This window comes from Suricata suricatta, chromosome 2, assembly GCF_006229205.1.
Source record: "Suricata suricatta isolate VVHF042 chromosome 2, meerkat_22Aug2017_6uvM2_HiC, whole genome shotgun sequence".
NCBI classification, from domain to species: domain Eukaryota; kingdom Metazoa; phylum Chordata; class Mammalia; order Carnivora; family Herpestidae; genus Suricata; species Suricata suricatta.
In genome coordinates, this window is record NC_043701.1 from 170,472,868 (window position 1) to 170,544,956 (window position 72,089).

Consider the following 72,089-nt stretch of genomic DNA (forward strand, 5'->3'; position numbering starts at 1 on the left):
GAATCTCAGAATAGAACCTTACTTGGAAATGGCATCTTTGTAATATAATTAGTTAAGATGAGGTCGTAATGTGTTAAGGTGGCGTTCTTATAAAAGGAAGGAAATTTGGGCACAGACACGTGGGAGAGGAGAGGCCATGTGAAGACACAGGTACTCAGAGAGGTGCAAGAACAAGGCTCCGTGATGACAGTCAGAGAGGCGGTCATGCATCTAGAAGCTAAGGAATATCAAGGATTTCCAGAAACTAGGGAGAGAGGAATGGAACAGACCCTCTCTGGACCCTCAGAGGGAACATGGCCCTGTCAAGGCCTTGAACTTGGACTTCCGTCCTCCAGATCTATGAGGAAAAAAAATTTCTATTGTTGTTAAGCTGCCCAGTTTGTGGTACTGGGCTACAACAGCCTTAGGAAACTGAGTCACTAAAAATAAATTCTAGGCAAATATTTACTATTGTTTTAAAAAGCTAATAGCTAAGCAGCACTGAATTCTAACTGGGTGGTATGCACTTACTGTTTTAACTTTTACTTAAAAACTACAGTTGAGGGGCACCTGGGTGGCTCAGTTCGTTAAGCGGCTGGCTTCAGCTCATGTCATGATCTCAGGGTTCGTGGGTTCGAGCCCCTGTTGGGCTCTGTGCTGACAGCTCAGAGCCTGGAGACTGCTTCAGATTCTGTGCCTCCCTCTCTCTCTCTCTCTCTGACCGTCCCCTGCTCACACTGTGTCTCTCTCTCAAAAATAAATAAAAACATTAAAAATAATTTTTTAACTACATTTGTTTAGAGGTGTGCAAATCATAGACTCTGACTTCATTATTACCAGATCTTTAAGTATGATATTTGAAAGAATTATGACTATTCATTTCTTGTAAGTTAAATGCTCATGAACTTGGAGAAAAATCAATATTCTCTTTCTACTCCACGTTAGTCTTTTAAAAGTTTTATCAAAAATTTATTAAGCATTTTTGAGACATTTCTGCGGTTGACAAACTAATTTTTTTCTTATTTTCTGGCATATTGCTAACGCTAGTCCAACTTGTTCTGAAAATAAGGTCGTTTAATTAAGTAATCCTTCAGAAACAACATATGGTAACCAGATTAAAGATTAAAACACGGACGGAAAACTGGTCTTTGTCAAAGGACTGTTAGCTTGCCTCTTCTTATCCTGACACTTTATCACAAATGAATATAATCTCCTAACTTACAGCAGGCTGATGCCCCACAGGGAAGTTTGGTGAGGATTTATTCAACCTACCTTCTTTAAAAAAAACTCCTTTGAAGATTGTGATTCTGTTGGGGGAGGGGTGTTGTTATGGGGGGAGGGGACAGAAAACGAAGGAATCTTTTAAAGACAATATGAGGTCCCAGAGGAACAGGGTTTCCTTACAACTGTGGATTGTCCCAAAGGCATGGGCATATCTCTGTTGCTCTTGTTTTTGGTAGAAGTGGCAGCTATTTGTTTTTTGGAGGGAAACTCTGCAATAGTCCCTACTTAAGGAAGCATTCAGATTTTATTTACTTTAGGGTAAGGAGTGGGTGCAGACAATGGTAAACAGGGGCAGGGCCTAAGTAAATGCAGTCACCTGGTGAAAATTCCCTTTACTCACTTCAAAGCACTCAGGGATTTTCTATCTCCTGCTAGAGATACTGTGCCCCTCCTTCAACTCTTCAACAACAACAAAATCTTTCCCTTTTGTCTCCTGGGTGCCTTAAGATTTGTCAAATATAATAGATCATCCCTTATATATCTATTTATACATATCTCTGTGTATAACTGACAAATCGAGTTAATGTTTTGACAAATGCACAGGGAGCTGTGTGGTTTTGGAAGGAAGAACTCTGAATGGTAGGTCTAGTTTAAATCCATCCCAGACGCTGTGGACTCCTGGTGTACTCAGGAAGCTGATCAAGTTGGACATGAGCAATGACAGTGCGCTCCCCCCCCTCCCCGCCCCCCGCCCTCTCCCTGCACTCTGTGAGTCTGCCTGTGTGGTGGGTAAATGATGCCCCAAAGATGTCCACATCCTAATCCCTAATCCCGGAACCTGTGAATAGTGCACCCAGGAATGCAGGCAGCCTCCGGAAGCTGGAAAAGGCAAGGGGACAGTCTTTCCTAGAATCTCTGGAAGGAAAGCAGTCTTGTTTTTGGCTCACTGAGATGTTTTGGACTTCTGACCTCCAGAACTGTTAGACAATAAATGTGAGCTGTGTTAAGCCACTAGGTTTGGGGTCATTTGTCACAACACTGCATAGAAAATGAATACAGGTGGGGAGTTCTGGTTTTACAAAAAAAAAGAGGAGGAATGGGGCCTCTCCTGCCTCAGCCCGGCAAAGGTGTTGGTGCCTTAAATCAACCTACTTTAGAAAATGGCTCTCCTCTGGAAGGCTGGGCCATGTGCTCCACACATCAGCACCAGGCCTGGCAGATGGCGCTCATTGATTGACGGATGGTTTGTCACTGTTTCCCAAGCTCATCGGTTTCTTTCTTTTCTTTCTGTTTTGCCACCATCCCAGATTCAGCCTCTGAGTATGTACATGCGCCACCTCTAACCACACATTCCTCTTTGTCTCAATACCAGCCTTTGCTTTTGAAAAAAAATGGTGGCGTCAATAAGGTCTTCTTCATTTAAACCCAAGTCCTGGGGCGCCTGGGTAGCTCAGTCAGTTAAGCGGCTGACTTCAGCTCAGGTCATGATCTCAGGGGTCGTGGGTTCGAGCCCTGCATCAGGCTCTGTGCTGACAGCTAGCTGAGAGCCTGGAGCCTGCTTTGTATTCTGTGTCTCCCTCTCTCTCTGACCCTACCCTGTTTGTGCTGTCTCTATCAAAAATAATTAAAAAACAAAAAAAAATTTTTTTAAATAAACCCGAATCCTATGTTAGAGTAAAAATAAGAATAATTAAGAGACACAGGCGCCTGGGTGGCTCAGTCGGTTAAGTGTCTAACTTCGGCTCAGGTCACGATCTCTCAGTCTGTGGGTTTGAGTCCCACGTCGGGCTCTGTGCTGACAGCTCGAGCCTGGAGCCTGCTTTGGATTCTGTGTCTCCCTCTCTCTTGGCCCCTCCCCTGCTCATGCTCTCTCTCAAAATTAAATAAACGTTAAAAAAGAGAGAGAGAGAATAACTAAGAGAAGAGCAAGAGCGGCAGCCATTTTGTGGAAGGCCAGCGCTCCACGGCAACTAATCCCAGGACATCATGACGTCCTCTCTACAGATGTCCTGGTGGCTGGCAGGCTGAGGAACGGCCACCGGCTTAGTCAGGCAGAAAATTATGGGTAAATAAAGCATCCTCCATGTTCACTCTCATGGTTTGCTACCAAGCTTTTCCTCTGCATATGGATTACTCTGAAAGGATATCTGTACTGTGACAAATTCAAGACACACCGCGGAACGGGTGACCTGTCTTCCAGCAAGACGCACCTTCATCATCTTGAAGGCAACAGAGATCGGCGTTTGGTTTCTAAGTGCTCCTGGAGGCAGTGAGTGGACTCTGCTTTCAAGTGGAGCGCGCACGACAGTGTCAAGTAAGCCCACGTCAGGAGGAAACAGCAGCGCACACTCCCACTGAGAGACAGCTGGCCTGCTGACAAACTGGAGACAAGGACGTGCAGTTTGGAACTAAATATGGAAGGTTCCAAAACTCCCTGTAAAGACCTCCCGTCACTCTGATGGAGCACTGGGTACGGCCATCCCGAGAATCACCACAGGCTCTAGTTAAACTTGTTTCTTCTCCAGAGAAGCCCCTGGCTGAGCACAGCGCCCCTCGACCACAGTGCGTGGTGGCCTTGAAGAGAACATCCCCAGATGGACCGCTGTAACGGGTGGTGGCCGGCCTGCCTGGGGTCACCCCCCAGACAGCCAGGTGGGGTCTTTCCCCTGAACGTGAGCGCCTGGGAGGAAAAATGCATCCTGACTTTTTGTCAGGTAGGTTTTATCAGATGGGTCCACTGCTGCCGCAAAAACACTCCCAAAATCGGTCACAGTGGCCTGAGGGAGCTGGTCACAGCATCATGGAGCCATTATATTCTCAGGAAGAAATCAGGCCCGCAGAGCTGGGGCCTTATCCACAGGGACAGAAGTGGCTTCAGAACCCAGGTGTCTAGAAATGTCCGTGCCGGCCTCATGGTTCTTTCTGTCTATCTATCTATCCATCCATCCATCCTTCCATCCAAGTTTATTTATTTTGAGAAAGAAAGAGCATGTATGAGCAGGGGAGGGGCAGAGAGAGAGGGAGACACAGAATCTGAAGCAGGCTCCAGGCTCTGTGCTGTCCACACAGAGCCCAACACGGGGCTAGAACTCATGAACCATGAGATCATGACCTGAGCCAAAGTCGATGGCTTAACCGACTGAGCCACCCGGTGCCTCTTTCTTGTACTACCGATGCCTCTAAGGCTGCAGAGACAATCACACTGCCATTTTCCTGCCCTACACATCAGAAAAGCTGGGAAGAGGATGTTCATTTGTCTACTGTTCACCTTGTCTGAAGACCGATAAAATGTTTCCATGCCCATAACAGAATGCACTTGCTTCCCCTGAGGTTAAATCTGTTATTTACGTAGGGCTTAAGCCTGGGCACAGCAGGAGGTGTCCCTGCTGTCTGGCTTCCTCCTGGGGAGGGTGGTGGGGAGCGGAGACGTGTGCCCCATGAATCTGAAATCACCAGCGCCGTGTTCCTCAGAAATCCCCAAATACCAGCTAACGTTCTCCACATTCTGTGCCCAGCCCTGGCGTAGGGGGCCGTGCTCACTGGGGCATCTGATCTCCACAATGCCACCAGGAAGTGGGGGTTGTCATTATCCTCTGAGGTTGATGATGTGCCCAGAGTCACACAAACAGTGCTGCCAGCCAAGGATTCAAGCCCTGGTTCCATGTGACCCTACAGCCACCAATGCCACTTTGTAGTGGGCACCAAAACCCTTCCTATTAAAACGGTGTCAATTTGGAATCCAACACATGTCAGAGATAGAGTACAAAAAAGAAATCTTAGGAGGTAGTGTTAAATTACATACAAAAATAGATTCAAAACATGTCAAAGTCCATTAAAAAAGACAAATGACATTAATTAAGAATTTGTTATTTTTCCATCTGAGCCAATCCACAAAAGACCTCCCTGTCCCAAGCAACGTTCCATTTCTCTAGGTTGAAAGAAAAGAACCGCATGTTTTTACAGCAGTGTAAACCTGACTTTGCATGAATTCAGGATGATGGTAACTTCTTACCTAAGAGATTCCTTTTCTTTATTAAAATACAAGGATGGGCGCCTGGGTGGCTTTGTCGGTTGAGTGTCTGACTTTGGCTCAGGTCATGGTCTCACAGTTCGTGAATTCGGGCCTCACACTGACAGTGTGGAGCCTGCTTGGGATTCTCTTTCTCTCCCCCTCTCTCTTCCCCTCCACCACTTGTGCCGTGTCTCTCTCTCTCTCTCTCTCAAAATAATAAATATACTTAAAAATTTTTTTAAATAAAATACAAGGAAAAGTTTTGAAGAATAGCAAATAAGATAATCAATACATCCTTTCTGCCTGGAAATAAGAAGCCTTCAGAAACAGACTCGCAGTAAAGTTTGAGGTCACAACACAGCCACACCCAGCTCTTCTTCAAGTGACTAATGGTCCTTGCCTATGAAACAAACAGCGGGTTCCAGAAAAGCCAGATGTCTTCAATGTCTGTGCCCAGCATTTCTGTTTGCCATCCACACCGATTCTTTCTTTGATGTCCCTTCCTTTTGCGTGTGCAGGTGCAGGGTAACTTAATTTAAGGCACCATCAACGTGGTTTTCAAAACCAGCTCCAGTAACACCGAGAGTCTACAATCAGGGTGAGGCACTTGAAAGGGTTCTTCTGTTTCATTTGAAAATTGATCTCTGCCGTGCTCGTTCATAATCCTCATTACAATTACTGGGAATTTAGAAGGCTGGGATTGCTTTCTCATTTGGAGGAAAGGCTAAGAAGATTTTCACAACGCTCTGTTTCCAGGCTGGGCACCATAGCTGTGTCTGGATGTCAGGCTCTTGTTCAGGCTGGGTGTGTGAAGAAGAAAGGCAAGGAGATACTCCTAGGAGAAATGGAAGACAGAAATATGCCACTGGGCAGTTTAGGGGCTTGTGAATCTTTCTGCTGATGCACTTCTAATTCAGGGCAAGGCCGGGGGAGGGAAGTGGGCTGGTGAGAAAATGGAAAGCACATTTTAAGCCAGGGAGAGCTCTGAAATCTTATTATGCTGAGTAATTGCAGACGGCTTAGAAATCCCTGGACTTGGGAGATCTGGCATCAGATGAGGACAAGTGATGTGATCATGCCTGCGTGGAAGTTGGAGAGCCCCAGAGGAGCCACGGTACCGAATTTCTTTATTGCGTGTCCTTGACATTGTCCCTCCAGTGCCATGTAGCAAGGGGCGTATCTATGCAGGGCCTTGAAACAACTAGCTGCTTAGGTCAGGGTGGACTTCGTTCAGAAACTGGTGGCACAGGCAGAGGTTCAGCAGACCTTCAAGAGGCTGCTCCAAGAAACAGAGAAAACTACAACTACCTTCTCCGATCCCCTCTGTAGAACCCAGAAGGATCGGGATTCTTCTCCTTTGTGTTGAGATACAAATCCAAATAGTGGTTCAAAAAATTTTAGGGGCCTCTCGGTGGCTCAGTCAGTTAAGTGTCTGACTTCAGCTCAGGTCATGATCTCTTGGTTCATGAGTTCGAGCCGTGCATTGGGCTCTCTGCTGCAACTGCAGTGGCTCAGTCAGTTAAGTGTCTGACTTCAGCTCAGGTCATGATCTCTTGGTTCATGAGTTCGAGCCGTGCATTGGGCTCTCTGCTGCAACTGCAGAGCCCGTTTCAGATCATCTGCTCTCCTCTCTGCCCCTCCCCTGCTCACTTTCTCTCCCTCTCTAAAACAAATATTAAAAAAAAAGAAATTTAAAAAAATTTAAATGCTGAAGAGTCCATAAACCCTCCAGAGAGTCATGATGTGGATACAACTTAATAACAGAAGTCTGGGAACAGGGCATTGCTTGAAGAAAACTGAGTAGGCACGGCGCTGTTTGGTCTACTCCCCATCAGAATCAGAGATTTGAATCTGGGTGACTGGAAAGTAACACTTCACTTCTCTAACCTCACCTACCTCTCCATTCAGTTAAGAGTAAAACTCATAGAACAGAAATGTCAAGACCAATTACATGTACCGTTCGGAACTTAATTTTTCTTTCTTTCCGGAAGCTGCTGCATTATCATTAATCAAGACAAAGCTTGCAACACCATAGCTATGGAAAACCTTCACATAATCATTCGGTCCTTGTTTTTTTTTCCTACTTTGTTCCTTTTCAGCTAATGCAAATGAATTTTTTCCCCCTAAACATCTCCCACTTCGGGAAAGACTCTGACAACCCCTCATAAGCTCGCGCATTTTGTGACAGATCTATGATTATCTTTAAGGAGGCTTGTCAGGGAAGTACACTCAAGCTTCTTTTTTGTTGTCCTGATTTTGAAGAGTGCAGTGAACTCACTGATGTTCTAATGAGAGCCTTCTGCACCTCTGAAAAGAGGGGGATGGATGGGACTTATAGAAGGTAGTGGTTACCATTAACAAATAAAAGCAAAATAAATAAACATTCTGAACCAAGTCGTGCTAAAGAAAATAAGCCTGGACCAGGGAAACTGAGGCAATAGGAGTGGAAGTGGTCTAGTTGAGTAAAGGGATCCATGGGGGGAGGGGACACCTGTCCCAGGACACAGAGGCTGTGGGTTTTGTGGTGGTAGTTCTGCAAGGCAGATGGATATAGCAGGAAACCAGATTCCTTCTGATTACAGAGAAGAGCTCGACCACAGTGAGATGTGTCTGTATGTGGAATGGACAGAAAAAACCATGCACCCCTGATTTTCAGAAGTGCTCGAGTAGAGGCTGGGTAATCACCTGGCAAGAAGCATGTGAAAAGGGTTGCTCCTTTGGGTCGGACGCAAAACTAGATGACAAAAGGCTGAAGGTGCCTTCTAGCTCTAGCAGTCTGCTATTCCCTGGCTTTGGACCACCAATAACCCACTCTGGGTTTCGGTTTCCTTCCCAGGAAGAGGAGAGACATGTCAGGAGATAGACATCAAAGATGGTTCCCAGCCCGAGATGGGGTAAGGCCATCACTGGGTAAACGAGTGTATGTTTGGAGGAGTGCTGAGGCCTCCGAAGTCACTGCCCAACCTGGAAGAGGTCACCGGACTCCCCTGGGCCTTGCTCTGTGGTCTTTCCTATAATCTGTAGACAAGACTGAAGGCTGGGTCACCAGAAGCCCACCGAGTGCTTGAAGCACCACAGCAAAGAGTAGCAGGTCAAATGACTAATGTCAAAACATTTGTGAGACCGAGGTTTTCTGAAGTGTATTTCAGACGATATCAACGAGGAAGAGCACCGAGACAATGCCTTAGAGTTTCATGGGATGAAAGAGAATCCTTAAACCTTAATCATAATTCACAGGATGAGCTATTTTCCTCCGATGAGAGGAAAGTCTTGCATTTCAGAGCCTGCAAACATGGGCAGGAGCCCCTTGCCGTAGCACCGAGTCCAAAGAACATCCTTTGAAACTGAGGCATGTATTATCTTCCTCGAAAAAGATTCCAGCCACAAACCACCTGATGTCTCCAGCATGGTAAAAGGGCTTGTTGATAGGGGTTCAAGAAGCACAACTACTCTGCGTGAGGCTCTACCCAGAATGCCGCCTCTCAGTTCCCCTCCTGTTCAGTATGCACGGCCTTCTAAGCCAGTGGCCCTAACGTAGGGCTGGGGGATGGAAAGGTACACAGACTCACTGCCTGTGATCCAAGATGGTAAACATGACAGGATAGAAGCCTGGGTGTGTGAGATCTCCTTTCTCCCATTATATCGAAGTAATTCCATACCCCAGTGCCCCAGAGGTTCTCACTCCTGTCTCACATCCTTGAGATGTCGGTGTTGTTCCCATTTTATAGCAAAGGCATTGGGGATTTAATGGCTTGTCCATGTCTGCATAGCTAGTAAGTAAAAGAGCCAGACCTTGAACCGAGGTCTCCTGAGTTCTAGGCTGTGGCCTTTGCCCTTTGCTGTATGGTAGTAGGTTGAGTCGTGTCATTCCCCCCACCCCCCACCAAGTTCATGTCTACCCAGAACCTCAGAATGTGACCCTCTTTAGAGCTAGGGTCTTTGCAGATGTGTTTAATTAAGAGGAGGTCATACTGAACTAAGGTAGGTCCTATGTCTACTAACTGGTATCTTTATGAGAAGACCGTGTGAAGACAGCATGGGGGAAGAGGTCCTGTAAAGATGGAGACAGAAATTGGAGCAATGCAGCTACAAACCAAGGAAGGGCAAGGAATGCCAGCAACCAACAAAAGCTGGGAAGAGACGAGGAAGGATTCTTTTCTTAGAGCCTACAGGGTCCCTGTCGGTCTATCGACACCTTGGTTTCAGATTTCTAAGCACCAGGGCTGTGAGAGAATAACTTTATGTTGTTTGAAGCCATTCGGTCTGTGGCCAGTGCTACTGACACATCTGTGCAAACCTGCCAACTTGGATGTACAGGACGATGTGTCCCATGGGCATCCCACCACACTCGCCCCTTTTGCAGCCGAACTCTGACCTCTGCTGCTTATTATAAGCCAGCATTTACAAAGCAACGGAGGCTACTGACAACTCTACGCACACAGAGCTGCTTTGACGCAAAGGGCAGCACCCGAGTCCATCACTAGGCTGGTTAAGCAAGAGGTCACAGAACATCAGGTGACAGACAGCTTCTGAAATGGCCCTCAAAGACCCCCTCCCCCTGACATCCACACCCTTGTGTGATCCCTTCCCCTGATTATTGACCGGACGTGTAACAGCTCACTGTCTACCGAATCTGGCAGAAGTGATGGGCTGTCACTCCTGAGCCTCCAGTGTGTGTCTTGTTCTCTGTCTCTTGCTTTCTCCTCCCCTCACGGTGATGGACGGCGGGCGCCATGTTGTAACTGCCCTATAGGGAGGCCCGTGTGGCAAGGAACCGAGAGAGGGCTTGGCCGGCAGCCCAAAGAAATTGGAGGATCCTGCCAATATCACGTAAGTGAGCTAAAGAGCAGATCCACCCCAGTTAACCCTGAGAGGGCTGCAGCCCCAGCCAACCTCCTGATTATAGCCCGCGAGGGACCCTGAGCAGAGGATCCCATTCCGATTCCTGACCCACAGAAGTTAGGAGAATAAGTGTTATGTTAAGCCGCTAACTGTGGGATAGTTGTTTTTTTGTTTTTTGTTTTTTTTTTTAACACAGCCATAGAGGACTAACTGCTACAGACAATGTTTGTGACACCTGCACCCTCCTAGGTGGAAACTTAATCCTCAGTGTGATGACATGAGGAGGTGGGGCTTTGGGGGACCTGTCTAGGTCAGACGTGAAGCCCTTATGAATATGAATGAGATTAGTACCCTTATGAAAGAGACCCTTTAGAGCCTCCTCTCCCCTTCTACCATGTGAGGACACAGCAAGATGACAGCCATCTATGAAGCGGAATGTGGCTAGACACCGAGTTTGGCAGCTCCTTGATCTTGGACTTCCCAGCCATTCAGAACTGGGAAAAATAGGGGCACCTGGGTGGCTCAGTCAGTTAAGTGTCCGGCTTCAGCTCAGGTCATGATCTCATGGTTCGTGGGCTCGAGCCCAGCGTCAGGCTCTGTGCTGACAGCTCAGAGCCTAGAGCCTGTATTTGGATTCTGTGTCTCCCTCTCTCTCTGACCCTCCCCTGCTGGCACTGTCTCTGTCTCTCAAAAATAAATAAAAAACATTAAAAAAATTTTTAATAAAAAAAAAATAACTGGGAGAAATAAATTTCCGTTGTTTATAACCCATCCAGTCTGTGGTATTCTGATATAACAGCGCTCACTAACACATTAATACTGTTTGTTAAATCAATTTAAAACACGAGAAACAGGGGTGCCTGGGTGGCTCAGTTAGTTGAGCATCTGATTTTGGCTCATGTCATGGCCTCACAATTTGTAGGTTTAAGCCCTGCTTTTCTTTCTAGAAAGCAACTTTATTCAAGCCGGCACTGCTCACTTAGGTTCGTATTCGAAGAACTGAGCCCCGAACACCACATGGTCTAGTTTTTTATACATTTTATATTTCTTTGTCTCCCATATATGGTGACACACAAACATGCAGTCTGATTAAGTGGCCTTATGTTACAAGGTCATGAAAGATGTTGTCATATTCATTATAGCCAGGTTTCCTTGAGGGTTTTTTAGTTCTTTTTTTTTTTACTTTTTTTTTTTCTTTCCTTAGGGAGGGGACCCTACAACAGCCACACCTTGGCCACATCTTTTACCTTGCTTAGAATGCCTCTCACACTCCTATTTACCCTGCAAAGACTAACTTAAGTCCCACCTTCTCCAGAAAGCCTGTCCTAAGCCAGTGGTGCTCTAGAGTTGGCTCATGTAAGCTCACAGGGGTCAACTGGTAATTTTTCAGGAATTTTGCAAGCCAATTATTGAACATGGGCATTACTAAAAATTAAATTATGTAAACTTACAATGAAAGAAGTTGTATTAAAGACAAAGGTAGTAAATGCTCAGAAGTCAGCATTTCTGAATCAGAATACATGGACAATAATCTATGCGGGAGTTTAATGGCCCCAGCGGCCCCTTTGTGGTGGAACCACTCTATAATCGTGTGCTCTTGTGTGTCACCTCCCAACTCCACATCTCGTGAAGTCAACTTGGTGACTTGAAATTGACCCTGGTGGCATCATGGTATTTACACCACGGAAAGTGGCAAGTGTTACAAAGTAAACCTTTAATTTTATTCCCCAGCAGCCGGTTGTTAAACATTTACCAGAACCACTACTGATTCCAGACAAAGTAATCCCTCTGAATTCTAAACTCTCATAATACTTTCTAACTTTTCTGCTCATTTAGCGTTTGCTGCTTTAGTTACCAGGTACATTTCTTGTATGTGTGTGTACACACACATGCATTCATGCCTTCTCCCCCTAACTGGGTTATCGCTAGCTGTAGGGGCAGGAACAGTGTCCCCTTTATTGTTTCTGAGCTGCCCTTTCCTTAAATAACGGAACAAAACACACTCTCCTCCCCAGTGTGAAACCCAGCACCATCTCTAGACTTCCCAGCACTCCTCCTAGGGGCTCACATTCTCACCATCTCCCCTACTTCCATCCTGGCTCCTTGACCTCCTGTTGTTGCACCTCGGTTTCTACCCCCACCAACCCCTATGACTCCTCCTTCACCACCACCCCTCTTCCCAGCCCAGCACCATGGACATGGCAATATAACTTTACCAAGGGTCTGGTTTGGATGGAACTGGAAAACAGCACAGAAATCAGTAATAATTCAACATCAGGCATCACTTCCCTGATAGATACATTCCCATCATCAGGGACCCCTCCTTGCCCCTTTTCTCAGTAGTCCCTTCTCCACTAAGACCTTTGTCTCCATGTTTGAGGGTTCTCAATCTTCTGTTCCTTATCCAAAAAATGAAAACCACACTTGGTATAACTTTATGATGCCAAGAGATTTGTTATGGATCCCTCCTCAACAAAGGACCCATTTTGCACATAAAAATTTTATGATAAAAACTCTGGGGCACCTGGGTGGCTCAGTCAGTTAAGTGTCTGACTTTGGCTCAGGTCATGATCTCATGGTTCGTGGGTTCGAGCCCCGCATCGGGCTCTGTGCTGACAGCTAGCTTAGAGCCTGGAGCCTGCTTCAGATTCTGTGTCTCCCTCTCTCTGTGACCCTCCCATGCTTGCACTGTCTCTCTCTCTCTCTCTCTCTCTCTCTCTCTCTCTCTCTCTCTCTCTCTCTCTCAAAAATAAATAAAAACCATTAAAATTTTTTAAAATTTAAAAAAAAATTTAAAAACTCTCACTAAAGTAGAAATAGAAGGAATATACCTCAATATAATAAAAGCATATATGACAAGCCCCCAGCCAACCTCATACTCAAGGATCAAAATCTGGAACTTCTTCCTCAAAAATTGGGAACAAGGCAAGGATGCCCACTTTCACTATTTATTTTTCTTAATTTTTAAAAATGTTTTTATTTATTTTTGAGAGAGAGAAAGACAGCATGAGCAGGGGAGGGTGAGAGAGAGAGGGAGACACAGAATCTGAAGACCACTCCAGGCTCTGAGCTAGCTATCAGCACAGAGCTTGACACGGGGCTCGAATCCATGAACCATGAGATCATGTTCTGAGCCGAAGTCAGATGCTTATCCAACTGAGCCACCCAGGTTCTCCCCACTTGCACTATTTTAATTCAACATAGTAGTAGAAATCCTGGCCAGAGCCATTAGGCAAAAAACAAAAAGCCATCCAAATTAGAAAGGAAGAAGTAAAATTATCTCTATTTGCAGATGACATGATACTATGTATAGAAAACCCTAAAGACACCACCAAAAACTGTTAGAATCTAATAAATTAATTCAGTGAAGCTTCAGGATACAAAATCAATATACAAAAAAACCAGTGGCATTGCTATACCCTGATGATAATCAAAAAGCAAAATTAAAAAAACAATTTTATTTATAACGGCATAAAAAATCTAGAAATAAACCTAACCAAGGGGGCTAAAAGACTTGCACAATGAAAACTCTAAGCTGTCAATGAAAGAAGTTGAAGATGACACAAATAAATGAAAGACCGGCTGTGCTCGTGGACTGGGAGAATTCATATTGTTGGAGTGTCCGCACTACCCACAGGAATCTCCACATGCAACGTCACCCCTATCAACAACCGGGGAAAGTGCCAATCCCAATGGCGCTTTTCACAGAAAGAGAACAAATAATCCTAAAATGTGTATGAAACCACAAAAGACCCCAAATAGCCAAAGCGGTCTGGAGAAAGAAGAAGAATGGTGGAGGGGTCACGCTTCCTGATTTCAGACTATATTACAAAACTGCGGTAATGAAAACAGTATGATATTGGCATCAAACTAGACAGAGAAGTCAATGAAACAGAACAGAGAACCCAGAAATAAACAAACAATTGTATGGTCAATTAATTTACAACAAAGGAGCCGCGGAAATGGGGAATGAGTTGTCTCTTCAATAAACGGCCCCAGCAAAACTAGGCAGCCACAAGCGAAAGAATGAAACTAGACCACTGTCTTACACCACACACAAAAACAAATCAAAATAGATTTTTAAAAAGTTGAACATAAGACCTGAAACCATGAAATTCCTAGAAGAAAACACAGGCAGTAAGCTCCTTTACGTCAGTTTTGTGATGATTTTTTTGGATTTGACACCAAAACTGAAGGCAACCAAAGCAAAAATAAACAGGTGGAACCACATCCAACTAAAAAGCTTCTTCACAAAGGAAACTATCAACTAGTGAAAAGGCAACGTACTGAATCGGAGAAAATGTTTGCAAACCATAACTCTGATTAGAGGTTAAAATCCAAAATATATAAAGAACTCGTATAACTCAATGGCAAAAAAAAAAAAATCTTATTAAAAAATGGACAGAGAAATTGAATAGGCATTTTCCCAAAGAGGACATACAGATGGACAACAGAAACATGAAAAGGTGCCCAATATCATTAATCAGGGAAATGCAACTAACTCCACAGTGAGATATCACCTCATACCTATTAGAATGGCTGGTATCAAAAAGAAATAACCAGCATTGGTGAGGACGTGTCGGGAAGTTCCACTACAATATGATCCAACCATCCCACCTCCGAGTATTTACCCAAGAGAATTTATTTCTATTAAACGTTTGTTTATTTTGAGAGCAAGATTGAGAGCAAGCAGGGGAGGGACAGAGAGTGAGGGGAGAGAAAATCCCAGGTAGGCTCCAATCTGTCAGTGCAGAGCCCAATGTGGGGCTCGAACCCACAAATGGTGAGATCAAGACCTGAGCTGAAACCAAGAGTAGGATGCTTTACTGACTGACCCACCCAGATGATCCTAACCAAAAGCATTTATTTTTTTAAATTTCTTTTCATGTTTGTTTATTTTTGAGAAAGAGACAGAGACAGAGACACAAAGCACAAGCCGGGGAGCGGCAAAGAGAGAAGACGACAGAGAATCCAAAGCAGGCTCCAGGCTCTGAGCTGTCAGCACAGAGCCCCATGTAGGGCTCACACTCATGATCTGCGAGATCACGACCTGAGCCGCACTCAAACGCTTAACCGATTGAGCCACCCAGGAGCCCCCTAACCAAAATAATTTAAAACGGGATGTTGAACAGCTCACTGCACACCCACGTTCACTGGAGCATTATTCACAATATCCAGGAGGTAGAGGAAACCTAAATGTTCATTAACAGATAAACAAAATATGGTCTATACATGCAATGACATACTATTTAGCCTTTAAAAAGAGAAAATCCTGCCATGTGCTATAATAGGAATGAATCTTCAGGATATTTTGCTAGTGTAATACACCAGTACCCAAAAGAGAAATACTGCATGTTTCCATTTATACAAGGTATCTAAAGTAATCATGTTCATAAAAACAGAAAGTAGAATGTGGTTGCCAGAAGTAGGGAGAGAACAAAAAGAGGAGTTCTTGGTCAATGATATAGAGTTTCAGTTTGCAAAATGAGAAAGTTCTAGAGCTCTTGTTGTACAACCAGGTACATACTGTTAACAATATTGTAGTGTACGATTAAAAATTATGAGGGTAAATGTGTGTGTTTTACCACAAATTTTTTTAAAAGGGCAGAGACCAATGTCATTCTAAAAATACGTGATTCTATAACAGAACCCTAGAAACAATACAAGACAATCACGTGTGTGCCTGATATAAATTATTTGTGGACTCTGGTTTTGGAATATCTAGATTGCTCTTCACCACTAGCATCATGGATAAGAGGTAAGTCTAATGAGGTGGTCAAGTGTCTCATTGAGCCCACTTTTAGTCCTGGGACATTCCATACACTCGATATTCTTTTTACGATTGGAAAAAAGTCTTCTCTCCTGTTGTAAGTGCAAATGCACATGATAGACACAGCAAAGGGATGGCCGCACACGGGGAGTGCTGGAGGGAGCCTGTCACCTGTTACCACCACCCAAGGCTGGTCCAGGTCCTGGCCGAGCACCTGCCTCTGCTGAACCTCATCCTGTGTATCCAGAACCCAGATGACTGGTGCCTACAGAGGGTCTTCCTTTCTGCCGGAGAGTAGCCTGCTGGGAACCTCCGCCCTTCCTAAGTGAACTCACAGTAGATTCTTTAGAGAGCCGAAAAATCCTCTTTACCCTTCATTCTTTATTTTGTGAGTGAACATTATTGTGAACAGTGTTTTCTTGAAGCAGGGTTCCCTGTCCAATCACACTGGATGGTTTTTCTAACGTTCATGCCAAAGGAAGGCCACCCATCATCATAATGGCTTTGCTACTCCCCTACAAGAAAAATCTTTAAAAAAAAAAAAAAAAAAAAAGGAGAGCAGCAGACGTCTGAGAGAGGGTCATACTGCTAAAGACAGTTTCCACATGGGAGTTGTCCTGCTTCTCCCCGGTGACCCAGAAGCAGGGTCTCAGAGTCTGTTCGAACAGCCCATGCCAATGCGGTTTGAGGTCTGGTGCGTCCCTTGGAAGAATTTTAATGCTTTCGACAGACTATATATTAAAATGTCGGTGTCCTCCTTTTAGAGTTTCCAGCCTGTGTTTGCACTGAGCTCCGTCCAGATAGAAAGGGGAATAAAATACTCAAAGTGTTCTTTACTGCAGGGTTCAGCCAGTTATGGACCAGCCTTTATTATCAGTGGCACCAAAGTCCGCACCATCTGCCCAGCCTGGAGACTCCAAATGGCACCCCAGTGCTGCAAGCCTCGTATAGACTTGGGGTTTGGAAAAGATCAGTTTGGATCTTTCAAGTGCACCACAGTCCACCTCCCATGCCTGGATACATTTATCAAAATGATTCTACGTCCAAATTAACATCAGAGGATTTTGGCCACAGTGCCCCCATTTATGTCATAAAATCATGCATTTTCAGAGCTAGAAAGGATCCAAGAAGTCTTTTAAGTCAATGCCTTCATGCGACGGAGGAGGAAACCGGCAGGCATGGAGTCAAAGAGTGCCATCAAAGGACAGGTGTTGGTTGGTAACAGAGACTGGGCGCAAAGCCAGCCAGGCCCCCCGATTCCCCACAATTATATCTTCCCATTACAGCCTGTCAGAGTTTCCGGATAACCAAAGCATTGACAAGACCCTGCCATTGATTTGCTATGAGAAAATTCCAGCAGAACCTAGAGATTTGGAATTTTGTGTTCATATGATTTGATGTGTTCAACTGGAAAAAGATGATTTTTGACTTTTCTAGAAGCGATCTGCTTACTTAGTTCACTCATGTTGAGTGTTCTGTACCAGATTCATGCTCAGGAAATTCATGTTCCACCAACATCCAACCCATTTCTCCTGCATTTTCACCCCTGGAAGGGACGCTCTGGGCCCTTGAAGGCAGGCTACTAGGGGTAACAGGTTAGGTCTGGGATTTTTTTTGGTATTTGGTCCTGGGGATGTCACTTAAGGAAGCCACTGATTCAAAAGCCAGAGGACCTGGGTTTGATTGAGAGTCTGACCAGTCCCTGGCTGGCTCCCTCAGAAAGGCTCAGTGCTGGCCTGGCCTGCAGGAGGGTAAAGAGCTCTAGCACTAAACTCTAAGCTTCAGCGCATGCCAACTGCCAACTTCCTTGTCGGTCTCCACGCTTTGTTCTTCTGCGCCTAAGGGGTAGCCTCTCATGGCATCATCTACCGGGTTCCGTGGTTTGTTCTCTGCACACTCACTCACTGTTTCCCTTAACTCTATGAGAGATATCCCTACTGCTGGGTTCTGGATTCCTCAGGCCTCTGTCCTGCCCTCCTCTTGGGACCTGGGACAATGTGAACTAGACCTCTCCAGGGCTGAAGGCTCAGCTGGCTGGGCTTGAATGAAGCACCTGGTGGTCCTGACCCCACATGTCTGTACATTCAGCGATGCCCCAGAAGAATGGGGGGCCTGTAGACTAAACAGCTCTCTGGCTTCCCTCCGTCTCTACCGAGTCTGATCCAGCCCTCCTTCAGCTCTTGGGTGGGTCCTACTCCAGATCAAGCCTATGTTGTTTTACGAAAGCCAAGGGGGGGTGGGCAGGCTAACTACACATGACTTAAAGAAGTGTTGTACACATACAAATATGCAAGCACATGTATTATTTCTCTGGTTTTTGGCATGAAGGCATACTGAACAGGGCACCAAGAATTTGGCCATTAGAAAATAAGGCTGTTGGGTCTCATAAGGTAAGTTTGATTATTGTCTTTAAAACAATCTGGTTCTACACGGGAGCTGAAATGTTCTCATTAAATGAAGATGAAAATTTTGATATGAACATGGTGATGGGTCTCTCCTTGTCCCCAGGCTACCATGGATGTCCCTGATATGTGGAAACTCACTAGCCTTAGAAGAGAGATCCAAACAAGAGTGAATTTTGAGGACCTATTCGGAAAGCATGTGTGCCTTATAAAAATACTAAATTGGGTGACACAATGAATAGTCTCTGTTTCTATTTAAGTTTTGTTGATCAACAATCTGGGTCATGATTTTTTTCCCTTGACAATTTCCAAAAGCATGCACCTTCTTTATACAGTTCTCAAAAATGAATCCAGCTCGGGCCGCTGTCCTATGCTCAAGACTTAGCTTTTTCCCGGAGCCCTGAGAAAGGTCATGCAGGAAGTGTAGGGGGAATAAGCTGACGACCCCTGGGTGGAAAACAGTGCAGCCTGAGCTGACAGAGCAGCAGTGGAGGCCCCCAGAGGCCCAAGAAGATGAAGGCTCCCAGCTGATTTGGTGGTGGGGTGGTAAACACAAAGTCAGGAGTGTGGTAGTCACAGAGGCTGATCATGCCGAGTAAGTTACAGAACAACTGGTGTCAGGTCCCCTTTGACTTCTCGTTCTGTCCTGACCCCAATAATTTAGAGACGTAAGATTTGTACAGTCAGTTCTAAAGTTATTTCACATGGTAATTTCTTTTCACTTGCCAACTTTCGAAATGATTTTCTAAACTATCTTCTGTTGGATTCAACCAAAGTAGAGTCAGAAGCAGATTCATCTGTGAGTGATTAACAACGGAGGTGCTCCCATGAGAAACCAGCAAAACGGGAGTGGGCGGGGACCAGCTACAGCAACCTAAGGGCCATGCCACCAAAGAAGGTTTCAGGTTGGAGTCTTTGGAAGCAAAGCACTCAGCAACTGGGAGATAGATGCACTGAACCAGGGAGCAGGCTCCAAGGGGGTCCACGTGTAGCACAGATAGTGTCTGCTGCACCTAGTAGCTCCCTTGGTCCCTAAACAACTCGGGGAGACAGGAGGGATTATAGCCTCCATTTACAGACTTCGGAAGCTGAGATAAAGAGAAACCATACTTGAGGTCACACGCGCTAAGTGTAAACAAGACATACAGAACTCACCTGGCTAGGTGACTCAGGGTGGCTCAGTCAATCAGACTCGATTTCGTCTCAGGCCGTGATCTCACGGTCATGGAATGGAGTCCCATGTTGGGCTCTGCAGGGACAGAGTGGATCCTGCTTGGAATTCTTTTTCTCCCTCTCTCTGCCCTTCCCCCACTGGTGCACATGTGCTCTCTCTCAAAATAAATAAATGAACTTAAAAAAAACTCACCTGGCTGTGCTTGCTTGGTCTTCCAGACTCTTCTTCCTCTCTACCACAGAACGGGATTCTTCCTACTGTCCACGGCAGCTTCCCTGCTGGCCTTGGCAATGTGCGTCCAGGGGAAGCAAGGTAATTAGCAAGTCAGAGCAGCTGCGTTCCAAAGCCAGCTGGAAATTACTTTTGGATTTGTTGATATTGCCAATTATCCAGCTTCTTAGCCCCCTAAATCAGAACAGATAATTAGGATTTGGGAACAGTTGTGTGCCTATAAATCTTAACAGCTCTAGGAAACAGATTCAGAATAGGGTTGTTTTTGATAGACATTTTGATAGACATCCTCCTAATGTGCCCTGCATTGTCCCAGGCTGCTCCTGTCTGGGGCGGGGCCCTCCCTTCTGCTCACTCCCCACACACGTGCTCCTGGCCATCAAGACCCCTTGTTTAAGCCTCTGAGCAAGTCTTGCCAGAGACCCTCACTGCCCCCAAAGGGACTCGCCACCGTGGACATCGGCAGTGCAGCCTTTTGGCGATATCCCGCCCTGCCTACCTTTCGAATGGGTTTCTTTCTTTCTGCCAGAAGCGAAGATCTGCTTCTTAGGACCGGGTTCACATCCAACACCACCGCTGAGTATTTTCTGCGAAGTCCAGCATGATGTTTGGAAAACAGTAGATGCTGGAACATGCAGTCACTTCATTTTGGAGACAAGAAAAACGGAAGCACTAGGAGAAATCCACACAGATAACGCACGAGCCCCCGGCCACGTTCAGCTTGGAAACGCTTCCTGTCCATTTTCCTTGTCAAAACCAGGACCCGAAATCTCTGTCAGAGGCCACCCCTTTTAGGGTTGGCAAAGAAAGGGGCAGGCTCTGGAGTCAACCTGACTGCCTGCGTGCCTAAGTGTGGGATCTCAGGCAAAGCTACTTCCTGTTCTCTGCTTCTCTTTTCTACTCTGTAAAATGAGGTAAATAATAGCTCCTGTCTCCTAGGTCGTGGGGATTAAATGAGTCTCAGGTGTATAAAGAACTTTGAAGGCTGCAGATTAAGCCTGCTAAATCTATTATTATCATTACTATTGTTACAAGGGTCCCGAAGGGTAAAGAATTTGCCTAACGTTCTGTATCTGGGAAAGCTGTGCTCACGTATCATCTTCTCAGTGAAGCCTTTCCCCCCGCCCCACGACTCTGTTTAAATGGCAACCCTCTTCCCTCTCTGTTTTCCTTAACCCCCCTTCCCTGCTCATTACCTGCTAACCCTACTATGCCATTTGCTTGTTTTGTTTGTTATCTGTTGCCTTCACTAGGGGGAAGGCAAAGGCAGGAGTTTCTGCCTGTTTTATTCCTTGCTGAACCCCTGGGGTCTAGAACATTCCATGACACCATACCGGCACAAGAAATATCTACTGAATGATGACGCGGCCAGCCTGGGATTGGGGGTTGCACTGGCCTCTGTGAGCCCCACTGTGGGTGAGCTGGGGTATGGCCTCTCCCTCTCCACGCCTCCCCGCCCTCTGCTCCCCCCCGTAACTCCAAGCACCTGCAAATACACAGTGACATTTCAGCAGCAAACCCCAGAGAAGGTTCTACATTCACATGCAGGTGCTGCAGGCATTAGAAGGAAGAGTAGCAGGGCTGCCGGGCGGAGACTTTCACCTCCCAGGGGGGCCGCTATGTAGCTGTGTGACTTCGAGGAGTCCCTCTGCCTCTTTGGACTCCCTTCTCTTGGCCACGTGGTCTCCAGGCTCCTACCCTCCCCTCGCCCCAGATTCCTGCGTTCTGGCTTCAAGGTTTCCTCACTTGTGGATTCTGAGATGCCAAGGTCTGCCCGGCTTGCCTGGTCTCCCCTAATTCAAATCGGCAACGGCTGTGGGCACAGCTGCTGTGAATGCAGCCCAGGGGAGAGGAAGGGGCTGCACCAGCCTCTGCAGGGGCCACAGGCCTGCCCTCCTGTGATCCCGGGCAAGCGGGACTCAGACACTGGCTGGATCCCCCGACGCTGGGAGTTGCCTGGGTGGGGCACGCGTCTGCACCAGGCAGTTTTTTTCTTATTGCCAAGAATTTCCTCTCCAGTGGCATTCATCTTCCCCAGGAACACCCCTGAGCTAAAAGCAAAAAGAAAAAGCAAACAAAAGAAACCCTCCCGGAACAAGGAGACTTTCTTTCTCTGACTGCGAGTCCCTGATAAGAGAAACCCTCTGCCAATTGTGGCATCCTGTTCTGGCCCTGGCCTGCCAGCTCCGCTCCCTGGCAAGGCCCTCGGGGCTCCTCCGGTGTGACTGATGGAGGTGGAGGGCTGGGTGGTCTACAAGGTCAGCGGTAGACAATCTTTTGAGAACTGGAGACATGAATTCAAGCTGTCGGCCAAGTGTGCAAAATCGCCCAGCTGAGGCTGATTAATTTCTCTCAGTCCCATACACATTTTTTTTTTCCTTTTTTAAGTTTGTTATTTTTAAGTAAGCTCTACGCCCAGCGTGGGGCTTGAACTCATGACTCTGAGGTCAAGAATCTCATGCTCTACCGACTGAGCCAGCCGGGCACCCCATTTCTCATACACATTTCTGAATGAGAACTTAGACACGTGCCTGCTAGACATTTAAAAGATAGAAATGACTGGTTCATCTTTGCTAGTCCCAGACTCCTCTTCCACTTTGGTAACAAAACCCACAGGCATGGATGGACCCAACAGAGACCGAATTTTGTCGTAGAAGGCTATGTGGTCCAATATGGAAAGTACTTGCCACACGTGGCTACTGCGTGCTCAAAATGTGGCCGGTCCCAATGAGATGGGCTGTAAGTGTGAATGCACACCAGATTTCAAAGATTTGTAAAATAGCTCAATAGTAATTTTCATATGGATTATATGTTAAAATGATTATATTTGGGATATGTGGGGTTAAATAAATACGTCAATAGCATTAATTTTTACTTTTTATAATATGCCTACAAGAAAATTTTAAATTACATATATGGCTCATGTTATGTTCTATTGGATTGTGCTGATATAGAACTTAGTTGTCTTAGAATTCTTTCTAAGTCTCTAAATTCAAGACAGGAAGACAAAACTTTGCCTTGCCCACTGGCCTTGGATATTTGATCCATTTTCCCCCAGATTATAAGATAAGCAAGAATAATGCTTTACTTCTCGCTGGCTATTCATTCCAAAAACCCTGAGAAGGGAGGTGAGCCCGGGGCTTTTGTCAGTCAGTGGAAAGCTCCAAAAGCCATTAAGTTCTCATTCCTTTTTTTTTTTTTTAATTTTTGAGTTTATTGATTTATTTTGAGAGAGACAGAGACAGTGCAAGTGGGGGAAGGGCAGAGAGGGAGGGAGAGAGAGAACCTCAAGCAGGCTCCAGGGGCTGGCACAGAGCCCGCGGTGGGGCTGGAACTCACAGAACCGTGAGATCATGACCTGAGCTTCACCGACTGAGCCACTGAGTTCTCCCTGCAGGCAAACCATGGTGGTTTCTGGCGTGGGCAGCCTTCAATTCCAACAGTACTTCTTACTTCGATATATCATTATTTTAGATTCTTTTTTGTAAAGCCATTATTCTCTTAATTGACCAATCAGTGGAAGGTATTGGAAAAGCCACTGATTAGCAGCTGAGCTAGAAATACTTGGCAGGAAATGTTTAAGACTAAGTTAGAGCCTTATTGCTATCTGCTGTCCTAACTTACATCTTGGAAGACAAGTGTCTGTGACTGGTCCCCAGGAGACATGAATGCCAACACCACTCTTTGACTAGTGCTCATGCGACCTCGAGAAATCCACTTTCCCAGGCTGCAGTTTTGTCTTCTGTAAAGCTGGCAGGTGGCTTCTAAAAGTCTTTCTACTTTTTGTACTAGATTTAAAATCCTAGACTTGGGGCGCCTGGGAGGCTCAGTCGGTTAAACGTCCGACTTCGGCTCAGGTCATAATCTTGCGGTTCATGGGTTCGAGCCCCGCATCGGGCTCTGTGCTGACAGCTAGCTCAGAGTCTGGAGCCTGTCTTCAGATTCTATGTGTCTCTCTCTCAGACCCTCTCCAGCTCACACTGTCTCTCTCTCTCTCAAAAATAAATAAAAACAGTAAAAAAAAATTTTTAATCCTAGACTTAAGAAAAAGTTCAGTTTTTCCATATTGCTTCCTGATTATGACAAGCTTAATGATTTGTGTCACAAATTAAAATGCAATATCACAAATACACTTTTTTTGTAGTCAACTTTTCAATAGTATGCAGGCGTTTTCTGACTATCTTCTAAAGATTTTTCTTCTTTGAAATTTGGGGTTATCAAATCTAACCCGTAGCACATACCTGATTATTTTATAAAACCCCAGGAAAGCAGTTCGGTTATGTCTACCAAGAACTGCAAAGTTCAGCTGCCATGATCCCGGAGATCCCTTCTTGGAATCTATCACCAGGAAGCTACCAGAAATTTGGATAGTTTTATATGGAGAGTTAATGAGCCAGGCTACTTAACATAACATAATAGTAATAATAACAATAGGGAAAAGTCAGATGTCAGGTGAACGGTAAAATAAATAGATTACGGAAGTCTACAATAGAATGTTATTACAGTCATTAAAAATGGTTTTAAAGAGCTATTTCACAATCTAGGAAAATATTCCCAACATGTATTTTCAAAGTCAGGTTATAAGGAAATGCTTCAAAATCATAACGGTGATTCTCCCCACACAGTAATTTTGTGAGTGATTTTTATTTTTACAGTCAAGCTTTTCCCTATATTTTCCAAATTCTTTAACGATTCCAATTACTTGAATAATCGGAAAAATGATGATATTAATAGAGAAACTCATCATGCTTGTCCAAGCCCCACAATGCCCCAGGCTGTATTTGATTCCGTGGCAGATTCCTAGCTGGACTGGAGAATCTGGGACTTTCATTGTTTTAGAACAGTGCCGAGCAGGGCTCGGTAAAGATTTGGTTAATGACTGAAGAATTGGAGGGCAAATAATACATCACAAAGAGTCAAATAAAATAATTTTTAAACTTCAGGTTTAACTTTCAAGCGAATGATACAGAAAGTCATTATGGGTTGAGAGAAAAAATGATTGCAACGAACCCGGAAGTCTCTACGGAAGTTCTCTCCAGTCAGCGTGTTCAGGTCGCCATCACAAAGCACCGCAGACTGGGCCGCTTCAATAATAGAAGTTTATTTCTCATCGTTCCAGAGGCTGGAAATCCAAGATCAAGGTGTTTCCAGATTTGGTTTCTCCTGAGGCTTCTCTCCTTGGCTTGCACATGGCTGCAATCTCACTGTGTCCTCGTATGGCCTTTCCTCTGTGTGTTCCCAGCCCCGGTGTCTCTTTATTTGTTTAAATTTCCTCTTCTTATAAGAACACCAGTCAGACTGGATTGGGGCCCATCCTAACAACCTCACTTTAACTCAATCACCTCTTTAAAGGCCCTATCTCCAAATATAGTCACATTCAGAGGCCTTGGGGATCAGGGATTAAAAATCAACATGTGAAAATTAGGGGCACACAATTCAGCCATAACAACATCCACTCCAAGTGGTTCCATTGATTTTAAGTCTTCTAAGTGATCCCAATTGATTCCTGGCTTCTGAGAGGCTGACGGGCCAAGAGGCTGGCAGGGTCCTCATTCATCAATGGCTATAAACTCTTGGTTACAGGCCAATAGTGAAGAAGTGAGGAGGAGGGGCTCAGAGCCAGGTCTTGGATCTGAAACACCAAAGATTTTTTTTATGGAGCAGAGGCTTCCCTTCAGGGAAGTTTTTGGAGGAAAAGTGAGGAACCAAGTTAGAAGAGTCAATGTAGCAAATCCTTTCACTGTTGGCTAAGAAATTGGACTGGATCCTGTAGATAATCGGTAATCATTAGACAGTATTAATATAATACTTACGTGACCTCCCTGTTTCTTATTTGTTTTTTGGTTTTTTTTAATACTGGCAGCTGAAAATGACTATTCTAGTCCATGTGAGCCTACAGAGCTCTTGCTTATTAACACAGAGCATTTTAAAAAAGATAATCTTGGCAAACAAGACGAGGTTAAAAGAAAAGACGGCCTTTGTTCCATCAAAGAAAAATATCACAGAATTGAATAAGCCCTACTCTGTTTCACCGGGCCTACGCAGCCAAACGAAAAAAGTTAAGTCAACTATCCTGATAATCCTTCTGCTTATGGAGGTTTTAGCTCTAGTGGAGGATGCCTACCTAGTCTTACTCCCCTTTAGAAAATCATTAAATCCTGAGCCATCTAAATGCTAGAGGTAGAATGGATATTCCTTCCAGAATTTTCTTTTTTGGAGTTCCTCTATGGCACAGGCAGATTCTTTCTTAGACTTCCTCTGCTACCCCTGAGAGTTGCCAAGGTCCCCACCCAAAGATCCCCAGAGGAAGGCAGCTACAAGAATATTCACTGGCTGTGATGGAACTTTCTTTTCTTATTGAAATAGAGATTGAAGGTCAGCGAAGCAAACAAAAACCAAAGCACAGCAAACTCATCAAAATGCAGGCCCCTAAATTGAGACTAACACTACTTCACTCTTCATTTAAAAGAGGGATGGAACAGAATGCCACTGGCTTCCCAGAAAACATGGCACTTTTCCCTCGTTAAGCAAAAGAGATTTAATTTGCCTTCTATTTTAAGGCTTGGCCCTATATTTTGTCTCTATCCTTGTCCTTTTACCTCATTTCTCTTACCAACTTCCAATGGGTTTTTTTTTTTTTTAATCATTGCAAACACCTTAAGTCTTTTTTGGAACAGGACATACATACAAACACTCTCATCCCAACAAATAATACTTGAAGGTCCTCATTGGTCACGCTACTGCTCAGGCTCTTTTCTTCCCCTGAAAGAGGAAGGCTTTCTCTTGACAGCCTGGACTGCGAAAGGAAACAGCTCAGTCTTCCATCTACATTCTCAGCTGGGTGTTGGCCAAGGTGAAGTACATCAGACAGAGAGTCTATTATCTGTGCCCCGGGATGGTTGCAATGTGTTATGGACTGTTTATCTCCCACCTACCAGATTTATGTGTTGAAGCTCTAAACCCCACTGGGATGGTATCTGGAGGTGGGGCTCTTGAAAGGAAATTAATGTTTAGATAAGGTCATGAGGGTCGAGTCCCCATAATGGGACAGGGCCCTTCTAAGAGGAAGGCTAGACACCAGGTGTTCCTTTCTCTGCCATGTGAGAACACAGTGAGAAGGTGGCCATTTAGCGCTAGGAAGAAAGCTCATACCAAGAACCAAATCTGCTGGTACCTTGATCTTGCACTTCCCAGCCTCCAGAACTGAGAGAAATAAATGTATGTTGCTTAAGCCATCCGGTCCACGGTATTTTGTTACAGCAGCTCAAACTGACTAAGACACCATAATTGCCCTGGCCATGGCTTGAAGGTGAAGCAGCAAACCTCCCAGTGGGGTTTGCCTCCAGGCAAGTCACGTGCATGACCCACAGGGTTTCCGTTAGCTCCTTGTTGAGTGCCTGTGACTGGTGTGGCCCTTTTCATCCCTCAGGATCCCAGAGCCTTCACCATGTCATTTCTCTCTCCCTTACAAAAATGGAAGCACTAGTCCTCACACACCAGCTTTTGCTATACTCCCAAGGGTCTGGTGGCATTTCACAGGAAGCATAATTTTCCTCTTGTGTGTTCTTGGGAGCTGGCCTTTTCTCTGCTAATGTTGCAGTTTCCATAAAGTTTCACCATGTGCCATCTCTCTAAATTTATGGCTAATTTACTTTTTTTCTATCCCATTCAATGAAAACCAATCACAATAAATTACACATTGCGTTTTTCAGCCCCGGCAGACATTCCAGTCGATGACAATATGTTAATTACAGAAGCTGGCACTGTTCATCTAAATGAAGACTGGTAAGGCCTAATTGCCTGAATGGGGGGAGGGGGTGATTCTAAAACCTGTGCCATTGCCAAGGTCTTTGCTGCCTGCTAAGCAAGCTGACCGCATTCCCCTGAAGCAGCTTACAGGGAGCACAGGGCAGTGGAGTTAGAATAATTACTCTGAAATTAACCTATATGAAACCTACATAAACTCCGGAGACATTTGGATTGTGATCAAACACTTTAACTCTTCCTCTCTTGTCTTTTTTAAAATTTTATCCAGTGAGGGTCCGCATCTGCAGCTGAGTGAAAATTCCAGCAGTTGCTCAGGGCTTTCCACATCCCACAGTCCCTTGAAGCCCCAGAGAGTCTTAATTTGGTAAACAGAAAGTCCTTCCTCCTTCCGCAGCAGGGCATTATTTTGGGTGGGAAGTCTGATTGGGGAGGAGGGCACAATTCTTCTAATCTTTACTCTCTCCTTACTCACCTGCCAGGAGGAGGGAGGAAAGCGGTGGGAGAGGAGAGAAGCAGAAGCTGCAGACAACTGCTATTCCACTGAAAGCTCCCATTCCAATGGGAGCTAAACGAGGCCTTCATTTTGGCCTGGCAGTCAGGGCTGATGCTCCCCCAGGGTCCTTTCAGAAACTGCTTGCTGCTCCCTCTTTCCTGCAGCTCCCTAACAGGATGATTAGATCCTTATTTTCAGTGGCCTTCTTCATCAGGCCATCCTGACTGCCACCAGTGTGCGTTGCCAGGGTCTCCTGGCCCCTCCAAGCTGATCATTTAGCACAAGACTCAAGATGACCCCAAGACTGTTCTTCTGCTCTCATAGCTGTGGGGATTGGGGAGCTCCCACCCCACATCTCCGACACACTTAGTCCTCTCTGGCCTTCCAATTTCCTGCAGCACTTAGACCCCAGCCCCTGGAGTTAGAGACCAGCCCCCTGGGTCTCCCAACTACATCAAGACATTGTCAAAACTCTCAAGGGCTGCTCTGGAAATCCCATTGGCTTTGGCTTGGGTGACGGGTGGCTAGCACTCACAGCACAACACCCTGCTGCTCCTGAGACTCCTTCCACCATATCTGATCCTTTCTTTGTCATTTTCGTTCTGGCTTTGCAGTCTAAGAGTCCCTAGGGTCACGTCCTTTGGAAAGCTACTTATAGGAGCTACATATGAGAAGGATTCCATGTCTATCCTGGAGTCCACTCGTTCTCAATCTGGCAACATGGCCACCTAAGAAGTACATAGAAATGTGTGAGGACCTCCTGGGGGGTTGCTGAAATGGTGGGTTGAGAGATTCTCCTAGCATTTAGTGCTTGGGAGCAGGACTGCTAAATGCTCTGGATGTATGGGACATCCCTGCATGTTGTCCCAAGTGTCAGACAGATTTCCCTCCTGCAGATATACTGGTCATCAAAAGTAGGACAAAAGAGCCATAGCTTATACACTCATGCATTCTGGAGACCCCTTTACACTTAGTGGTAGTGTAGGTAGCTACATAGGTAGGTAGGTAAGTAGGTAGGTAGGTAGGTAGGAAGAATCTTCCATTTATCATTGTCTCCTTCTACTCAGGCCCTCAACACCTTGGAGGCAGATGCCATTCCTGACCCTTTGAATGGCGCTCTGGGCACACTGGGTTCCAGTAAGGTCTGCATAATTTTGATGAACTAAATCGCATTCTACACTTCATGACAGTATGAGCAAGGACCCAAACACATAAAACCTGAGAAAGCAGAGATAAAAGCCCAGACTAGACAGGAAAAGAATAATAGTGTTCAGGAAGTATATTCACTGCCCTTTTGCGTCTTCACTATCCCTTCCCTGATGGCTTCTATTTCCACCCCACCCCTCCTCAACCACTGGCCTGGTCAAGAATTCTGTACATACTCAAACGCCAACTCTAGGCCTCCTGCTGATCACGTAATGGAGGAGAGCCATGACAAGTGACAGAAATGGGGAAGACGTGCCTCAGGGAGGCAGAAGTTAACATCCTGGAACGTAATGGGGCCTTAAGGAATCTGCACAAAAGGCAGGGCCTAGAGAGACAAAATGTGGGCAGGGCTCTGGTGGGAAAGAGCCCAGAGGATGGGCAGGAGACAGGCTGGGAATGGCCTTAACATGGTAGAATTTGGGAACATCTTCTGAGGGCCCTTTTTTCTGGTTTGTGTTTGGTTTTCGAGTTTCTGTCTTAGGTTTGAGAGTTCACAGAGGAGTATGTTCTGCAAATACCTAGTCAACAAATAGCTGTTACATGAGGGTCTTTGACATGAAAAGCCCAAGTTGTCTTCGAAGAACATTTTTAATTGTAGCAAAATACACATAGCATAGAATCCACCATCTTCACCATATCAGCAGTGTCAAGTAGACTCACACTTCTGTGCAGCTGACTTCCAGAACCTTCTGTATTCACCAAACAGCTCTCCCTCTCCTTCCAGCCACTGGCAGCCCCCACCCTCCCCTCCATTTCCAGAAGGTTGACCTCATAGATGTGGAATCATACAGTCTTTGTCTTTTTGTTGAAGAGCATGAATTTTTAAGTCCTCTTCCGTGACTGTGAAATATGGGGGGAAGGGGAGTTTAACACTGAGGTTGTTGTCAGTTTGAAGTAGCCACCAATCTTGTCAGTGAATCCAGGAAGAAGCCAGCCCTGGCGATGGCCCTCTCGTATCACACAGGCCCATGACAAAGGTGGCCTCGTCCAAGCTTTTGTTCTGGTCCTGACTTTCTTCCCTCCCCCGGTCCAAAGCTGCTGGGACCAACTGTCACATTGGACTCCGGAACAAACTAATTCACACAAAGCTGCTAACAGCTAACAATATAATAAGTCATATTGTGTTTCAACATAAAGGACTAAATCTCTAAGAGTAGAATTTCAGATGACAGCCTGCTGAAGAGTGAATGTTTGTGTCCCCCCCCCCCAATTCTTATGTTGAAACCTACTCCCTATTGTGATGGTATTTGGGGATGGGACTTTGGGGAGGTAACTAGGTTATAAAGGCGGAACCCTTCATGAATGGGATTAGTGCCCTTCTATAAGAGACATTAGAGCCCCTCATGCCCCTTCCACCATGTAAGGACACGCTAAGAAGACAGCGATCCGTGAACTAGGAAGCAGACTCTTACCAGACACTGAATCTGCTGACTGCATTCACAGCAGCCCTTAAGGTATCTATGCAAAGCAATGGGCTCCATCTCTGTCCATTGCCTTAAGTCTGAAACGTTTTGCCTTGCAGCTGCATCCTAGGAAGAATTCATCTACTGAAGCCAAGGTCAATCGGCAGAGCACTCTCCAGCAATGTCCCTTGCTGCCTCCCTGTGTTGGAGAGGAGCCACCACAACCTCTGGTGTGGTGCCCAGCCTCTGGTGCCCAGGCAAGCTTCTAGAACAACTAGGAAAACCACACTGGGTGGGGAGCCATCTATGGCACCAGGGGGGAAAGAGCTCGGAATGCCAGCTCTTTGGGGCCACCAATCTAGAGATGTACTGTCTTAGCCAAGGTCCCAGAAGCAGAGCCTGAGACAGGAACTGGAGGCATGTGATTTATGGAGGGAGGGCAGGAGGGCAGGGCAAGAACAGCTCTCAAGGAAAGATGAACCTGAGGCACAGGGGCACTGGCATGTTTGCATGTGGCAGTCATGCTGTGCTCTGGGGCAGGGGGCTGGCCTTTGTGGTGGGGCTGGTGGTGGGGCAGGCCTCCCTGGTGAGTGGGTTGGCTGGCCCCGGCCTGGTAAAAGGACGCGGCTGGCTCTTCTGGAGGAACATTAACACCTGCATGACTCATGTGTGCAAACCACCCACATGCTAGAAATCTGAAGTGGTTGCCCCTAGAAACAGTAATAAACTACAGTCCATGTATGGAGCGATTTCATGGCCACGAGACAGCTGCGGTGAAGAACTTTTCAGTGGGAGAACTGAGGCCGGGCTAAAGGTGCTGATGATTTACATAAAGGGAACCTACCCCTTACCTGCTACATGGTAAAATATGGACACAGCACTTTTTAAGAGAGAGGAAAACATAACTCAGTACACGAGCTTGCTGTCTATGAAACCCAATATTATAAAATCCCCTCTATATGAATTGGCACCAGGCAGGCATTGAAATATTTAGCATCTTCTTCAGAGATGTAATTACCACTCTGCTTTGTCCATCTGTGTTTGCTGTACCCTCCGATGAACAAGATGCCATTTCACTGATTTGGCAGATTTGTCCACCTGGCTTTTGAGCATTTGGTCATTTTTGTATCTGATGGCGAATGCCTCCCCCTCCCTGCACCTTCAGCATGCAGGCCAGTCCCCCCCCCCTTCATTGCTCCCAAATCCAAGAGGAAAACTCAGGGAGAACTCAAAAGACGAGGGCTGGCTTTCCTGATGCTTGCCTGCCCTCTGATCTTTCTGGAAGACGCAATGGGCAACTCACTGTGACATTAGTGGGGGCAGCTCAGGAGCCCAGAAATGGCATATGCCTTGATGACGTACCCTGAGGGATAGCATCTGCTTGTTGACAGAGTGGGTGGGCCCGAGAGAGGCGTGGATGGGCAGAGCGGGGATGGACCAGCTGGGAGGCCTCAGTGCACTGACTGGCAGGGAGGGACAGCCACTGCCACCCAATAGAGCTTGAATCTGACCTTGTAACCTGACGAGTCATCTCCCCTGGGTTTCCCCTTGGTTTCTGGCAGCATCTGTCATCATCAAGGTAGCACTCATTTCAAGGAAGTATCTTCTCTATTTCTTTATGGCTGAATACTATGTCAATGAGTAGTTAGCCCAACCTGGAAATTCCAGTGATGAGACTATGCCCTTCAGGGTGGGGTGTGCCCTCCTGCCTCCTTCAGCCCATGTACAGATGTGCCACTGCATCCTCAGGAATCAGCCCCTGGAGTTTCCAGCACTGGGGCCCAGCCGAGGAGAGTCTAGATTCCCTGATCACATGAAAGAAATGAGCTTCTCCTCTGCCAAAGGGTACTGCCACCTCTGTCCCAGGGTCCCCTGTAGCTCTCTCCACCCTCTGGAGTACAAAGTGTTGGGACAGGCAGGGATGCGAACATCTTCCTGCACAAGGGGCTTCACACTTGCGTTTGCTCAGCCGTCTTCAAACCAAGGCCAGAACGCAAGCCTGGGGTCGCTAGGTTGGTGCCAAGAGGACATCTGGCTTTCTGCTTGCTCAACTACCTTCATCCGCAGGCCCTGAGGGAGTCCCCTGGAACCCGCTGGCATCCCCAGAGCCTCTGGAAACCACCGATCCAGTGCAATGCCAGCTCTTGCATGTGCAAACAATAAATAAATAAACCCAGGCCTAAATCAGAAAACAAAGGACACAGCAGGTCCATGGGGGAGCTGGGCCTGAGACCCTCCCCGGTCCCCAGGCAGATGGCCTGTCTCATCAGCATGAGAAGCCTCCTGCTAGATCCACACCCCTTCCCAGGTCAACCCCTCTCCTCGGTCACTGCTCAGCACTGAATGCCAGACAGGGTTTCCCTTGCCTCTGCCCCTTCAGCCCCTCTGGGCCCCCGGCTCCATCCGTTTGTGTCCCAGCAGGGAGGTGCCCGGGCCTGGGCAGAGACTGTTTGCCTTGTTGAGGCACAGGGCTAGCGTGACTTCCTTTGTTTGATGTTGCTAAGCTATCAGAAAAATAAATAAATAAATAAACCCACAGCTCCACGATGAGGTTTTAGGTCTCCCGGGGCCTTGGAACTAGAGGCAGGGCTGAGGCTGGGTGACAAGACCACGGGGCAGAAGATGCATGAAAGACAGAAGACAGAAAAATGGCAAAAAACAAAAAAGACTTTAACCTTTTGTGAGCTTCCAAGTCAGTCGCGTCCCCTAAGCGGCATTTCTGACCTCTGGAAATGGGTAGGGCTAGCACCTCCCGTGTCTCCTTTTCCGTCTTCTGCTCTGTCGTCTTTCTGTGCTCCTATCGACTGCCTCCACCAGCGTACAGATGTGCCACTGTGTCCCCAGGAATCAGCCCCTGGAGTTTCCAGTGCTGGCGCTCTTGTCACTCATTTCTTCTCCTTGCCTCTCTCACTCACTCATTCTCTGTGTCTGTCCCTACGTGTATCTGTGTCGCGTCTTTTTCTGTTGCTTCTCTTTCCCTGCTAGGCTTCCATCTCTCCATCTCTCTCTCTCTCTCTCTTCCCTTTGGTTGCACGTGTGAACACACACTCATACATACGTGCACTTGTACTCACACAATTCATATTCCCAGATGCAAACATAGAGAAGCATGCACACATACCCACAGGTACACAATCCACACAGTTCACACTCATACGAGTCACACAAACACACACTCCCTCACCCCTTCCTCTCCAGCCTGGCTAGATAAATTCAGAGAAACACCGACTCCTCTCAACAGGTTTATTGACAGCTCTTTGTATTAAGAGCGATTAGTAACTATAGGGCTGGCTTGGTTAATCAAAAAGGTCCCGAGAGGCCAGGACCAGTAAGCGGGCAGGCCTTGTATACAAAGCCGGGTCCAGCCACACTGCCCCCCTGGGAAGGAGTCCCCTGCCTCAGTCACTTGAGCAGGTGGAGAGTTTGGCTGCTGCAACCAGACTAAGAAACAGAAGATCTCACGGGCCTTTTTCAAGATGGTTGTGGTTGGAGTTTGGAGGCCTGTGTTGGTTTAGATTTTCTAAGACCGGGTTTAGAAAGGAAATATTGTTTTAAGAAAGGAAACCATAGTCATGCTGGTTTGTTTGGCCGGTGGCTCCAGCCTTGTTTAAAGGGCCCCCCAGGAGAGGCACTGAGGTTGCTCTTTAAGTCGAAAGCAAGATGGTGGACTCAACAGGAAAAGGAGCAGAGACAGACTGAGGGATTCTCAGTTCTCTCCATGGCCCAGATCAACTGCGTGACATGCCGCCCAGTTAACCTCCTGCGTTACTTAGTGGCACCTCTCCAGTAGCCCAGTAAGGATGACACTACTAATTACAAAATTTGTGCAGAAAATTCATCATCAGGGCTGAACGTCAACAAACAGGAAACTGCAAAAATATTTTTATTTCCTTCTAATTTATCCAAGGCGAACGCATGACTTAGAATTCTCTTTTGCACAGGAGTTTGGACGTCATAGGACGAGGTACCTGAGCAGAAGGTCAGGAAAGGCCATTTGACCACAATAAGGAAAGTGGGGTAGAATATTTAAAAGTGGGATCATTCCAGAAAATCTGCCACATATGGTAGTTTTCCAGTACTTAGTGAGCCACGACAGTGATGCCATAGTATTGGGTAGGAACTAGTGCTCAAAATAGGAACTCTCCCCACACAGCGCAAAAATGTTAAATAAAGTTTAATGTATTCTGCTGAAGTAGAAAGGGATATATAAGTATATATCCATGTACATGAAGAAATATGTGTGTGTGTGTGTGTGTGTGTATATACCATAGATATATGATTTATAGAGAAATTAATCTTCCCAAAGGTTAAAATGTTAAACTTCAATGTTGAACTTAAAATGTTAACTTTTAAACTTCCTAAAAGTTAAAAAAGTTCATCTTACAAAACGTTTAAAATAAAAAACATTTGGGGTCTTATCTGAGTAAGTCCTCAGCTATTTGGAGAAACTTCGTTATCACCTTGACATATTTTGCAAGACGGCCAGGTAGCTGAGATCTCTGGACACGTGATTTATAAGCAACCCTCAAGTGCCTGGTTGTTATGAAGAATCGGTTGTCTTTGTATCTTTTGAGGGCATGCCCATCTGGACCAGGGCCATCTATCCGTTACCTACTGGCGCTATAACAAATGACAACAAACTCAGTGACTGAAAACAACACACGCAATGCATTATCTTACAGTTCTGTAGGTCAAAAGCCTAAAATGGGTCATGCTGAGCTAAATTCAAGGTGTTGGCAAGACTGTGTTCCTCTCTGTAGATGCTAGGAGGAAGCTGATTCCTTGCCTTTTTTTTTTTTTAAGCTTCCAGAAGCTGCCCACATTCCTTGGCTCATGGCCCCCTTCCTCCATCTTTGAAATCAGTAAAGGTGGGCTGAATCCTTCCCACATGGCATTCGTCCCACAGTCACACCCCCTACCCATAGACAGGGAACGTTCTCTGTTTTTAAGGATTCATGTGATCAGATTGGACTCACCTGGATAATTCAGAAAAATCTCTCCATCTCCCCAATCCTTAATCTCATTTGAAAGTCCCTTTTGCCTAGGAAGGGAATTCATTCACAGGCTCCAGGGATTCAGTGGTAGATATCATGGGGCGCAGGTAGAGGCCCATAATCCAGACCTGGAATTAACATAGATTCACTCAAATTTAAGACCTGTCAACATGTAGGGGAGTCTGGGTGGCTCAGTCAGTTAAGTGTCCAATTCTTAATTTCCACTTATGTCATGATCTCTTGGTACATGAGATTGAGCCCCGTGTCAGGGGCTTCTCTCTCTCCCTCTTTCTCTGCCCCTCCCTCCCTTACTCTCTCTCTTTCTCTTTTTCTCAAAATTAAATAAAAAACATGAAGAAAGAAAGAAAGAAAGGAAGGAAGGAAGGGAGGAAAGAAGGAACATTAGCATGCTAAAGTAAGGCCTGGACTTGCTCCGAACATTTGCTTTCCCCTCTGAGCAAATACGAAAACTGGGAGGGGTCCTCTACCTGACTGACTGTGTCCGACAGCAATCGGGACTGTCACTCTCTAAAGCAGGGTGTGAAATCCTGGAACGAGGCTGTTTGCAGAGTCCTGGGGAAGGGAGGGGACGGAGCAAACCCTGTGCACGGCAGAGAGCATTATAAACAACCAGCTTCTGAAAAAACAGCTACTAGATCAATAGGTTGGGTTTGACATCTTCCAGCAAAGTTCTAGAGTGAACTGGCCTGTATTTCACGAGACTCAGGCTCTAGTGCAGTAAGGAAAGGACTATTGGTAGGAGGTAAGGAGAAAACCAGGATGATCTATACCCTCGAATCCCTGGATAGAAGCAATACACAGTTCTGTGAAAGTATCACACACATGCATAACACAGATGCATGGCAGGATGAAATAGGGGCTACAACTCCAGGAAGAACATGTTAGAAGGCTCATGCCATGATCCTTCTGGGCCATTTTGTGTCTCTGCTAGAAACGAAGCAACAGCTTTAGGGAGAGCTCAGACAAACTGAGAAGGCCAAGGATATCCCCTAAGTGTGCCTTGTTTTCCTCTAATAGTCTGTTATGGTTCTGTCTTGCTTTATTTAATCTCATTTTTAAAAATCTAATGCAATTGTTAGACCTTTCTGAATCTTGCAAGGGCGCAGAATGGATATGGTGTTTTTTCCTTAAAAAAGATAGAAAGAAGTTTGTGAAACGCCTTTTGTCTTTGTTCCCACTTGGGATCATGATGAACTTGCAATCTGTGCCGCCCCCGCTCCCCAAGGGATAAGGAGGCTGTGGTGAGGCCCCTATTTTTCGAACTTAGTGTTGGCAACCATGACTGGTACCCAGCTCTCCAGGTGTGTATTTGGTGCCTACAGGGTACTTAGCAGGGTGCTTGCTCACCGTGTTAGAATGGGATGTTCAACATGGAAATGTCGTAAGGTTTAGGTTTGTTTTCTTGTTTGTTTGTTTTTGTCTTGGCTCATCCAAACTGATGTAATGATATAAAAGCAAAGACACAGTGACCAGTCTGCGGGTAGAAGGTGAGTAGGAGCAGAGTTATGGAGGGGGAGAATTTCAAATACCTTATAGACAAGGACGAGATGAGAGGGATGGGGGATAGTACAAGAAATGGAGGAAACTGGTGGAGAGACCAAGGGTGGTGCGTTGGGCAGGGAGGAAGGGGTGGGGCGGGGGAGACGGCAGTGGAGATGGGGAGAGGGTGGGGCTAGGGTATGGGAGTCACGTCCACCTCTCTCAAGGCAGAAAGTCAACAGACAAGGTCTAAAAGTTGATAAAATGAGAAATAGCAATGTAAGCGTGTTAGTTAAAGATAGGGAAATAACCACCAGAAACAAAAACACAAACAAAAACCAGAAGTGAGCAAATGCAGTTAGCTCTGGGGAGCAGGACTCGGGTTGGGGAAAGTTGAGCACAAGCCAGTTGCTTTCACACTAATAGCCCTTCAACCCCAAGCGATTTTCTAATATTTTCCTAATATTTTTACAATATTCTACTCTAACAGAGGGATTGAATTACTTTTAAGAAAAATATCCCACAATTATAAATATTAGCTACACATGTAGAGTATAGGTATCATAGGTAGAGTGCATATATATGGTTCTTAATTACTGAAGTTTTTCATTCTTTGCCAACATTTCATGATAAAAGTTTTCTAACATGGGGGCGCCTGGGTGACTCAGCCGGTTAAGCATCCAGCTTCGGCTCAGGTCATGATCTCATGGTTTGTGGGTTCAAGCCCTGCGTCAGGCTCTGTGCTAACAGCTAGTTCAGAGCCTGGAGCCTGCTTCAGATTCTGTGTCTCCCTCTCTCTCTGCCCCTCCTCTGCTCATGTTCTCTCTCTGTCTCTCTCTCTCTCAAAAATAAATAAAAACATTTAAGAAATTTTTAAAATTTTTCTAACATGTAAAAAACTTGAAGAAATTTGACAGTAACCCCTCATATACCCACCACCTTGATTGTACCATTAACAGTTTATTATGATTATTTTATCAGCTATCTGTCCCTTTATCCATTTCTCCATCTGTCAATCTGTCTTAGGTTTTTGAGGCATTTATTACATTGATTTTTTCATTATGGTAAAAAAAACCATATGACATAAAATGTATTGTCTTAATTAAAAAAATTTTTTTAATGTTTATTTATTTTTGATAGAGAGAGAGAGAGCATGAGCAGGGGAAAGGCAAAGAGAGAGGGAGACACAGAATCTGAAGCAGGCTCCACACTCCATGCTTCTGCTCAGGTCATGATTTCATGGTTCATGAGTATGAGCCCCACATCAGGTTCTATGCTGACAGCTCAGAGCCTGGAGCCTGCTTCAGATTCTGTGTCCCCCTCTTTCTGTGCCCCTCCTCTGCTCTCACTCTGTCTCTCTGTCTCTCTCAAAAATAAACATTAAAAAAAAAGAAAAAAAATGATAGTAGCCACCCTAATGGAGGTGAAGTGGTATTACATTGATTTATTTTTGAGTTAACCATGCTCCAGGTGGAACCAATTTCTTCCCAGGAGACACTGCAATGCTAATGACTAGACAAAGCTAGACCATTCTAAGTATAACAATTTCCTTAACAGTGGATGGTAAGTCAGGAAGCTCTCAGGGCAAATCTGGGGATGGAATTTCTCTTTGCAGTAAATTGCGTTCTTATTTCTTAAAATTTTATGTCTTTGTATTTATTTTTGAGAGACAGAGAGAGACAGTGCAAGTAGGGGAGGGTCAGAGAAGAGGGAGACACAGAATCTGAAGCAGGTTCCGGGCTCTGAGCCATTTGTCAGGACAGAGCCCGAGGCGAGGCTCAAACCCACGAACTGTGAGATGATGACCTGAGCCAAAGCCGGACACTCAACTGACTGAGCCACCCAGGTGCCCCTCTTATTTCTTTTATTAAGTCAGTGTCAGTGCACAGGTTGGTCCAAAAGGCTACATTGTAACCATTGTGGGTGCTAAGAGAGGTATAAATTCTTTCTATGTATTAATAGTCAGATTATGCACCGACCAAACCAAAGTTCACTTGTTTTGTATCCCGAATTCTCTAACTATCTCTGAACCAGGGACGTCCTTACCAGTGTCTTTCCCAGACTGAGGCTTTGTTCTCTGGTGAAAACAACTTACAGATGATAATCTTGGTTTTTGAGCCAAAGTTACCTTTTCAGGCTTCTGGAAATTTTGATTTCAGTTTTCTTATATAGAAATGTACATCCCTCCGCTAGACATTCTCTTCCTGGTTCCATTTGTGCAAGTAGCCTGGTGATCACCTTTTTAACTAACTCCTGAAGAACTCAGAGACAGGAGTGCACTCGGGCCTCATCCTATGACTACCGGAGAGCTGCATTACAGCAGACTGATCCAGAACTAAACCTGACCTTGGGGTATTTGTGAAGCTGGTAAGGAGATTAGCAAACAGAAACCTTGAGAACTACTAATCCATTTCTACACAGCTACATGGCAGTTGCTCTAGAAAGACAACTCTGAACATGATTTCTTGGTCATTTCTTTTTTTTTTAATTTATTTTACTTTTTTTTTTTTTTGAGAGAAAGACAGCATGAGCAGGGGAGGGTCAGAGAGAGAGGGAGACACAGAACCCAAAGACAGGCTCCAGGCTCTGAGCTGGCTGTCAGCACAGAGCCCGATGCGGGGCTTGACCCCACGAACCGTGAGATCATGACCCGAGCCAAAGTCAGACACTTAACTGACTGAGCCACCGAGGGGCCCCTTGGTCATTTCTAGCCCTATGCTTGCACTGTGGCCAGTCAAGAGGCTGTAGATGATGAGGTATGTGGGAAAGCAAAGGATTACCACTCTTCAAAGAGTGGAACACTCTGTGCGACACTCAGTCAACCCTGACATGGCAGCAGCCGGGTAATCCGCCATAATTGGTTGATCTTGACTAATCCTCTCTCTAGATTGTATTTACTTGGCAAGTCATAACAATCATCTAATTAGCTTCTTCAAGATTTTTCTATCCACTAAATGGACCCCTTGGGAATACCATATGCACTGTGAGGCCTGATCGAGAACTGAAGTGTTTGCTTATGATACTCCTCTCCTCTTTGATTACTAAACAAACTAATAAAATTAATTAGCCAACAGACCACTTAGCATGTAGTCCAACTCTACGCATAGCATTTTAGCAGGAAGATCTTACTTAGTTTTCACTGTTCTGTGATGGGCACTTCCTATTCCCACGTCGACAGGCAAAGTGAGGCTCAGAGAGGTTAAGTGGCTTGCATAAGGAGAGCGAGGATTTGAACCAGGTTCTGTCTGAGTCTGGAGCAGACCTTTTACCCACCTCCTGAATGACTGTTCTTTATGCTCCTGTGTTCTTAGAGCTATTCCACGCCAGTGGGCTAGTTCACTGCTGTTTCCCAGCTTAGTTATAGCCCCTGCCCAGATCGTGAATTCTCCAAGAAAGGACTGTGTCTCCTATTCCTCACCTGACCCGTCCAGCATAGTTCTGAGCCCTTCGTAAGTACTGGGTGAATGCTTGGTGATTGATCAATGTGCCTCCAGACACCCAGATAACCTAGCCTCTGAAAAGAACCATCAGGTAAGGGCCCAAGGAGCCACAGCAGCACTTAGTAAGAAATGGCAAACCCTTCCTCCCTCTTCCCACATTCAGTCCACAAAGGGCATGGGAAGGGCAAGGCCACTGTGGTCCTTGGTCTTCGGAGAAGCCCACCATCTGGGAAAAGTGATTCTCTTCCATTCTTATCAGGGAGGAGAGAAGAGTGCTTCTCTTTGCTGTGGTCTGACCTACACCAGCTTGATGGTTCACGATTGCTGGGTTGTTTTTTCAGGTAGTATTGGTCACTTCTGATAGTTTCAGGTAGGAGAGGGTGAAGAGTCTCTCCCTTCACAATCTAGAAGTACAGGTCAAACTCTGACATGCTTGCTAAATTTTATAAGCAAGCAGGCACAGTGGAACAGAACAAAATATCATCCAACCTGCCTGCAGTCTTGATAAAGTCCCTGCACTCTACCCTTGGATTCCCTCAAGGCAAATGGGAGAGTATTCTACCAACGAGTTTCAGCCAACTCTCTAGTTCTCATCAAGATCCCTATGTTCAGGGCTAAACAGTTAGGTGGATCTTAGGCTCAAAATGGCAACTCAGAAGGAATAGGCTCTTGAACTTTCTTGACTCTTTCACTCTATTTTCTCAAGGGCAGAGGTACCCACACACAATTTCTAGCCAGTTGATTCACATATTTGAACACCATGCATTTCATGAACAGAAGAAGAATTTCTAAAAATCCCTATGCTAATTGATAAATCTTTTAGTGTTGAGTGGAGGTAAAAGTATTTCATTCTGTCAAAGTCCTGGCAGAAAACAGATGACATGCTCAAACGAGGTGATGGAAGAAAGTTTAAGAAGGGACCTGCTGCAAAGGAGAGGTCAGGGTCAGGAGCAACAACAAAAGGAGGCACTGCAGGGCTCACAACTTGCCATCCTTGTCCTAAGCCTGCAGGGACATAAGAAGAAGAGTCTCTCAGAACCTGGAGGGAGCTGTAGCTGACCACAGGTTTGCCCAACAGCAAGGTTTACGTGAGGAAAGGAACCACTGCCAATTTGTAACCCCACAGGGTTTGCTTGGGCTGTGGGTATGCAAGAGGAATAAATACCCCAGCCTCTCCCTCCTCCCAGCCTGCAATCTCCCGCTGTGCCTTCCACCAGCTGAACCTTCTAGGAAGCCAGACATAGGGAGGATGAGTTAGTACCTTTCATAAAGGTCAGCTCTTAGGGCCTACATACAGCATGGTGGAGGATAGAGAATGTCTCTGGAGGTCATCTAGCATAACAGGTGAAGGCTTGTAGAGTGACCTTTAGAGTTTTCGAATGCAAACTCATCACTGCTAGAGTGTGGATTCCTAATTAGTGTACTCCGAGTGTTGACTAGCTTCCCAGAGTTTAACACCAATGCCATGTATATATCATATTGTGTATGGTAGTGTTTGAAAATAAATTACAGATAGTATAACATCTTCTTGTTCTTGAAAGTCGGGCAAGTAGTTCTTGAAAATTGAGGGTACCAGCAAAATGCAGAGATTGGCATGTCATTCTCCAATTGAATATCTGTTCAGGCAGAACACTGAAATGGCCTTCTGAAGATACAGCTGAGTGTCAACTAAGAAACCCTCAGAAAAAAATAAGGTGCATCCTAAAGTATGCAGTATGTTTATTAAGTCAGAGACTCCTGTATGGCTCTATGTCTCCAGTTGGAAGGATACAGGAGTTTAGAAACCAGGGTAGTAGAGGCAGCAGTGGCCCTACTTGCCATCACTCCTGATGACCCACTGGGGAAGCAGATGCAGCTTCCTGTCCCTGCAACTCTGGACTCTGCCTGGTTGAAGATCCTGGTCTCCCAAAGGGACCCACTCTTAGTAGGGAGCTCAGCAAGGGTCCCCTTAAACTATAATTTATGGCTGCTACCAGTGTGCTTTGAACTCATGGCCAAAGATCAGCAGGAGAAGACAGAAATCATTATACCGGCAGGGACTATTGACCTTGATAATTCAGAGAACAGAGAGATGCTTTTATATGATGGGGACAGAGATGAATAGGTGTGAATCCAGGAGATCCACTTGGGCACGACCTGGTACTCCTTTGCCCCCGTGTAACTATAAATAGGCATGAGCACCAACTCAAGCCTGAAAAGAGCATGTTATCAAGGATTTAGGGATCCCCAGGAATGACGGTTTGGGTCATACCACTGTGTAAGCCACCAAGACATGCCAAGGTGACAGCAGAAGGTAAGAGGCATTCAGAATGGAGAGCGGTAAAAGGAGAAGATGGGTACCAATTGTGTCCAAGATCCAGTGCATTGAGGTGACTGTGAGAATGTGTCCATAGACTTCAAACTACAGGGAGTGAAATCAACCTAGGGCCCCAACAGCCACCCCTGAAATCCATAGCTGGCCTTCCACAGAAGCCAGTGGATGACATGGTAGGGATTCAAAGTTGGCCCCCTTTCTGGAAGACATGAGACTCTTCTCTCAGCCGATTTTGGCTGTCCCACCCCCAACAGCCTTGCAAACCTGCCTTGGCCTGCACAGCAGTCTAGGATGCTTCCACTCAGATCAGACCTGCCTCGTGGTCTTCTCCGGCTCCCTTCTCATTTTCCCACACAAAGCTGTTTTCTCTAATAAAATTCTTGTGTATCGAACTCTGCCTTGGAGACTGCTTATTAGGGGACCAGACCAACAGAGTGACCACAAAGCCTTAGGTAAAGCCCTTCCTGCCCCCAGGTCTCACTGTCCCCTACTATGAGGTAAGGATGCCCTCTGAAGTTTCATTTTGCCCCTAGTTTATCTGGTCCAAAGGCTGGCCCAGAGAGACATTGCAGCCAGGGCTGGGGATGGCCCTCTGGGAGAGCCAACTCTCCTAAGCCTCATTGTAAAGATTGCAGACCCTGATCTAGAGCAGAGTATGTGTGTAAAGAGCCTTCTGTCTTGTTATAGGATCTGTGTAGAGACAGCACCAGGCTCTTTTCCATACTGTCTGCTTCAGTCTTTTCTATGCATCCACTCACAGTGCCACTGGACCACAAGTCAACCCATGGCTCTCAAGGGTCATTGTGATTCCAGAAGCTCTACAAGTGATTCCAGAAGCTCTACAAGTGAAGCCTACAAGTGCCACACCCAGAGACAACTTCACCCTTACAAATGCACATTCTGACTCAAGGTCTAATGTCCTCCCTGCCCCAACATAAAAAAACAAAATAAGTCTTGGGAAAATTGTGGGTTTTGCTCAATCAAAGCCATCAGTTTTTTTTTCCACCCTGGGAAAAGTAGGCTCTCCCTTGCTACTTCCAGAACAAAGGGTAACTGGTCTTTGGAGGAGAAAAGACTTATGTTCAGCTCTATATCAAAATGTCTCCTAATCTTGAGATTCTATCTAGGACAGCCTATATCTTCAAGCTTCAGTTCAAGTTCATGTCCTTTGGCTGCCCTTAATTCAGCATTTCCCCCATTGCTGACGCAGGGAGAAACATGTGCTTTGCTCTCAAAAATAAAAAGAAAAAAAGAAGAAGCAAAAGAAAAGTTCACATCTCAGGGGTTCAGTTTTGTTCTAGATTAGGTACTGAATTCAGAAACGTTTAATTTTAATTAAGAAAGGCCATTTGGATTTTGTTTACTGGGCTGCCTCCCCCTCTCCCCCACCTAGCGCCATGAGTCAGCCACACCTGCATTTTATCTGCTTCTGCTTCAATGGCTTCCTGCCTCCACAGAGGTTCCTCTTAAACCAATAGAACCAATGCAAGCGGCAGAGCATAGGCGTTATGATGAACCAACATGGCACTCTATCTTGGTTTGAGCACTTCCCTTCCCAAAGGGGCCACGTAGTTTGGCAGGTGATAAAATTTTCAATAGAAGAAGAGCCGCCTAACTCAGAGAGCACCTCAAATACGGAAACCACAAATGAAAACACATGACGAGGATGCCTGGATGGTTCAGTCGGTCAAGCATCCGACTTCAGCTCAGGTCATGATCTCACAGTCCATGGGTCTGAACCCCACGTTGGGCTCATGTGCTGACAGCTTGGAGCCTCGAGCCTGCTTCAAATTCTCTGTCTCCCTCTCTCTCTGCCCTCCCCCACCCCCAGTTCACATTCTGTCTCTGTCTCTCGAAAGTAAATAAACATTAAAAAATTTAGGGGCACCTGGGTAGCTCAATCCATTAAGCATCTGACTTCAGCTCAGGTCATGATCTCACAGTTCATGGGTCTGAACCCCACGTTGGGCTCTGTGCTGAGAGCTCAGAGCCTGGAGCCTGCTTCAGATTCTGGGTTTCCCTCTCTCTCTGCCCCTCCCCCACTCACTCTCTGTCTCTGTCTCTCAAAATAAAATAAAGACATAAAAAATTTTTTAAAACTATTTTTTTAAAAAGATGACAGGAGCTGAGATGGGTCTTTCCAAAGGCTCTATATCCTCCTGGTTTTTCTTAAGCCTTGAGCAATGCATCGGCCACTGAGCCCCTGTGGGTGGAAATGTGCCCATAGGCAGGGAGAGTTCCTGGGTAAAGCTTACCCTCTCTGACGTTATCCCTTATCTGTATTTATGCCTGCCTTCCCCCTCACAGTTTAGTGCTGGTGGGCTCTCAGTAAGTAGAATGATCAACAGTGAGCTTCCTGTTTTGCTGTTTAACAGACATACTGAACCCTAAATCCAAATAAGGGAGGCCTTCTTCAAAGCAGTCACCCCGGAAGCTGACCCCTGTCCTTTTTTAAAAACAATCTATGGTTGCTCCAAGTAATTTGAGCTTCTTTTGGAACTACCTTGCAGGACAGTTCAAAGAGCCCTGTGGGACGTTGGGCTGCAGTAAATATACCACATCCCTAGGCAGTTTGTGACACACAGATTGTCACCCTCTTTGAAACTAGCACATTCCTCTCATGGTTATTTCATGGAAGGAATCGTCCAATCCTTATGTTACCGTTTATATTACCATCAGGCAGTGATCCATGAGCTGCTCTGGTCCGTTTCTGGTCATAGGCCAGATTGGGTTATGCAGCAATTGATAAGGAATACACTTCAGAGCAAGAGTGGGTTAGAAGTCAATGCCGCCCCACCCCCCACGCCCCAGCTCTCTGTTGGGAGACAATTCTGTGTGGGTCTCTTCTAGTTCTGCACATCTTGGGAGCAGAAGCACTGACTACCTTTATTCTGGATTATTTTTTCAAGGATGTTTGCATAATCAATAGCCTGAGAAGATGTGGTTTCTCCCTCCTGAGGAAAGAACAGATTTGCTTACAGTCTTGGAAAATAGAGATAGTGTCTCCCCCCCAGACTAAAGACAAGAAGACTTATGTTCGGTGTAATACAGGTACGTCTCCCTATCATGCCAAAGGCAGGCCTGTTTACCGACTGATATAAAAGATTCGGCTCCCTGGCCTCAAGGTTTCTATAATGAAACCCACTGCGTGTGTGGACATTACTTGGTCCTCTTCACGTCCCTGTGGAAACTGGGGTGCAGGGAACCGACACATAAGCTCTGGCTACTGATGTTGTTGGGAGAGATAAACTATCTCTTGTCTTGGACTTGGCAGCCTCACGTCTTCTGCTGGCACTGAGGAACCTGCGGGCTGACTTGTTAGCAAAATGCCCTGCATGGTTTCTGATATCTTTGTTCCTGCAAGGATTGGTGCCTTGGTGCTAGTCCAAGCAGGCTGGAGAAAGGGACCAAGAGGAGTTGTAATAACAGGCCAGTCCTGCTTGAAGCCTGTATTGGCTTCCTGTAGCTGCTGAAACAAAGATCCCCAGCCAGGGGCTTTAAACTTAAAACAGAGATGGGTGCTCTCATGGCTCTGGAGGCCGGCAACCTGAAATCAGGGTGCTAGCAGGGCCGTGTTCCCCCCAAAGACTGTAGAGGAGATTCTGTTCTTTTCCTATTCTACTTTCTGGCAGCTGTTGGCATTCCTTAGCTCTGACTCCTCTGCTCTGTGCATCTTTCCTCTGTGTGTCTCTTATAAGGACCCTTGTCATTGGATTTAGAAGCCACCTCGATAATCCAGGATGATCTCAAGATCCTTCGCTTAATTACGTCTGCAACAATCCTTTTTCCAAATAAGGCAACATTCATAAATTCTGTGGGTTAAGAAGTAAGCATGTCTTTTTGAGGGCTACCATCCAGTCCATTACATGAGCCCAAATTCACATCACCTGCGTGGTCAAAAAAATCAGAAGCTATTAATATAATTTAAAGATGTTCTGAATAGGTAGAGTTTTAAAGTGCCCGGCAGAAACAAATACAAATCCCCTTTGAAAATAATGCATTCCCAACCTAGGTCTCAAAACAGTCCTACAAATAATTTCCCAAGGAAAATGAGCAGGTCATGATAAAAAAAAAAAAAAAAAAAGCAACCAAGCTGCAAGAAAACAAGGCACCATCAATGAAAACCAGAAGAAAAAGATTTACATGAGCTATTCTAGGAAAGAGGTGTTGCAATGTAACTAAAATACTAATGCCAAAATAACATCCCCCCCCCCCCACTACTAGCATTTTTAACCAGGGACCCAATGGTTCCCTAGGGATCTGTGGATGGGTCTCAGCGATGGCTGAATATCCCTTGCCATTTTGTGCAGCAATTTTTATGTGTGTATATACTTTGTTATTGAGAGAGAATTCATAGATTTCAGGAATCTATGATTAAATTTTAAGACAGTACCTAACCCAGAAACAATTTTAGATCTATCCCAGGTCTACCATGCAGAAGCTAAGAGCATTCTGAAAGATGTTGAAGAGGCTTGAGTTACTGCCTTCCAGGAAGAACTTTTAAATCATGGAAGTAAGATGCCATGAAATTCAAAATTATGACTATTCTTATCATGGTCATTCCCCAGTGAGAATAGGTTTCTTGGTAACATGGGAATTGCGAAAATCCAGCTCAGTATTTCCAGAAGGCCGGCACTCTCAAACTTGGAATTAACATGATAGTAGGGACTGTTGGTTATGAAAGGGATGCAAAAGAAATAGCCCACGTCCTAAAAGAATTTTTATTTGAATTCAATAGATGCACTCAACCTCAGGAAAACAATGCTAAAGCAACAGTGTCCTCCCTTTTAGGTCATGCTCATCTCCTCCTTCCTACTTTCTTCCATGTTATTTCACCTGGAAGGCTTTCCCTCATCCCCACCCTTTATCTTTTCATATCCCATCCCTCTTCAAAGTCAAGTTCAATCCTCATAGCATGAAGGCTCAAGCCTCCATGAAATCTTTTCCAGATTCTTGGGCCGGTGCTGCTTGCTGGCTTGCTTACTAGCTCTCTGTCTCTCTTTCTTTGTCTCTATCTCTTTCCCTTGAATGTCTATAACTTTCAGAGTTTTGCTCATTTAGCAAATATTTCATTTGAGTGACCAGATTTAGCATTGGTTTTAATTCAAAGCTCCCTTGGTTGCATAAGAAAGTCCACTTAAATTAGCTTAAGCAAAGAGAGGAAGAGGGAAGAGAAAAAGAAAAAAAGAGAGACAGGAATGGAGAGAAAAAATTTATTGGACCTCTGAACCAAATAATGGAAAGAACAAGAACAAGAATGGAGTTCACCTTAGGCTTTTAGGAGCCAGACCTGTCAAGCGCCTTTCTCAGTGTCTTGTCCCCAGTTCTGTATTTTATTCTTTCCTCCACATGATAGAGGACATGGCTGCCGGCAATACAAACTCATAACCCAGCAGCTCTATGATCAGAGAGAACAAAGGATCTGCTGCCTTTCAGATCCATTGTTACAAATTTCAGAGAACTCTTATCGACTTAATTGTGTCCCATGTTCACCTGTGACTCAATTACTATGGCTGGGGAGTTGAGGTCCAATGATGAACCTATCCTGGGTCACCCAAACCCTGCTGTGACCTAAGATGTCTCTTATAAGAAGGGAGGAAGGGTTGTTAGGCAGCAAAAACATATCCTATACTGATTAATATTGATCTGCCTGTAAGTCTTATGTAACTATAATAAGCTCTTTAGAGAGTTTGTCTTACTTTACAAGAGAGGTCAAACATTGCTTTTCATACTTACTCCATTCTTTGAGAAACTGCCTGGTCCACAGGCCCTACTGCCTAGGAACCTAAATTTTGAACCAGTTGATACTGATGTCTATCCTCCACCTCTGCTGCTGATCAAAGTAGACATTAGACCCAAGGACAGTCCATCTTCTGGTTGGCTCAAGACATATGACCTCGTACAAATGAATGACCTAGCTAAGTGGTTTTCTCTCTCTGTCTTCCTCCCTCCCGCCCTTGCAAGAATTTGAGCTAATAAATTAGGCTATCCTAGTTTATTAACTGACTTGGTCAGTTAATGGTGGAAGCTAAAACCAAAAGATCAAAATGGAAAAGGAATGGAGAGAAAAAATTTATTGGACCTCTGAACCAAATAACGGAGAACAAATAATGGAGAAGAGGTTGAAAAGATCGTGATGGGTGCAATTCAGAGTTAAGGGAGAAAAAAGCTGGAAAAGCAGAGGCACCAGAGGAACCAACTGAGAGCAGGCCTGAGAGAAGCAGGCACACAGAGTTATCTGGTCATTTAAATGGTGGAGCGGAAGGTGAAGATCCCTGAGCTCACTGAACAAAACTACAAGGAGCACTTCCTTTGGGCCACACTTCGGGCTGCTTATAAGGGGACACAGCTGTGGATAAGATGAATGCCTTTCTTATAACCTAGCAGGAGTGCAGAGCTAAATAAAAAGAGGTATGAGGAGGAAGAAACCTGTTGTTGGCGTGTCTAGCATGAACCCACAGTCACGTCCCCTCTCCATTTTCTGTGACACTCAGTGTTCTAGACCTATTCTTGGACCTCCATGAAATTGTGCCACAGGAATCCTTCTCTGAGCTCAGCTGAGTAGGTCTCTGTTGCATGCAGTAAAGGCACTCAGTCTCTTCTTCTATTCTTTACCTCCAACAGCCCAGGAAGAAGTCAATAATTATGGGCTGTTGAGTGGTTTAAAGCAGTGCAAATTGACTTCATTCAAAAGCCTACTCCCTGGAATCTTGGGCACAGGCAATGTTACTGAGATGGAAGAGGAAGAACTTCTAGTTGCTTTGCTTGCTGCATCAACGTCTGCCCTAATGCACAAATTTAACACCACGGTATCCTATCCATTCAGGGCTCTGGGGTTGTTACAAGTCCAAAACTATTTTGTGGGCTTTGGTCCTCCTAGAATATGACTTAGAAAGATGAGGATTTTCAGTGGAACGTATGCTACATGCGCAAAAGGGGAAAAGACAGTTAAGGTTAAAAAAAAAAAAAAAAGCTCCTGAATGGGACATGGCCCAGTGACAACAGGGAAGCAGTAGCACTTTGGGGTGCAGGGATGGGGGAGGCTGATGCAATTGTCACCTATGGGTGCTAAGGCAGATTGTAGTGGATGTGTGTTATTTCTGCCCCTGTTGCTCCCAGCTAGATGACCCCGTCAATTATAAGCTCCGCCCCCCTCCCTTTCCCACCCTTTCTGAGTGCTTATAAAGTAGTGCAAATTTGGTTTCTGTCACTTGCTACCAAAACAGTCAGGAAGGTTCAATTTGGTTCTGTCTCTGCCTTCAGGAATCACATGCTTAAACAAAGGAAACCTAGGAGCTCTGTAAGGGGAAGGTCCCATGGGATTCAAAGAGGGCTGACTTCCCTATGGAGAGAGTTTTACCCAAATGCCGATGCCCTACATGTGAATGTGGGGCCCACGCAGGCTCTTCTGGCCACAAGTTGACTTAAGATTAAGTTGCACTGATATACTCCACTTAAGAGCTATTTTGATTGAAAGAACAAACTAAAAAATAATAATAATTATTATAGTTCATTTCCTTCACTGTGTTATACCTTTCTATGAAGGTGACTTGAAAACAAGAATCTCCCTTTTGTGTGCAAATGGAAATGGATCCGAGAACAGTGCACACTATGGGTCAGAGCTTTTGGCATTTCCCTGTTCACTGCCTTCATTGCTCTCAAAAGAATAGGGTGCTCACCTTTTTCTTTGTTTACATCGCAATTCCTTTAACAGTGGTTTCCTTAAAAAAAAAAAGTCATTTGGTTTTCTTTATCTATTTTTAAAGAGCCCTGTACATTTCAAAACCAGCTTGCCACTCTGCTGACCACTAAGCTTCCACTCTTGGTAGCATGGTCCAACCTCGCGTCACTCCTGGGTGTCTTTCTCTCCCTGGCCTCACCCGGCATTTTCACATGGACAGGGGGTGAAGGGCTAGGCCCACCGGAAGCCACACAAACGTTGTGACACGCTGTTTTGCAAAATCTCCCAGTAACCCACGTGGAGTGAAAAGTCCAACCTTCATTCTAGCCTGCCTGAAAGAGCCCAGTGGCCAAGGATGGTGACCTGCTGTGCCCTGGACAACCCCTCCTGTGACCAGTAAAGGCCCCTTTCTGTAAGAACAGCATGAGCAGCCAGGGGAAATTCTTGTCTGGCCTCCTGGGTAACCCAGGGGCCCGTGCCCCTTGCCTGCTGCCGAGCTGGGCCGGAAGTCCAAAAGGGAGCCGCTTCCAACTCCGCTGCCAGGCCACTGGAGACCTGCGAAGCCATTCCAGTGCTCCATGGAAGAGCATAGAGCAGCCATTGTCATGTAAAATTAGCCTGGGCAAAGCCCCAGAGAACATACTGTTGGATGCCATCCTGTTCTCCCTGCACAAGGGCATGTGAGAGATAAAAATGGTGCCAACTCCTGCTGTTGGTCAGCAGCGTTTTCCCAGTTTTACACTGTCCATCTCCTACTTTTACTCTCCCCCCAACCGCCCCCTGCCTGCCCTGGGTTCATTGATCAACAGACTTTCTCCCAGAGGCTCCCAGGAGAGGGAAGGCTCCTGGTGGCCAGGAAGGGCAGGGACAATCCAAGGACTGAATCCAGCGGCCTCATACCTGCCAAGGCTCCATTGAAAGCACATCTCTGTACCAGGTTAGCCAACTGATCTGGCTCCCCTTGCATGTTTGCCTCTCTCCATCAAGTGTCTACGTTGCCCAAGATCACCCATCAGCCTGATAACACAGAATAAGGCCCTAGTCTGGTCGTCCCCCTGAGGCCTTTCATGCAAAGCCAAGCTCGCTGACATTCTGCATGATACCTTCCTCAAAGAAGCCTGCAGATTCCCCTCCATTCCTATGCAAAACACGGCGCAGGCCAACAGCAAATTGTTCTGACCCACGAGAGCCAGCTAGGGCCAGAACAACTTTTTTGTAAGCCTCTCATCAATTACTTTTTATTTTCCACGCAGGACACACCCTGTGGAGCAAGCCTAGAAGCCGAACTATGCTCAGAGAATATCCTGGCAGGGAGCTAAAAGAAAAATCTAGGTTTTCCCCACCAACTTCTTCAATAAGTGGGCCTCACAAGCCAGAGCAAGGATTCATCGGAACACTGTCATTTCTTGGCATCTCAGGCTGAATTTTCCAGGACACAAAGGCATGAGGTGTTCCCTCATCTTGATCATTTTTATGGCTGGTAGGGAGGTAAAAGGGAACAGATAATTGACTGCACTGAGCTATGGAATAAATGAAACTGTAAAACACTCGTGATCGTGTCTGTCAGTCTTGGATCAAAGTAATTTGCTCCTAGAGATGCAGAAAAAACCCTGGTTTTCTTCAAAATAAGAAATGAAGAGGGAGCCTCCGGCAATGGGTCTAAAGGTGAGTCTTCTCCAGGCTTGCAGAAGCTTATAGTACTTCCCGTTAACCAGCCAAAGCTCCAAAAAAAGTGTCATCTGAGAAATTGACTTCGGGTTACAAACTAGGGGGAAATATGGGAAGGAAGTAAATCAAAATATGCACACCAGTTTCTGCCATGATGATGGGATTACTAGGAATTGTTTTCATTTCTCATTTTCCCTAATTTCCCGTATACCTAAGAATTCATAATATTTTTTAGTTTCTTAAGAGAGCCCTCTCTTTTTTTTTTGCATGTTAGCCACCCAAATGCCCAGTTAAAAAATTTAGCACGCATCCTTGGCTCCTTTGTCTTCTGCTTCAATCAGTGCACATGTACTCTCTTCCCTATCTCGACCTCCTGGTCCCTAGCGCACATCCAGTGCCAAGTCAGTCCCCGCTCTGATCACGGACATCCTCCCCTAAACGGCTTCCCCACCGCTGGTCTCACTAAGCATCCCGTCCCCCCAACAACAGCAGCCAGGGTGACTTTCTAAAATAGAAACCCGTCCTGTCACATTCCTGCTTAACTTCTTCAACAGCTCCTCGTGGCCTCCAGGAGACAATTTAAATTCCTTCCTGTAACGTTCAGGGCTCTCCAAAAACAAACCTGCCCTGCTCTTCAACCTCAGCTCTCACTCCCCAACAACCATTCCTGTGGCCACTGCCACTGTGGGGTCCCCACAACAGGTCTTTACCCAAGACATCGCCTTTGTCTGAAACACCCCACCTCCCACGTGGGCAGCTTCCCAGGCCCCCGTGCAGGTCAAGTATCCCATACTTCCCCACCCAAGGAAATGCTGATGGCCATGCACTCTTTGTCCTGACACTGAACCTGTCCACGTCACAACACTATGCACACAGCTTCAGAGCTACTCACGCCTGTATTTGTCTCTCGTGCAGTATGTGGGCTCCGGGAGGGGAGGGACCCAGTTTGATTCATTTCTGCATCCTCAGTACCTGGCTTCTATAATTCTTGGTGAATGTGAGAAGCTTGGTAAATATTTGTTGATTTCAGAAAAGGAGTTCAGTCAAGGAATTAAAATGTGGCTTTCTGCCATAAATTGTTATATTATTTAGAACTGTACACCTACTTTACCACAAATAGAAAATAATTTTTTAAATTGGATTGTCTAAAATACTCTAGAAAAGCCAAATCATATCAAATGCTATTGGTTCCCAGATGCGAGGTGTTTTTTTAATCTCTCCCACTGCTTACACTCTGCTCCACCCCCATCCCGTCGCTAGCCCCTTCCACCAGCCAACAGATGTTTGCAAGAACAATACAAAAGGGAACCTAGAGGAGTTTTGTTGTTTGAGGGTTTTTTTTTTAATGTTTATTTATTTATTTTGAGAGAGAGTGTGCACATGCGCATGTGAGCGGGGGAGGGGCAGAGAGAGAAGGAGAAAGAGAATCCCAAGCATCTGTCAGCGAAGAGCCCCTTGTGGGGCTCCATCTCACGAACCATGAGATCATGACCTGAGCCAAAATCAAGAATCAGATGGTTAACCGACGGAGTCACATAGGCGCCCCTTGTTGCCTGAGTTTTAGTGTAGCCGTGCTCAGGATCTCAGTGCCAAAAGTTATATAGGTATCAACATTGTATTACGGGAGGGTGTTCCTGTTTTGAAAAGATGTCTTCTTTGAAAAGTGTCCACCATAATTACAGAAGCCCTAACTCAATCTCTTCGTGCAGCTACAGATCACTGACTCCTTGACAGAGGAGGACATGAACTTATAGAGAAACTTGAAGCCAAAATGGCAGAAGCTTCTGCCCAATGAAGATTAGCTAGAAATGTAGGTAAAACATCCCTGAAATTATCACGTGAGTTGGAAACTAAGAGTGTGCTTACGCACAGCAACAAGTCCAGAGTCTGTGTTCTTATCCAACCATTCACCTGGTGGCCTTGCGTTAAGTCACCAACCTTAGAGAGCCTCAGTTTCCTCAGGGTAAAATGAGAAGGAATTGGAGTTAGTGTCCTAAGAGAGCCTGTGAAATTATTTCATAGCACTAAAAGTCTCTGTACTTGGGGAGCCTGGCTGGCTCAGCCGGGTAAGCGTCCAAATTCAGCTCAGGTCATGATCTTGCGATTCATGGGTTCGAGCCCCAAGTCAGGCTCTGAACTGAGCCTGGGGCCTTTCTTCGAATTCTGTGTCTCCCTCTCTCTCTGACCCTTCCCTGCTCACACTGTCTCTCTCTCTCTCTCTCTCAAAAATAAAAATAAAACATTAAAAAATTTTTTTCAAGTCTCTGTACTTAAAAGTGAAAAGGTAAGAAGAGCCTGGGCCATGGATGGAGAGAACTGGCTTTCCCCGTTTGAGTGCATATCCTTGCTTTTTGAGCTTTGGTTTCCTCATCTGAAAAATGGGGTTATAAATGGGACTTCCACAGCTGTCGGGAGGACAAGAGAGCCGCACGTATGTAATACACACGGTTATTATTGGGTTTTGAGGCCACGAGGCATAGTGTGTGCACCTCACAGGATACAGACCCATCTGATTTCAAATTGCTGTGTCACTGTGGGCCCCTGGGTAAGCTTCGTAGTTTCTCTGAGCCTCTGTCTCTTCCTGTGACAAATGTATGTACCTCCCAGGGTTGTTGTGAGGATTAAATAAAATCAATGTAAATAAATAGATGTATGGGAAGCACTCAAGATCTGGCAGGCAGTACCTTCACCCCTCCTCCTGTCTAGCAGGTGCACCGGACCGGAGGCTCACCCCCACTCGTGCTCTTTCTCAGCTCCCTCCCCTTGAGGTTTTAAGGGTCCTTCCTTTGCATCCTTCCAGAAGGAAGAGGAAAGCAAGGTCACAGGTGACAGAGGAGGGACCCAAGGTGACCTTGGAGGCAGAGAGAAAGCTTTCCTGGAACTCATCTGCCCTCAGTGCCCTTTGGTTCACCCCGCCTAACCTCCCTTGGTTTCCGAAGCTTAAAATAGCCTGAACCGGTGTGGCCGCATTTTAGTGTGCCACTCGGAGAGAACCCTTAGGGTGTTTTCAAAGCCAGCTCTGCACTCCTCACTAGCCAAGCTCCAGTTATGAGTTATTCAGACACACCAGGCTCCACCAGGTCTGCCACGAAAGTGTGTCCCGAGTGCTTTTCTGTGAAGGCCCCTGTACAGGCAGCTCTGCTTGCTCCCAGAGCTCAGGCCAATCAGCTTTTTCAATAAACTGGGACTGTGAAAGCCCACCAGCTGCCGGGCAGAGGGAAGGGCTGACAGGCTCTAAGTGGAGGCCAGGACCACATGATGGGAAAAGCCTGCTCTGGGTGTCAGGTGTTCTAGACCCAGCTTCGCCCGTCCCTGTTGTGTGAACTTGACCAAGTCACCTCCCCTCTCAGGCCTTTAAGAGGTGTCACACAGACCATGTCATTCTAGACCTCTCACACTGACTCGGTTCTCCACTATGCCGACCTTATCCGATGTCAAGATGGCTTCCAGCAGCGCCAAACAAATGCTTCTCATGTTCACACCAGACAGGAAACAGAAAGAGCTTTTCTTCCCCTTCGTTGGCCAAACCAAAGTCCTGACTCTTGTTGTCTGAGTTGGGCTATGTGCCCATCTGGTGGGAGGTCACAGGAACGAGCCCTCAGAGCCCATTCTGACGCCTTCTAGGAATGCCTCCCTGGGCTCCAAAGGCTGCAACCCGAATGTCTACATCCACAGCCTCCCGCTCAGCTACACAACATAGCTACCACCCCTCAGATGTCCAGGCGTGAGACCTGGAAGGCAGCAGTGACAGAGGTACCATTTTCTTGCTGCTTTGGCTCTGACTCTGGGACAAGGACAGCTGGTCCTGAGTTTGTTCTCTAGCTTCACGGGTGTTGAGAAGCTTCTCAGGCCTGGATTGTAACCACTGGGTACATTCTTGAATATGATGTTTTGGGGGCTGGGGGCTCCTCCCTCCCCACCTTCTTACTTGATCTCTGGTGAGCCAAAGCATCTCTCCTGGAGACCCAGCTAGAGCCTGCTCCTCCAGCCCTTCCAGGGACTTTGTGAGCACCTGTTTCCCTGTTTCTGCTTAAAAACTTCCAGAGTCATTCCTAATTCCTGTATTCAACTCCTGACTGGAGTACCATCCCTGAGTCATTCGCGGGGCTGGTTGGCCTGGGCCTTGGACACATGCTCACCCATGAAGTCTGGGCTAGTCAGCTCTACCAAGAGATACACACTAAGAATAATTTCCTGAAATGACTACTAGTTTCATATTGCCAAATTACTTAATAATAATTAAATTACGGTTATCAAAAGAAGGAGGGAATTGATATTGGGCAGCCAGAAAACAACAAATGTTCACTACATGTTCCAACCCAGACATCAAGGTAAGAAACCCTGTGAGACATAAATGGGACAGCAGATGACATCAAGATTCTAGAAGTTCAGGCCAAAGTTGTGGTGCAGTGGATACTGACAGGACCATGCCAAATCCTCTCCATTTCCCTTCCTGTTTCATGTGTCCAACACCTGGCCCTGGGTCTCTGCTTTTGGCCTGCACCTGTGACTCGCTCCAGAAGACTACTGGATGTGACTATGCTCACAGAGAACTGGGACCACCTGGGAACTCACTCCACACCAATGAGTGACTGAGGCAGAGATATGGAAGGTGAGCTCTCCTGGCTTAGGTGTGGACTGACTCTGACATATACTTGGCATTGCAGTGAGCTCCTCTGTGGGCTCCGGCTGAGGTAGGGACTTAACGGAGAACACACCTATACCTGGCTTCTCCCACTTCTTGTCCTGCTCCCCATGTCCCTGGGAAGACTTCTCTTATAAGTCATTTGCACATGAATCCCCATCTCAGGATCCTGGACATAGTGAAATGGCTAGAGGTATTCACACCTATGAAAACCTGGATATATTGAAATGGCTAGAGGTAGGGCACCTGGGTGGCTCAGTTGGTTAAGCATCCGGCTTCAGCTCAGGTCATGATCTCAAGGTTCATGGGTTCAAGCCACGCATTGGGCTCTGTGCTGACAGCTAGCTCAGAGCCTGGAGCCTGCTTTAGATTCTGTATCTCCCTCTCTCTCTGACCCTCCCCTGCTCATGCTGTCTCTTTCTGTCTCTCAAAAATAAATGAAAAACATTAAAAAAATTTTTAATAAAATAAATAAATAAATAAATGGCTAGAGGTATTCACACCTATGAGGAACCTGGACATATTGAAATGGCCAGAGGTATTCATATCTATGAAAAGCTTACTCTTTCCTCTGCCTCACTTGTAATGTGACATTGTCAAGATTGAGGTGAGTCCTGCCTCTGAGCTAGGATTCTGAATGCAAAATAGTCTCCCCCTTGATAGAAAAGAGATCATTACATGAAGGAACATTTGTAATTCCTTCTTTGCCCTTTGACCAAGGTTATGGCCGTGCAAACCTCGGAAAGAATCAATTAATCTTGGTTTTATTTTCACTGTTCCTTGATTAGAAAATGCTAATGGTTACCAGAGGGGTCCACTTAAACCCCAAGTTCCTAAATAAGTATTTGAGGAAAGAACAATTTTCCTTACATTCACTTAAAAAAAAAAGACCACTCTGGTGACGAGAGAGGCATCCTAAGGTACAGGAACTTCTTGGCAGTTCTGGCCCCACAGAGTTTCCTGAGGAAGGGGAGGAAGGGGACATAGGAGAGGCAAGCCCTGGGGAGCAGGTGGCAGGATGGACAGGAAGTGCCCTTTCTGCTCTGCACTGACGGATGAGGTGAGCCACCATCATGGGACCACAGGATCTCTCGGAGTCCGCTTCTTCATCTATTGAAGTGATTACCTCATGGGTCCTTTCTAGCCCTGAAGTTCCCTATCCCCTCCGAGAACAATGTCCACACAGCTCTGTGGAACTCAATTTTAATACTGAATATTTGATATTTTTCAGAGAAACCAAAGGGAAGTAGAAGCAATGTATTTATATTGCGTCCTCTCATTTTTCTAAGAAGTAAGCACATTCATGGCACTCCAAGCAGATACATAAAACCTAAAGGCTGACCTCACAGCATCCAAGAACAATTTGTGACCGCAGCCAAGATGAACACTGGGAATTTCCTTCTTAAGCAGCTGTTCAAGTGTCCAAATCAGTAACATCTTTGTCTTGGACCCATGTGACACACAGTCTCGCTACCTCCCACCAGGAGGGACCATTATTTGGGGGGTGGTTGTATTGTAAGAAAACCTCTAATTGCCAAATTGGAGGTTGGGTAATTATAATTTCAGGACTTCATGTAGGTGGTTTCTTCAAAGGCTTTCATTTATTGCTGCTTAGTGTAGAAGAAACCTCATTTATGTCGTTTCTTTTTCTCCTAGGGAAGCTAAGAGCTCAGTACAGCTAATGTACTATGTATCACTGACTTTAATATGGCTCCAGGCAACTTAATGCTAAAGCAATTTGATGATTTGATATTACAAAAGGCATCTATTTTTATTGAGAATGGAAGATCAACTACTCAAGTGTCCATCAGAAAATAATGTAGCTGCTAAAAGGCATTTCTTAAAGGGAAAGAAGAGAAAGAGAGAAAGAGGGTGGGAAGGAGGGAAGGAGGGAGTACAGACAAGTTTACACATGCTGCTGAATTTTAACCCCAGACAGACTAGCCTGACAATGTCCAATAGAAATATGATGTGAGCCATGTATGTAGTTGGAAAGTATCTAGTAATCATACTAGAAAAATGTAAAAGAAAATCATTGAAATTCCTTCTTTTAAATTTTTTAATGTTTATTTTTAAGAGACAGAGACAGAGACAGAGAGTGAGCAGGGAAGGAGCAGAGAGAGGGAGATACAGAATCAGAAGCAGGCTCCAGGCTCTGAGCTGTCAGCATAGACCCCAATGTGAGGCTTGAACTCACAAACACAAGATCGTGATCTGAGCCACCCAGGTACCCTGGAAACTCCTTTTAATGACATGTTGTATTTGACCTAATACATCCTAATCTCACCTAATATATTTGAAATCAAAATATCATTTTAACATGTGATTAATATAAACATTATTTATAAGCCATACTGCATTTATTTTTTCCTGCTAACTTTTCTCAATCTCCATAGTTCAGTGTGGTTTCTTGTACTTGGAGCACATCTCAACTTGACCTTGGCTCATTTGAAGTGCTCAGCGTCACATGTGGCCAATGCAAGTCCCTGAGCTATCAACTGCAACTCCTTGCGGAGTGTGATCTGTAATCATCAAGTCAGATGGTCTCTTCTCACACCCAATCCCCCCCTGAGTTCTCTGTGAAGTCTTTGCTACTTAAGGCATATGTGATTGCCTGCTCCTCGACACTTTCTCCTCCTGTGATTTACAAGACTCAACATTCCTGTTCTCCTCCTATCCCTCCAACTGTGCTCACAGAGCTCTCGCTGCCCTCAAAGCAGAAACTGTCCAGCTGTCAAGCTACCTCTCTCTCTCTCTCTCTCTCTCCCTTCATTCCCTCTCTCTCTTTCCCTTTCTTTCTTTCTGAACAGTTCCCAAAGCCAGGCTCCCAGGTTCCAGTCACACATTCCCAGTTGCCTGAAGGACATCTCCCGCTTGCATCCCTCAGCAACTAAGATCAGATGTTCTAGACCAACGCTACCTTCTCCTCCTACCCATGCCAGCTTCCCCCCACCACCCCATCTCAGTTTCTTCTCATGTCAGCATCACCACTGACCAAATATTTAATGAGCACTTACTGTGTGCCAGCTGCAAGGCTACACAGTGGATAAGTCAAACAAAAATATATACGTCCTCATGAAGCTGACATTCTAGTGAAGACAGTCAGATGGTAAAACATAATAAATAAGTAAAATATATAGGATGTTAGAAGGTGATATTCCTGGGGCACCTGGATGGTTCAGTCAGTTAAGCGTCTGACTTCAGCTCAGGTCATGATCTCATGGTTCGTGGGTTCAAGCCCTGCATCAGGCTCTGTGCTGACCACTAGCTCAGAGCCTGGAGCCTGCTTCAAATTCTGTGTGTGTGTGTGTGTCTCTCTCTGTCCCTCCCCTGTTCATGCTCTGTCTCTCAAAATTAAATAAATGCAAAGAAAAAAAAAAGAAGAAGAGGTGATATTCACTATGGAGAAAAATATAGCAAGAGAAGGGGAATGGGGAGTATAAGAGGGGCATGGTTTTCTGTCTTTCCTCTAATCTTCCAAATCTGTAGTATCATTTTGTTATTAAAATAAAGTGTTGGAGTGCCTGGGTGGTTTAGTTGGTTAAATGTCTGACTCTTGGTTTCAATCTGTTTATGAGTTCAAGCCCCTTTCTCTACCCTTCCCTGGCTTGTTCTCACGCTCTCTCAAAATAAATATATTTTTAAAAATTTTAATAAGTAAATAAAGTGTTTATAATTCTTTAAACTCACTATAATTCATACTGGGTCATTAATGATCAGACAAGCAATTCAACCTCTTTCAGTCTGTCTCTCAGCTAGAAGATGGGGAAAGGATTCTTACCTCACAGAGTTATAGTGAGAATTAATATGAGATTGTGCATATAAGATATTAAGTATGGAGATTGGCTCATGGTAGGTGCTCAGTAAAATGCAGAAATGATGATGATGATGATGATGATGATGGTGATAATGACGGTGATGACGGTAAGGATGGCAGCGGTAGTGATAGTGGTGATGGTGACGGTGATGGTGATAATAGTGACAGTGGTGATAAAAATTGTGACTTTCAGTGAGCTAAAAATGGAGTGCTAAAAGGAGAGGGTTCCGTCCCAGTCATTGGGAGACCATACCTTTCAGAGTGAGGTCCTTGACTTTTCCCTTCATTTGATGCTATTCACAAAAGCAAAGGTCACTGATACTTTCATAGGAGGTCCCAGGCATATAAATAATTCATTCCCACATTTGAGGCTTTGAAATAGATAGGTTTCATATGGGGAGTACAGACGACTAAAAAGAAAATTCCAGTTAGCGATTCTATTTTGTGTTAGACTGTGTAAAACTCATTTATTGGAGGCATGTAGAGTATTTTTTTTAAAGAACAAATCCTTCCTATAATAATTTTGGGGCTTTCATTTGTAATTATAAAATAATTCATGTTTATTATAGAAAATTTAGAAAACACAAAAAAATAAAAAGACAATGAAATTGCACATAATTCCACTATTTAGGAATAAGAGCATTGTATACTTTGAGGTTTACTTTTCTGATATGTTTTCTCTTTTCTTTGCTAATAATTGTAGGGAGGGTACCCAGCTAGCTCAGTCGATAGAGCATGAGACTCTTAATAACAGGGAAAATACAATGCATCCTCTTTTTACTGTGCTACTGTTCAATATTAATTCATTAATTTAAATTCATTTTTCCCTGATTATCAATGGCAAGGATGAAATAGTGCTGCCTTACTTTTATGTGAGAGATGACATTCAGTACACTATTAGTTACTTTCTACTTTTTCCAACCATTCCCAGCTGTGATTTAATTATTAGGGGATTTGGGGCTTAAATTATGAGTACTAATAATATCTATCTTCTCTTCAATAATTATTTTGATGTTTACATTAAGTTTTATAACCACGCTAGCAATAATTTTTTAGGTTCATGTGTATTTAACTGGTCATATAACTTGACCCCCATACACCTATACAGGGTCTTCTCCATTCTTAAATCATTTGTTTGCTTTATCTGCTAGCTGACTGGTCTTCTTCTTTGGGTGATTTTTTTTTAGGCAGGGTATGTAGGTAGTTGACTTTCTGAGGTCTAGAATCTGATAATGTCTTTGTGAACATCAACTTGGCTGAATATTGAAATTATGGTTCATAAACATTTCTCCTAAAAATTATGTCGATGCTGTCAAAGACTTCCTTTGTTTCATGTAATAGAAGGGAAATCTAAAGGCACACTGATACATAGTCATTCATAGTAATTTGCCTGAGAGCTTACACATTTTGTTTTTGTTCTTTACCCTTGAAATTCAAAAAATTCATGAGGGCACATCCATTGGTCTAAGTAACATGTTTTGCCTGGGACTTAATGATTCTTTCCCATATCTTGTCTAGAGTAATTTAAGGTCACCCTGTTTGATAGCAGGGTCATAGCTCATCGATTCCAGTGTCTGAAATCCAAGAAAACCCTGAGCTTTTTGAATACGGCCTTGAAAACCGGCAAGCTGTGATGGAAGGAACACGGTCTGTGGGGGCAGCTCTGTGAATGGTCAGATGTACAACCTTGGATGCAATCTCCCTCCAAGCCTTGTTTCTTCCTCTATAAATGGGGGCAGGAAAATCTCCTTGCAGGTTTGTTGGGAAGACGAGACAAAGCAGAAAGCAGGCCCATCAGAAATCATATCTGCTCTTCTGGAATATGAGAAGACTCATTCTTCCCCAAGCCAAGACCACAGAAATTTGGTTCAAGAAAATGCCAGGTTCTATCTTAGGAGTCAGAGTTGCTCTTCTTACTAACTGGAAAGGGTCTTGGAGAAGTGGCTCCATCCGTGACAGATGAAAGTATCCTAGGGAGGCAGGGTGTCTTCCAAGGGGGAGAGTGGACATCAGCTCAAATACAGCTCCAGGACCTTGAACTCTAGCTGTGAGAAGAGGGGAGGGGCGAGAAGAGTTGTTTCTCTCTTGGTCACTGGCATAGGCCTCTCAGCTTTGTCTTGGGCGCTCTCGTCCTTGCCCCTTTCACGGTGACTCAGAACTGTGGGCGCGATGTCAGTGGAGCCCATGAGGTCATTAAGCCTTGCCACTTAGAGAGCGTAGGCCACAGGCCAGCAGCGTCAGCATCACCCAGCAGCTTCGTCAGAAATGCAGGTCAGGTCTTACTCCGGAGCCACTGAATCAGAATTTGCATTTCAACAAGTCCTCTAGGGATGCATGTGCCTGTCAAAGCTTGAGGAATTCTAGTCTAGACTACAAGGTATTCAGAGCTCAAGTTTAGGTGGCTTCTTGGTCACTAACCAATAATTTTCTTTTCATCTCTTTTTAAAATAATTTTATTTAGCTAACATACAGTGTAATATTGGTTTCAGGAGTAGAATTCAGGGATTCATCACTTACATACAACACCTATTGCTCATCACAAGTGCCCTCCTTAATGCCCATCCCCCATCTAGCCCATCTCTCACTCACCTCCCTCTGTCAACCCTCAGTTTGTTCTCTGTCTTTAAGAGTCTCTGAGGTTTATTTCCCTTTCTTCTCTTTTTTTTCCTCCTTTCCCATATGTTTGTCTGTTTTGTTTCTTAAATTCCAAATATGAGTGAAATCAGATTTGTCTTTCTCTGATTGACTTACTTCACTTAGCGTAATACATTCTAGTTCAATCCATGTCATTGCAACATTTGGGCTCTTTCCATAGTTTGGCTATTGTTGATAATGTTGCTATAAATATTGGGGTGTATGTGTCCCTTTGAATCTGTATTTTTGTATCCTTTGGCTAAATACCTAATAGTGCAATTGCTGGATCACGGGGTAATTGTATCTTCAGTTTTTTGAGGAACCTCCATACTGTTCTTCAGAATGGCTGCACCAGTTTGCATTTCCCCCCAGCAGTGCAAGAGGGTTCCCCTTTCTCTGCATCCTAGTCAACACTTGTTGTTACTTGTGATGTTAATTTTAGCCATTCTGATAGTTGTGAGGTGGTGTCTCATCATGTTTTGATTTGTATTTCCCTGAGTGATGCTGAGCATCTTTTTTTTATAAATTTTTTTAATGTCTTTATTTTATTTTGAGAGAGAGCAACAGAGAGTGAGCAGGGGAGGGGCAGAGAGAGAGGGAGACACAGAATTTGAAGCAGGCTATAGGCTCTGTGCTGTCAGCATGCGGGGCTTGAACTCACAGACTGTGAAATCATGACCTGAGCCAAAATCAGATGCTTGACCAACTGAGCCACCCAGATGCCCTGCTGAGCATCTTTTAATGTGTCTGTTGGCCATCTGCATGTCTTCTTTGGAAAAGTGTCTATTCATGCCTTCTGCCCTATTCTTAACTGGGCTGTTTGTTTTTGGGGTGATGAGTTTGATAAGTTCTTTTTTTTTTTAACTTTTTAAGATGTTTATTTGTTTTTCAGCAAGAGAGAATGAATTGGTGAGGGACAGAGGGAGGGAGAGGGAAACAAGAATCCGAAGCAGTTCCAGGCTCCGAGCTGTCAGCACAGAGCCTGACAAAGGGCTCGAACCCATCAACCATGAGATCATTACCTGAGCCAAAGTCAGATACTTAACCTACTGAGCCACCCAGGCACCCCTGGTTTGATAAGTTCTTTATAGGTTTTGGATACTAACCCTTTATCAGATATGTCATTTGCAAACATCTTCTCCCATTCTGTAGGCTGCCTCTTAGTTTTGTTACTTGTTTCCTTCACTGTGCAGAAGCTTTTTATCTTGATGAAGTCCCAATAATTCATGTTTGCTTTTGTTTCCCTTGCTTTCAGCAACATGTCTAAGCCTCAGCAATCAGACAACAAAAAGAAATAAAGGGCATCTAAATTGGCAAGGAAGAAGCCAAAATTTCACTCTTTGCAGATGACATGATACTCTATGTAGAAAACCTGAAAGACTCCACAAAAATTGCTAGAATACATGAATTCAGCAAAGTTGCAGGACATAAAATCAATGTGCAGAAATCTGTTGCATTTCTATATACCAATAATGAAGCAGCAGAAAAAGAAACTAGGGAATTGGTATAATTTACAATTATAGCAAAACTAATAAGATACCTAGGAATAAACCTATCAAAGAGGTAAAAGATCAGTACTCCTAAAAACTGTAGAACACTTTCTGGAAGAAATTAAGGAAGACACAAAGACATAGAAAAATATTCCATGCTCATAGACTGTAAGAACAAACATTGTTAAAATGTCTATACTAACCAAAGCAATCTACACATTTAATCCAATCCCTATCAAAATACCACCAGCTTTCTTCACAGAGCAAAAACAAACAATCCTAAAATTTATAAGGAATGAACCACAAAAGATCCCAAATAGCCAAAGTAATCCTGAAAAAGAAAAACAAAACTGGAGGCATTGTGCCTTTTTAAAATAGAAATGAAAGCACGCAGAAGGTTCTAGAAGAAATGAAAGTAAGACATATGGAATTTTAAAATGTAAAGTCCAGTGGCTTCCCATGCAGGCAATGCTGTGGGACTGCGGACAGGCCTGTTCTCCTCCCTGAGGCCACCTTCACCTGCTTTTCTGCCCTTGGCACTCAGCTAGCATTACTACACAGTTCTTCTTAGAACATGTTCTCAGCCCTCTGCTTGATCACAGAAATGAGGACAAAACTGCTGAGAGCCACAATCATACCATCCTTGGCTTTGGTGGCTCCCCCCTCATCTAATTTTGGTGGAATCACACTGTGACCATGGATTTGGTCACAAAGCAGAAGCTGGCGTCTGCTGCTTCTGTAGGTGTTCTGTGGCCCCAGCCTTGACCTCCCCTCTGGGCCCCAGCTATCCCTGGGGCTGCAGCTATATCACCCTGTAAATGTACATCACCAGCTCTGGCCAGAGCCAGAGCAGCGGGAGTAAACTTTGGGGGGTGACTTTGGTGTCCGGGGGACCCCAGCACCCTCAGGGACGTTCTGAGCTCTGTGAGGCACAAGCTCTTCTCCAGGCCTAGCTTGCTGGTCCAACCTGAAGTCCCAGAGGTAAATTGGAATGTGGCTGGAGTGTGGGCCCTAAGCACATTTTCTCAGCAGCCGTCACATCTCGTGTGCCTTCCTGCATGAGCTGCACTTGTTTGGGAGCATGCCTGGCTTGTCCACTCTTGCTTCGGTAGTGCTCACTAGAATGCCTGGCATTGATATGTATTTGAACCTAAATCCCAGGGCAGCAAAGACCCTGCTGAGTCTTAGACTGGAACAGGGCAATCTGAGGTTTAGTGAGAAATAAAGCCACGACCCCAATTATGAGTCATGACCTTATAGGAAAGTAGCATAATTCCTTTCTACTGTAGACTATTGCTTCTGTCTCTTATCCATGAGGATCAAAATATCCTCATGGGTTTGGTGGTCCATTTGGTGGAGGGAGGAGAGGCCACCTAGCCATAGTCTTCATGGGAAGGATGAGCTTAGGAAAGGAGGGACCCCAAAGCCTGGAAGATTAGAGACCACTGCTTGCTGCCACGTGGCTACTTTAGACTTTGTCCCATTGATGGAGCCACCTCTGACTTTGGGGCAAGTGAATCTTTAGCCTATGGGATCTACCAGCACATAACTGGGTTTTAGGAAAGTGCTGAGGCAAATCAAGTGGGCAGAATGTGAAGACTTCAGGGCATCCCAGGGAGGGCTAGGATGGCCTATAGGCAGGAGAAATGGGACAGAAGCTGGGAGTGACAAGACTAGTTCCAGGGAATAAGAGGACCCAGGAGCAGAGCAAGACCCCCAGGACCTGAAGAGGGAGAAGGTCAGGCTTAGGGCAGAGCTATGTAACATTTGCTTGGAGCTCCAGCCTATCTCTCCCGAGCCTGCACAAAGCCAGCCAAGTGCCACAGTCATGTGATAGGGTGTCCCACAGACAGGGAGCTGCTGGGGTAGATGAGAGAGAGGAAAGGGGAGGGTCGAGGAAAATAAGCGGCTGAACAAAGAAAATCCAAGTCAGAGAATTCGCTGCCTGGTGAGTAGAATGCAAGCCTCCAACGGGAGCCCACAGGAACTCTGCAGTGGATGCCAGATGGTTCCCGAATGTGGGATGGGGCTGTGAGCCACTAAGCACTGTACTGAAAGGAAGGAGGGACCCCAAAGCCTGGCAGATTAGAGACCACTGGTTGCTGCCACATGGCTTACTCTAGACTTTGTCCCATTGATGGGACCCCTCTGACTTTGGGGCATGTAAATCTTTAGCTTGTGCGATCTACCAGCACATGACTGAGCTTTAGTCACAATGTTGTAAAACCTCCCTGGAGATTCCTGGAGGAAAGTGAAAACTGTCACTACAAAATGACAAATGAACCAGAATGACCATGGTTGGATGACCTCCACCCGTCGCCAGGGCTGCTTCCCATAACAAAGTCCTCCCGGAATAAGAAACCGATATCCCTTTTACCCCACAGGCCTTCTGGTTGGGAAACCCAACCCCTGAGGAGAAGACTTTTCAAGGAGACCCACCTGAGTTGGGGTTCTGGGGTTCTATGGAAAAACAGGAATGTTCACAGTGGTGCAGTGAGGAAAAATAAATGATCTTAGTATTTGGACAGACCTGTTCCAGAGAAAAATTATACTTAAAAAACCAGATGGTTCCTTTGTTTCCAATAGCTGCCTATAAATTTTCTATTTTTCTGTTCTGTGGAATTGAAATTGATTGAAATTGACATTTTTTTATCGTGAGTCAGTTGACAAGAAAATTGAAAAAAACAAATCAATGGGTGCCAAACTGTTGTTTCTCTCTCTCTCTCTCTCTTTCCAAGAAGACAAGTTAAGTCCAGAGATTCAAATAAGCTTTAAAAAAAAGAAAGAAAAAAAAGAGATAGAGAGAAAGAAGAGAGTCAACGGTCTGTTTTTAGAAACCGCCAGCAGTTGCAATGCGGTTTTGTGGACCCACACTCTATCCAGCTGCCGCACATCTGGGATTTTGGAGTTGTACCTCTGGTACTCCATGCAAAATAGCAAAAAACCACCTTTGGTTTTCTGACCCATGAGGTTTCATAGCCTTTTCCAGACTTGAGCTGTGGAGAATTGCTGCTCTTGGCTTGAAAGTCACAGTTTAGCAAGTGGTGTTTCAGGGGAATGGGTGGGCCTGAAGATTAATTTGTATTTGCTGCCTCCTGGGGCTCCCAATCAGCCACTTGGCTCCCAGAAGCCCCCAGTAGGAGTGTCGCAATGGACACCAGGGGCGGGAAGAATGCAGCACAAATGTCGCCAGTGAGAACAGCCTCACTGTCTGGATATCTTCTGGTTTGTGCAGTTTCCCCCAAATCACCATCACATCCACTGAAAGAGTGATGGGGGCCATCTGTGTCTTCCACTCACCATAGAATGCCTCCTGCCCTGGGGACCTGGAGGTGGTGGCGCTTTGGTGTGGCTTTGCCTCATTTCTTCTCCCACCCACATGACCCACCTGAGATGCTTCGTGCCAAGTCTGCTGAGTAGCATGAAAAAAGAGGTTACGGTGAACAGAGGGAATCCACTGACCAACTAATTGAGCTTATTTTTCCAAACACAGTACAGTACATATGGGAGAAAGGTCACTGGGCTCTACATGTCGCGAATTGCCTCAGCAAATAGTCCCTTTCCCACTCTTATGTAGCCGTGAGTCCCAAAGGATGCTGAATTTTCCTTATGTGACTTTTAGAAATGGAGTAGAATTTGGGATGGGTGTGGGGGGGTGTAGTGTATAGGTTTAAATAAATAGATACAGATATAGTCTCTGTCTTCGTTCCAATGTAGCATCATCCACAGCATTTTGCTGATCATTAAAGTGCTTTGGGGAATGGTGTTTTCTTTGATGCAAAGTGGTAAATGAAAACGAGAAAAGCAAATGGGATCCCAGTCCCAACGTTGCATGGTGCTCAGTTTGTGTGCGAGAGCATATTCCAGCCCCATATGCCCCGTGAGAGCTTGCCTGCACCTGCCTCCTGTGCGCACTTACAGCATCCATCATCTGCAGCCCTCATTTTGCATGGAACATTTGCTGACTCTAATAATAATAATAATGATGATGATATTATTATTATATTTTTATAGCCTTCCCAGGCATTTCCATTTCTCCATTTTTCTCAAATCTCCAATAATGGCCTGGAAGGCAGATTTCTGCTCGCTGTATCCCCAGCATCAATTTCAGGGTCCTCCCTACTGGGGGGGTCTCAAAAGAACTTAATAGTGCAGAAATAATCATATAGGTCAGATACACAGCCCATCCCAGCAAGGACAAGTATCCTGCAGTCAGAAATGACAAGGATGGCAGTTCAATTCAAGAAACACTTGCTGAAGTCTTCCTGGGGTCAAGGTTAAAAGTGACTGTCACAGAAAAGGAGCTCCTAGCTCCAGAGGTAACTGCTCTTGTGCTGGGCACTTGGCCATCTTCAGTGTGAACCTTAGGCACAGATACAGGGGATGGAGAGAATCTGAGTATAGCCTAGCCTTATGTTGTAGAAAGAAAAGGTTTGTTATACTGAAGATGGCTGTTACATGCACAGGAAAATTACAGGAATTTTGAGAGCCCATTTCATTGGTAATGTGAAATCCGCTGTGGTGAGAGTATTTACACCATGGAAATAGGAAACACCACAGATCAGGCTCCTCCCACCCCACCTCATTATGGAGAGCTGGTTTACCGGAGCACCGCTGCTAGCATCTGACCATCTGTGGACAGGCAAGAGAAATGTTTTTGAGCAAAAGCTTCAAGCCAACTGCGACCTTAACTGGCCTTAATTGCACAAAGCACCAGCCTCTGCCAACAGCAAACCTTTGGTCCCAGGAACAAAGGTTGGATATTACCTGTAGCTGAGGATGTTTGGTCACTTCTAGGTCTTGTCAGTTACATCTGCTAGCCAGACACCACTTACATCATAGCTTTTCTTACAAAGGATTATACTATGTACACATATGTATTACGCGCTTTTGAATTTGTAAATTTCTTTCATTATGGGCTCTCGGAGCACTGCATAAATTAAATCAACCATTGTTTCCAAGAGTGGTCCCCCAGTGTGAAAGAAACAGAACAAAGAATAACTGTAGATGGCCTGAGTATCCATGCACGACACTCTTTTCTTGGATTTTTCTGCCTTTTATTTGCACTTCTCTATTTATAATGTGTTTCCTGTTGACCTTATCTAGTCCCGTAAGCATCAACACTCTCATACATTGGTAGCACTCAATTCCAGCAATAACGTCTCCCTTCACTGTAGACTCCTATCCAAATTCTTCCCTGACATCTCCACCAGGATATTGAATGGGTGGCTCAAACCTTTTGAAAGGTTAAATTGGCTCGCGTCACGCCTACTTCCAAAGGCTTCTCATCTCATGCCAAATTCCAATCTGCAACATGGTCTGATCGACATCCCCAACCACTTCCTCATCCTCTCACTGCTCTCCCCACTGCTGGCTGGTTTCTTTGTTGTCTCTCAAACATGGCAGACAGGCTCCAACTTAGGAGAATTGCTATTCCATCTTCCTGGAAAGTTCCTTCACCAGGTGTCCTCATGGTTTCCCCCCTTACTTCCTCCAAGTCTTTCCCAAAGTCCCCTTGTTAAAGAGGTCTTCCTCAATACTTTATATTGAATTACAACCTCCCTTTACACTCCCTACCCCTTCCTGATCCTCACTTCCTATCACCTCCTAACAAACTACATCTTACTGACTTTCCTGTTTATTGGGGTTTCTTCTCCATGAGAATGTAAGCTGTCTGAGGGCAGGCATTTTAGTCCAGTTTGTTCCCTGTTGTATCATTAAGACTTACACTGCTCAGCACATAGCAGGGGTTCAGTGAATACTTACTGAATGATAAATGAAAACCTTGGTTCCTGTCCTCAGACCGCTCCCTCTCCCAGTCTCTGGCTCTGCCTACAGGTGCACCATGTCACTCAGTAACTCAGAATAAAACCATGAGCTTCTGCAGCCAGCCCATTGGCAGGGGCTGACCGCTCTATCATTGAAATGTATCTTGAACCTGGACCACCTGGGTGGCTCAGGCAGGTAAGTGTCCAACTCTTGGTTTTGGCTCAGGTCATGATCTCATGGTTTATGGGTTGGAGCCCCAAATCAGGCTCCTCACTGACAGGCCCTCGCCCTCTCCCTCTCTCCCTCTCTCCCTCTCTCTCTCTCTCTCTCTCTCTCTCTCTCTGCCTCTCCCCGCTTGCGTGCTCTCTCTCTCTCAAAAGAAATAAATAAAAAAGGAAAAAATATGTCTTAAATCTGATCACATACCTCTCCTTCCCTACAACCACCAATCGCATCCCAACTGGAGAACTGCAATCATTCCCCACCTAGTCTTCTGCTTCCGGGCTCAGCTCTCTCCTGTATCTCTCATGCCCCCCCCTTCATGCTCACACATTGCCAGAGTGAGCTTTTTAAAATGTCAAATAGAGGGGTGCCTAGGCGGCTCAGTCAGTTGAGGGTCCAACTTCAGTTCGGGTCATGATCTCACAGTTCGTGAATTTAAGCCCCACATGGGGCTCTGGGCTGATGGCTTGGAGCCTGGAGCCTGCTTCAGATTCTACATCTCCCTCTCTCTCTCTGCCCTTCCCCTGTTCTCTCTCTCTCTCTCTCAAAAATAAATAAACATTAAAAAATTAAAATGTCAAAGAGAATCCATGACTCCTCAGATGTAAACCTCCCAAAGGCTTCTCACCACATTGAAAATTAAATCCATAATGGGGCGCCTAGGTGGCTCAGTCAGTTAAGCGTCCAACTTTGGGTCAGGTCATGATCTCACAGTCTGTAGGTTCGAGCCCTGCATCGGGCTCTGTGCTGACAGCTAGCTCAGAGCCTGGAACCTGCCTCGGACTCTGTATCTTCCACTCTCTCTGACCCTCCCCTGCTCGCACTGTCTCTCTCTGTCTCTCAAAAATAAAAAATAAAAAACATTTAAAAAAAAAAAAAGGAAATTAAATCCATGCTGCCTGACCTGGCCACCCACCCCAGACTCTTCCAGTCTCATCTGTGACTCACTCCCATTGTTCTCTGTCCTTCAACAGTCTGCATTAAGTGCCTGCTCTGTGACAGGGCTGTTCAAGGTGTCTGGGACACATCATGAGACAAAATGAAAAGGTATCTATGTGCTCATGGGGCTTCCGTTCTACTCGTGGGAAACAAATGGCAAGCAAGAAACACAACAATAATTCATAATATAGTACACGAGAAGGTGCTGAGAGCCACGGGACACGGAGAGACATTAGAGGAAATCGGAAGTGCTGAGTTCGGGCAGCAAGAGCAGCGTTAAACAGATCTGCACTGAGCAGGCAGGGCAAGGACACAAATGAGGGAGGCGAGCCACCCCTGTCATATCTCGCGGCCCCGACAACACACTGGGTGGGGCTCGACCTGGGTGACCTCAGCTAAGCTGGAACCCCTTTCTTAGAATTCCTGTCCAGGCACAGCTCCCACTTAGCATGGGCCACAGTGGGGCACGAGGC

The 72,089-nt window shown here is 45.4% G+C and overlaps 1 long non-coding RNA gene across 1 annotated transcript; it reads right to left on the reverse strand.

Moving 5' to 3' along the window:
- Positions 1 to 19,439: 19,439 nt before the first annotated feature.
- LOC115285905 lies at positions 19,440 to 20,271 on the reverse strand. Its single transcript, XR_003905746.1, has 3 exons — positions 20,134 to 20,271; positions 19,596 to 19,808; positions 19,440 to 19,478 (listed from the first exon to the last, which is right to left on the reverse strand). It is a non-coding gene; the product is annotated as an uncharacterized LOC115285905 (long non-coding RNA).
- Between the last annotated feature and the right edge of the window lie 51,818 nt (positions 20,272 to 72,089).